Genomic DNA, 72089 nt, shown 5'->3' on the forward strand with positions numbered 1-72089 from the left:
AAGGAACAGCAGGGGCAGGACAGTGGCAGCCCAGCTCCGAGGAAGGCAGGGAGAGGTGAAGTTCAGGATTCCACGAGCAGATAGCGATCGGCTCATTCAGGGCTGAGGTACAGCACTGCTGGTGAATTCTCCTCGCAGTAAGCGAGAGCTTGGCTGTCCATCTCTGATGCTGCAAAGAGAGAGGGCTGCCCCCAACCCCGTCTCCTTTTTTACCTGCTCCCATTCTCGCAGTGGTATCTCTGCCCTCGCCATCACTGTCCCCTGTACCCCCCACCCGCGAGAGAAACTCCCAAAACCCAAAGGAGTTCTCCCTCCCCGCCATTAGTGCTTATTAGCAACTCAATGGGAACAAAATTCCACATCTAACAAGGAAAGAACAGAAAAAAACCCAACCCCCAACAGGCTGTGGCAACAATAAAAAGAGCTTTTAAAAATATGTTAACAGCTCAGTGTAGTGTAGAAATAAATATTAGAAATAACATTGGCCAGTCACATCATGGAGAGGGTCACTTCACTGAACAGGGACATACACAATGAGATTTTTAAAACTTTCTTTGCTTTGGAACCAAAGGAATAACACAAAGCTCTGTGAAGGGAGGGTTAAGCTGTGCTGGGCCAGGAGTTGGATTCAATGATCCTTGTGGGTCAGTTGTAATTCAACATATTCTGTGATTCTGTAATTCTGTGGAAATCACAGTCAAGAATTAAGGATTAAGCAAAGATAATGATTAAGTGAATGATAGATGAGTAAATTTATGTCTTGACTCAGTGAGATATGGCATTAATGTTCATTAGACTTCCCACCCTCAAAGGCAGGGTGGGTATCATTCCACTAACATGTAATACTTGTCAGGAAAATTAATCCACAAACATCACAGGTTTATGTCCAAAAAGGAAACAGAGGAGTCCTTTTATTTTATTTGAATAAAGAGAGAGGCCATGGGGCGTTCCCCTGGAGTCTCTCCAATTTTTGGAGGATGCAGCCTCCTTTTTATTCTAATTTCCTGGCTGCATTTTTTCTTCTCTTTCCCCATTGCTGAGGTACTTGAGAGGTACAAACTTCCCAAAATGCCTGATACTGATGACTTCCCTCTAATATATAACCCTCCCTTTAAATTTTTAATTCTTATGGAATTTAGGGTTTTACCCCATTGTTTCTATAATATATGTTATAAAGTAATTCATGCTTAAGGAGAAAATGTATATTATAAAATTGTAAAATCCAACGAGTCTCTGAACACAAGCAGCCCAAGGACAGATAGCTACTTTGGAAGGAGGCTTGAGTATTGTAATATATGTTATAAAGTAACTCATGCTCAAGGAGAAAATGTATGTTATAAAATTATAAAATCCAATGGTCTCTGACCACAAGCAGCCCAAGGACAGAAAACCAGCCCGGAATTTATAAATTCCTGAAGGCAGCAGGAGAACAATGCTCCGTTTAACCATGAATAGATGTGGCCAGCGCGATGATGGGCTTCCTCTGGGGCCATCAGGAGACACCCAAGGGTGATCTGGGGCCATCAGGAGACACCCAAGGGTGATCATCACTTGATAGATACCATCAATCATGATAATCAAAGTCGCCAAGAAAGATCCATCTGAATATGAGACTTCCCCTGACATTATCAGTGCCTGCCACTACTCAGGAATCAGCAATTGTCCAGCCCTGCACTGTGAAAGAAACCTTCATACATATGCAGGGTTACAAAAGAAATCGGGGCACCTCTGCCTAAGGCATAAAAAACTGTATCAAACAGCCCTGCTGGAAGTGGCATTTGTGAACAGAGGGAGATCCAGTGCAATAGAGGTTGGATCTAGGTTCACCCAGCACTGATCCCAGACTTGACGCTGTCTCTTTGGCTGTGGTTTTTGATGACTGTATTTTGGTCACGAAAATACAATCTTTCCCATTTATTATTTCAGATTTCTGGCTGATTATTTATAACATTTCTTTCATCTTTCAATATCCAGTTTCATTTATCAGCAAACCTAAAGTTTATTTGTAAAAGCAAATATCTTTTTCCATTAATCAATCTGTGGAATCCTTCCCATCTTCTATCTCTCAGTGCTGGTTTTATCTACCAGCAGACCCACAGCTTGTTTGTAAAGACAAATCTGTCACTCCTCTCATATTGAACTCACACTAAATCCACGAAATACTATCAAAACGTCATCTCTTCATCCTCCTTCTTACTAACACCTAACCCTAAGCCTTGCCCACCACCTTTTTTAAAACTGCAATAACCACTTAATTTTGCCAGCATAATATTTTGGTGAGGAAATCAAGCTGTAAAGATGACCAGATTAAAGCTACAGATGAGGGCAGTTAAAGCTTTGAAGAAAGTGATGACTGCAGCCTGAAGTTACTGAAAAACTGCAGTTGTGTCCTCAATGTCCTGTGTGGGCTGTTCTGCTCTGATCTGGAAGCTTAAACAAAAAATAAATACCGAATGCCAAGACATCATTTTCACAGAAACACTTTTCCAACTTTGTTTTACATGTTTTTTTACAGCCATGTTTTAGATTGTTGTTTATTGTCTATTTCATTGTGAGTTACTGTATGTATTGTATTTTCTCCTAATAATAAATGTGGTATATAGTAGAGATAGTTCATGCTATATATGTGTATAAAATATTGCAAGATCCAACTTATGTCTTTGACCACCCTGGCTGGGAGCAGAGTCTTATTTCTATTCAGTTAGTTCCCAGACATCGTTAAGATAATATCAAGTCCATTAACGTAAGAATGAAGCCTTCCCGGGCCATGAGTGCTGACTTCCCAGGAATATCTGAGCCGTTCAGGACTTGTACCTGGAGAGTTTGCATCTACCAACTCAAGCACCGGCACCACTCTGTTACCTGTGAAAGAAGGCTATTCCAAAGAAGTTCAGACAGCCATCCGGACACCTGGGCTGGCTTTTGTATATTTCTGCATCTATATGGTCCCAGTTCTACATGTGAGGGGACACAAAAGGACATTCTGTCGTTTCTGCCCCTGGCAGAATACACAGGATATAAGCTGGCTGTGTGAGACAGTCGGGGTGAACCACCGGGGAGACGCTGGCACTCTGTCAGTCAGATCCAGGTTCACCCAGCACCAAATTCCAGAGTTGATGCTGCCTTGGCTGTGGTGGGGTTTTTTTCGAAATTCTATTTTCATTGTTGATCTAATAAATCTTTGTTGAATTTTTTTATAAATTTGGCTGCCGATTTGATCATTTATAGCAATAAAGTTGCTTTTCCATGTATGGAATACAAAGTGAAGACATGTAAGAAGGAAAGTTTGCAGCAGATAGTGTATATTCAGCCTTTTCTACCTTTTCAGCAGAAGGTATGGAACTATTCAGTATTTGCTGCTCACAGAAACTGCAGGTACCAGGACTGTGTCCAGGGCTTCCTGTGTACTGAGCTATGCAGTCACATTGACATGGTGCTGAGCTTGGATTACAGCATCTTTTCTTTCAGCAGTAATTATCAATTTTGCCTTATAATAACATTCATGTCAGATGTATTTTTGTTAAATCAGAACAAGAGCAAAACTGATTTCCAGCTGCTTGCTACACACCATGACAATGCATTAATTGAATCTTTTGTTAGGACCATTAGCTGGAAGGTAGGATGTGTATTCTGACTCCAGTCAGCACAGAAATATTAGTACTTCAAATACAACTAATGAGATTTACTTGGAGATGTATCTTTAAGCATCTGTAGAAGCTTACAAAGAGAAACTGAGGTAACACTGGACTTTGGACGTTTCCTGAAATAAACAGCAGTTACTTGGGGATATACATATTCCCAAACACAACTTTCTTCCTGCAGGTTCTACCTTTGTCCCAGTATTATCAGCCTTGTGATGGCATTGCAATCCTCTGAGACTGACTCCCCATGTGTTCTCAATGTCTTTATGAAACAGGAAAATATATTTCTGAATTACACCATTAAGGCATTAGAAATCATTGTGGCATTAGAAGAGCTGAGCTAGTCTTTTTATTATTTTTCTTATACTAAAGAGAAAGTGAGTATCTTCATCAATATGCCTTTTTGTAGATGTGATATCTATGACTGGCATGAAAGCGTGAAATTAAAACAGACTGAACTAAGACAAACACTGACCCATGGCTGCTTCCATGGTTTTGGAAGCCTAGATAGTATTTCCACAAGCAAAGCATGAGATGTTTGAGTCACCCTAAAGAATGAATAAAAGAATCCCCAATCAAAACACAAATCTCTCCTCCAACTTTGTCTTGTAATGTGGAAACACAGTGTTGTCTACTGTAAAATGTAGATACTATCCACTTGTCTGTGGTAAAAATATAAAATTATGCCTCAATGGATGACTTAAATCAGCCAGGAATTAAGGTGGTCATTAGTGAAGGTTGGGGAAAAAAAGGCAACCAAGATCATATCCTAACATTTCTTTAACCTCTGCAATGATGTTGTTTCACAGGAAAACGCAGGACCAAGCAAAAGCAACAATACTTCCAATAGTACCCAGAGGTTGTTCCAACCATTCAAAAAAAGTTGATAATCAAAATAAATTTGAATACATTTGCAGTATTTTGAAGATAAAACCATGATAACACAAAAATAATTAGTGGGAAGAACTAAGTGAGGGGGAAAAAGAACAACCTAAAGGATGAAATGGATCATCTCACTATTTTGAACATGGCAAGAACAGCTACAGATTTGTATTTTCTTTGTCAACTGAAGGCCTGTTATTGAGACTTCAACAATAATTTTAATGCAGAACACAAAACCTTTGAATCCCTTCCAAGTATGCAGCATCAGTGTGCGATGCTTTCCACAGCTTTTCAAGAGCCATTTGGACCCACTACAGACACAGCACCTGACAGAGACTCAGCTTCCTGCTGGGATTGGGAACGTGACTATTGCCTGGTACTATACACCTGTCAAAAGTTCTGGCACTGGTGAACTGTACACCACTACAATGTTTGGATTTGCCAAGGGAAAAAAGGTGACCTGCCATGTTTCAGATTTTGCTCCTCTTTAGCCTGTGAAAACACTAAATCTGATTTGTAAGAAGCTTTATAGACGGAAAATCTCAGGTTAATACTGTAGAAAGAAAAGTGAATTTTGTTCAAGCACATAATTTTTTATAACAGGCAACAGGGTTGAGCTGGAAGTATTAAAATAAATAATCTGCATCATTGCTTTCCCTCTGCAGAGAGAACAAGAAGATATAATGGTTACTGGTATATTGCTCCACATAAGGTGCTGACAGTTACAATTTTACTTCCATTTTAATTTTCAGCTATGAATATGCTGCTCTCAGCAAATGAATTTACTGCTTGAAAAAATAAATTGCCATTAGGATCATATTTCAAGAGAACAGCAACTGCATATTCTTGTATTGTTAAATCATGTAGCCACTACAGTCTAGTTTATTTAATAGGTCAGAAGTATATGCAGGGGGAGGGGAAGAAGGGGATCTCAGTGCCCCGGTTTGTCCATCTCACCTACTCTTATTCTCTGAAGAGAAGAATATCCTTTCTGAAGAGAATTTACTTAATTCAACTAGACCTGCCTCCCTCTTATAATAACAAATAAACACTTAGAATGCCAGATAATGGCATCACAGAAAACTTTGTTTTTAATAGAAGTTAAAGCTCAGGATTACCTGAGATCTGCATTGAAAACTTCACCTCAAGTTGCCTGAACAAGCACAAGTTGCTGGAAAAATGCAGTTGCTTCTATCTTGAGTATTTAAAATGGAGCTCAGCTACCGGCATGTTGCACTCCAGTTGGACACACACATAGGCAGTCCCTTCAGATATCTCATTAAGTGAACTTATTTTTCAGATTCCTGAGGACATAAGTCTTTCAGTAGAGCTTCACCAAAACACTCTGAAGAATCTTCACAGTAAAATGCATGGCTCATGTTAAGCAATATGCCATTCTTCTAATAATGTTATTTAACCATCTACAAGTGATGTTAAGCACTCTTCTAAAAGGACGTTACTGTTCAGAAAAATAATAATGGACCTAATGTGCACATTTTTCTAATGGTTTTTCTTCCTCACTCCAAAAGTGACTTCTTCCTATTTCTAATTCCATATAACACATTACAAATACCACAAATCATAAAATAGAAATGCAAGGAAGATATTTTCTCTGACATAATGTGAAAAAGTTATGACATAAAACTAATAGCTAGCACTCTGCTAGTTTCAATATGAAAGTGAAGGATAATAGATATTGGGTGGACCAGGCAATCCATGCAAACCACTGTGGAGTTCAGGATGAATGAAATGTCTTCAAAGTCTAAACTATTCAAACAGAGTCTTATAAACAAGCTACTACCTACCATTCACTGTGTATAAGATTTCACACCTTTTCACAGAGCACAGAATAACAGCATTCAGCCATATTGAGTCCAGGTCAGTTCTGCTGACCACAGTACTGGCAGACCCTGACTCCATATAAACAAAGTACACAAACCAACAAATGGAAGAATTAACTACATTGCTGTTGTCAGTCTGGTTTAGCATGATTATTTTTCAAAATGAAGCAAACCTAGTCACTGTGACCATACCAACTTTAATACTGCCCTCTATGTACACAAGGGATATAATCTTGAATTGATTCTTTAAGTATCAAATGCCATCACAAAACAATGTGCAAAACACAAGTTTCCTCAAACGCTGAAACTGAAGAGTAAGTTCCAAAAGACTCATTAACATGTAATTAAAGATGCAAGGTATTACATACCATTGGAATGTTCACCAAACCTATCACACAATTTTTTCCCATAACCATTCCTGCACCAATTTAATTTCTTCTTTCAGTGACTTCTCTTGAAATTTACTTCATACTTAATAATCTTCATTAGCACATAGCAAATAATAATTATAATATATTCTAGCAGAATGGGAAACAACACTAGTGCAAAGCTAATTGAATAAAAACACCTAACTGGAATGTGTAAAAAACTTTTCCCTTTTTTATTCAGTTTTATTATCATGGGAATATACTTCTTGTATTCATGGACACTAAGTACTTTGACTAAGTAAGAATGTCCTATAACTTATGTATGTGTTTCCCATTCTCCATTATTTATGCAGCTTTTGTATTTAGCTGACAAATCCAGCATTTGGGACAGATGTTCTACTAGATCAAATTTTATCCAGTCCACATTTCTCATCATGTTCACATGTTCAGACAGCCATGTACTCTCACTGAAATAATGAAACCCATAGAAAAGAATATGAGAGTTATTGAAACCAATTGCAAAAGCAGTTAGATATTATTAATTCATTTGCAGTAGTAGTAAGTCTACCCTAACTTATGGATCTTACTGCATTTTTCAGCAGAACAGTTTTTGGGACATATCTGTGTTCTTGAGTACTTGAGCTGATAAAGAAATTCTCAGAGCCCTTTGGAATTACAATTTATTTTTATTGGTATAGTTGAAAAACCACTCTTTTTTTCCTGTTGGACATTTTCTGAATACTGAAGTTACCATTCTGTGAATAATTAAACAGATATTTTGTTTAGTTTTTAAATTTTTTTTTCAAAATGTTGACAGTACTTATGTGAGCAGAGCAAGTGAGATTTATTAGGTTTCAGAATGACACAAATCTAATGATTTTTTTTTTCTGTTTAAAAGTTAGAGTTGGCCACTAAGGTATTGAAAAAAAACTAAACGTCTTAGCTCAGTCTGTCTAAGAAACTACTGAACAATTTTTAATATGTTGTTCTTTGGTCTCCTGTGCAAAATTTAAAAGTGCTTTATGGTTTCCAGAAGCAGTCCTCAAACTATCTGGAGGGATATTGACTAATGCAATGAAGGTGTTTCTGTCTTCTCATAAAATCATAGAATTATCAACATTGGAAAAGACTTTTAAGGTCATCCAGTTCAACCAACACTGCAACTGTCACCACTAAACCATATCACCCAGTGCCAGATCCAGGTGCCTTTTAAATGTATCTAGGGTTGGTGACTCTACCACCTCTCTCAACAGCCTGGTGTAGTTCCTGACCACACCAAAATTGTTTTCTAGTCTGAATCTCCCATGTCAGCTTGAGGCCTTTTCCTCTGGTCCTCTCTGCAGGCACAGTAGCAGAGATCAACTCCTTTCTCACTACAACCTCCTGAGCAAAGGGTTTTTTTGCTTGTCACTCCGCCAGTGAGCAGGCTGGAGGTGCAAAAGGAGTTGGGAGGGGACACAGACAGGACAGGTGACCCCAGATGACCAAAGGGATATTCCAGACCATATGGCATCATTCTTTACATATAAAGTATAGGGAAGAAGAAGGAAGTGGAGGATGTTTGGAGTGTTTGCCTTCTCTTCCCAAGTTATCATTACATGTGATGTAAACCTGTTTTCCTGGGGATGACTGAACACCTGCCTGCTCATGGGAAGGGGTGAAGGAATTCCCTGATTTTCTTTCTTTGCATATGTGACTTATGCTTTACTTATTAAACTGTAGTTATCTCAATCCTACAGGTTTTTCACTTTTACTGTTCCAATTCTTTCCATCCTCTCACTAGAAGGGAGTAAAATAGTGGCCCTTTATGGCTTAGTTGCCAGATGGGGTTAAGCCACAACACCTACTATTTACTGCAATGTTCCCACTGCCAGATTTGTTTCTAGCAAATTTTGTGCCTATGCAATCATAAGCTGTATGTCCTTGTGTTCAGGGTCTTTCTCCAACTGGATACATGGTACACACATCATATATCAAACAACTATTTTGCAATTTATCAAAGCACTCTGATTCCCTTTAAATAAACAGCAAAACTTTCACTGACTTCAGACCCATACTTTATGATTTTATTTCCATAAAAATGAAATACTTTCTTCCTTTTGTATCTTTAAAGACAATCTCAGAATAAAAAATGGGGGGGAAAACAAGTATCAATTGAGCCCAGAAATTTTTTGAGGTACCTGAATAATTTGGAGAGAATGATGATTTTTCTGGCTTATAGTTCACCATTGCTCAAGAGCTCCATTTAATAGTAAAAATTAATATATTAATTATGAAAGCTCAAAGATTAATAATGACCAGAAAGAAACTTTATGTACCACTTGCACTTCCATTTTGGGCATTTACTAAGGTATTCTGTAGACTGGAGAGGAGTGGGTGTTTTATAACCAGTTACGGACACTCCCATTATACAGATTTTGAAAGGCATACACATGAGTAGGCTGTCCAAATTCATAAAACTCCTCTGTATAGCAGACTCATTCTTCTGGCTGTATTTTCCATGGGAGCAGCACACAAATAATTTATTCCCATTTTTTTTCATCATATATTACTGAGATACAAGAGTAACAGTCTTTCTCACTAACAGTAATTTTCTAAAGCTTCTTTAATCTAACACTGATCTTTTTTGCCTGTGGATTTTTGTCTTTTGGGGAAAAAAATTCCACCCAAATAAAAACTGAGCTGTATAGTGCACTTCACAGACACGTCATGAAAAGAAAATAAGTCATAAACAAACATATTCATTTATTTACCACAAAAACAAAGTCACTGCCACTACAAAAGCAGAAATCAAGCTGACAAAAGGCAAAGTTACACTTTCATTAACTGATGAATTTTTGCAAAAGCTGCATATTATCTGCTCTGCATTCTAAAAATTGTAATATTGCACGCAAAACCCAACAAAATAGGTTTTTTTTAGCAGAAACAGAACCATCTGGTGGGGAGGGGGAAAAAGCACACACACACACAAGAAAAAATCCACAACAAATAAAAGAAGAACCCCCCCCCCCAACAAACAAAAATAAAGTTCTAATGTCTTATTGTATGTTCATCTGTCTTAAAGATTAAGACAATCTTTTATACTCATTAGTTCATAAAAAGAAATATTACTTAACCCATAGCCCTTTTGATGGCTTTCAGATGCAGACGTTTTTCAGTAATTTTCTTACAGTTACTTACACCTGAACCTACTTTTAACAAGGTAACTTCTTTAACAAGCAGTTCTTCGTACTGTCATCTCAGTAATGGTCAACAAACATGTAAAACCAGCTAATAAGCTGCAGCATTGCTAAGGTTCCCATGTTTCTTTCCATAATCAGTCAGTAGATGTACTTTGGTCTACTGTGTCCATAACCAACATATTTCAGGTCATTTTGTTCAGATAACTCTAATCATGTGCAAAGAGACCTCACAAACCAGGCGTGCATACAAAATATTTTAAAGTAATGATATTTATGGTAGCCACATGCAAAACAAAGTTCCTATTTTCCCCTTACTCAGTATTCATGACACCAGAAAGAATGTACTCTTGCCATTGCAAGTAAATTTTGGTGTTAAGCTATTAAATTTAGAGAAGTTTTCAAACAAAAAGAATTAGCTTTTTTAACAGTGGCTTTTTTTCACTGTCCAGACAAGAGGCTGAGGTTACCTTATCATCATCCTTCATTTTCAAATGAGAGAAAATGGAGTTTGCAGTCTTGGTTTTGAGATTAAAAAAAACAACTACTAACTACTAACTAAAAAATACAACTACTAACTTTAGATCAGTTTAGTTTCACCTCTTAACAGTTAATTACAGTCACTCCCTTGTAAGACTCATGGAATCCTATATATTTACTGGAGAGAGGCTCCAATAAACTTTTGGATAATTCATTTGAGTTAGTCATGTATGGCAATGTATTTAGTTTTAGATGCTTACTTCTGGTTCACCAATGAATTACAATGTTTCTTCTACTACAATGTTTAGAAAGTCTTGTTTACAATAGGATATGTCTCTAAAAGTAATCATGCTAGTTAGAAGACATAACTTTCAAATAGTCTTAAAACACCCTTATTTTGGACAGTACTTGTATTTCTAAAACCCCAAATCTGTGGTAATTCATATAACCTCAGAGTCCATGAATTTAGCAGTCCAACCATTCTAAAAAGCAATTCACAGAGCATGTAAAAATCACAATTTTTGTTTGACCACTCTTACTGAAAAAAACTATAATCACCCAGTGAGACATACACAGACTATTATTTGCTAAGGCTTATTTAATATTAAGATGAGATATGGGCTCATATTAAACAAACAAACACACCAGTAACAAAACCCAAGAAAATAAACCAAAAAACACCGTGAAAAAACAGATAGGTCTCTGTCATTGTAAGAACACATACAAAAGCTTCACATCATATGGTGAATGGGGCAAAAATCTCACTGACGACCATCTCGCAGAAACACAGAATCATTTAGGATGGAACGCTTGAGATCATCTAGTCCAAACCCTGTTCAAGGAAGGTCAGCCAGAATAGATCACTCAGGATCACGTCCAGTCAGATTTTAAAAATCACCAAGAAAAGCTTCACAAATTCCTGAAAAACTTACTGCAATGTTTGACCACCTTCACACTTAATAAAAAAAATGTGTTCAGAGGAAATTTCACGTGTTTACTTTGTGAGCACGGACTCTTAACTGTCCAAAAAGCTGGGAATTAACAACATTGTTGTTTCTATCTCTTCAAGGCTCAGAACTCCCTTGAGCCTGATCTGCTGGGCAGAAGGAACTTCCTTCCCTAGGTCACAGTATGAATGATACTCCTGTTCCTTAATCTCCTCTGTAGTCCTGTACCACACCTATTCCAGTGAGTCTGTAACACCCTTGTTTTGGGGAGCCCAGAACTGGTCCCAGCACTCCAGCTGTGATCACACTAGCACTAAGGATAGCATCACTTCCATAGACCTGCTGTCAGTGCTTTGTCTAATGCAGATTAAAGACACTCCTGGCCTTTTCTTGCAGAAAGGGTGTATTGCTGCCTTGTCCACCGTGAACTCTTGGGCTTCTCTAAAGGGCTGCTTTCCAGCTGGGTGATCCCCTACATATTACTGATGCATGGGACTATTCTTTCCCCAGGTGCAGGCTTTTCTACTTTGTTCAAATTCACAAGGTTCCTCTTTGCCCCTTTTTCAATTCTTGTAAGGGTCCCTCTCAATGGCAGCAATCAGCCAGTCTATCAGTCTATCAGTCCAGTGCACAATATATCCCATCATACAGGTCATCATAGAAGAGTTGAATTTTACTAGCCCCAGTATTGATCTGTGGGGTTCAGCACTAATGACTTGACTCAACCTGGATTTTGTACTTTGACACTCTGGGCACAGTTACTGGGCCAGTTTTTAGCTCACCCTCCCTGTCGGGATACACACAACACACTTGCCTGTGACGTTAACCTTTACTTTGTGAAACTTCTGATACAACATCTACTTGCCTCCACTATGTATTTCTGTGAAACAAGGTAAATGGATAAACTTCTATTTGGTCTATCTTCTAGTCACTGTGATACTCCTAAACTGGCAAGAGAAATCTTTAATGGGTCATACAGCCAGATTATAAATTACAACAGCAATTCTTCCTTCCTTCTCCCCCTAAATAACCACTCCAAAGCAAAACTGCTGATAACTTCTTCAGACAAGAAAGCTCTCAGTGCTCTGCCCCACAAATTTTGTAATCTATGCAACCGCATTAAGCAGCAAAAACTAAACTATTATCTCAGATTCTAGGACGGAACCAAAGAGGTAAATTTACCAGTTGAGCTACAGCACTATATGTCTTTTAATGATCTGCTACACCCCACACAAACCATGTCAGAGCTAGAAAATTAATTCAGAGTTTTAAGCCACAATGCCAAACATTAAGAATGATCAGTATTTAATTCTTTCAGGGATAGTTAATCTCTTGCTATGAACCCATTCATCAGGAAACAAGCACAAAATTTATCAGGAGACATTTGTCTATACTGAAGCAAGCAAATCCTGCCCCTTTTCTTCTATCCCTCAAAAGCAATCAAGTCTTGTGCTTTCACATAGGGTGTAGTCAATTTTGTTATTTCCTGAATCGTTATTTACAAATAGAGGATCTTCTTGATTTGCATAATTAACCTCTACCTAATTTAAGAGCTATACTTAAACAATTAGATGAAACTTGAGCCATGTCATAATCATTTGTTCTAGCACTTGTTTAAAAATCTTGAGTCACTGAACAGAGTCCTTGTAACCCAAGGAAGAGGGCACACAGTTTCATGAGAGTAACATGAACAGCCAATGCAACAGAAAAAAAAAATACTACCAAAGTAAAGCAAGTGTAGAGGGTATCTTACTCATTAAAATTTTCCTGTCAATATTGAATGATACTTCAGTAGTAGGCAACATTGTTTAATGTCTGGTAACAATAGCTAACCTGTGACCAATTGCATTGTGCTATACAAATACGGCTTCAATAACGTTAATTTTATTAAGTTAATAAAACTAGAACATAAGTCAGAAAGAAAATAAAGCCATATTTTAGTTTTGATTCTTCCATACACATTCTTGTTAGCCTTCATCGTGTTTCTTGGAGTCAAGAAGTCAGTCATATTTAGAAATGACAAAGCATACACACACAGATGCAGTAAGAAAATAGGTTTTACTTTATAATTTTATAGAAACATTTTTAGATTGCTTAAATAAAGCAGCCGGACAGCAAGTTTCTGTATATATTCCAGACAGAAATTCAAGTATCTAAATTAACAAATACTTTGATTTTGCAACCCAGCTGTTCTATCATAGCTATTTACATTTTCCTACAAATACTTAAGTATGAACTTATGCCATTAAGATAACATGTAAAAATATTTCTAAAACATAGCCAAACCCACACATTACCAAGTGTTCCTACAGAAAAATCCCCAAAGGCACTAGCCCAGCTTATGTGCACATCAAGTCCTTTTTAAACATATACAGTTCCCTTCAATATACCAAGTTACTTGTTTTCTCCCACTACAGTAACATTTAGGGATAAATACAGCTCAGTCCACTTTATTTTTCCTGTTTTATGATCAGAGTATTCCATCTTATTTCAATTAAGTTACATACCAGATTTTTAAAATTAGACTGCAAATTTCAGTGTAACTTCTTTGGATTGCCACAATGGAATACTAAACAATGTTTAGCAAATTAGAGAATAGTACAGACTCAAAATATTTCAAGCTGTTCAGATGTTGAATATGATCTTTTCTATTTAGGCAACTGTGTAGAAGAACTTCGGTACAAATGTTGTAATAATGCTTATTTTTGCAGTTTTCTTTCAAAAGTCCCTTATTTGCTCGTAATTTATGTGCGTATAGCAGTTGTCTTTTCTGAAGTCTTTTGACGCAGGGCTCTATTTTTTGGTGGAGGCTTGTAGAAATACACCGCCATGACCACAAAGACGATTGTGACGATTTTGCAAGCAGCACCTTAATGCAAAGAAGAGGAGAGTTTTTATCACAGTCACTTTCAGTAGCAGATGCAGTGTTCCACTCATCTATAAAGCTTCATATGGTGAGTTACATACACCCTGTAAGACTGAAATTCATAGCCTCCATTTAAATGTACTTTATATGAATGGCAAAGGGCAGATAAAGACAGTCATACAGCTGAATTTAGACCCCTCACCTGCCTGCCAATTTTTGCTTTGCTCCAGTTCTGTATTTCTTGACCCCATTCTAGCCTGAAGTGCAAATCTTTCTTATTTCTTGTTTCAGTACTGTCATTTGTTACATCAGTATTGTCTCTTCCAGAAACTAAAACTTCCCACATAGAATACCTGTTAAGTATTCTCTTGTCAGCTGTCTTAGAAAGTTATACAAAGATGTTTGCACAACTTGGAAGGCCAAGGAGAAGGGCAAAACCAGAGGGATTGTATCTGATCACAGATATGCCTTGAGATCCTTAACCTCAAGCTGTGACTGCTGCTTTTTCAGTTTTAGAATTAGACATCAGTACTTCAGTTTACACACTGTAAATATCACAGCTGCTAGAATACAGGACATCAGCACTTCATCTCAGATGCAAGCTTAGCCTACACCCTCTCTCCCACTGGCATATATACCACACATTTGAAGGGAACAAATTGTTAAACAAGTCAGGAATTTTTCTGACTAGTGCTCAGACATAATTTCAAGAACTTTATATAAGTTATGGAAAGAACTGAAACACAAAAAGAGGAAGAAAGCTCCCAAGACTTTAACTGCCAACAGGCAACCCAGATAATCACAGAATGACTTGAGTTGAAAGGGAACCTAGTCTGTCTACCTCCAACTCTTGTGCTGGGGGCAGGCACACCTTCCACTAGATCAGATTGCTCAGGGCTCCACACCTTAAACACTTCCAGGCATGGAGCATCTATAACATGTCTGCGCAATCTGTTCCAGTGCCTGGCCACTCTCTCAGTAAATAGTTTCTTCCTAATATGTAACTAAAACATACCTTCTGAGTTTCAGTTCATTACCCCTTGTTCACTATGCTCTCTTTTAGAGTCCTTCTCTATCTTTCTTGTAGGCTCCCCTTCAGGTAATGAAAGGCCTCAATAAGGTCAGCTTGGAGACTTCACTTTCCCAAGCTGAACCAACCCAATTCTCTCAGCCTTTTCTTTGTAGGAGAGGTGCTCCATCCCTCTCATCATCTTCATACCCCAATCATGCTCATTGCCCTGAAGACAAACTGAAGTGTGAGCCAGTGCCTTAAAAATCTAGTAAATAAAGTGAAAAAATGCAGCAAAATCAAAGAGCAAAATTATTCTGTGTAATTATTAAAAGAGTTTTTAACGTGACCATTAAGGTTTTCTTACTGTGGAGTTTCTCCTTCCATAATACTTTGCTGACCATTTATGAAAATAATTTTAAAAACACTACTGGCAAAAATGAAAAGTGTAAGGTTTGATATCAAAATAATTCCCATCTAGCAGACAAGGTCAGTATATATATTACCTAGTATATGTATTTAATATAAAAGACTTACTTATGCCCATCAGCGAATAAGCCATTCTTTCATTGTCATATACCCAGCAAACTCCTTTAGTTTCACATTCATTAATATCCCACAGAGTACAACTCTTGTCTATAGCAACACCAAACAAAATTGGTCCAGGAATAGTACCTAAAAAACACAGCAACGCGTTAGAATGTTTGAGTTACTTGGCATACTAGTTTTCATGCATACAGTGAAATACCAAGCTGGTGGGGAAGATAAAATGGGAGAACCAAACACTAAACATAACATTTTTAATCAAAGTCACAGGCTTCATATTACATAGTAAGTCTGCACCTAACATTGCTCTCAGTTAATAGGCAGGATGCAGAGAGTTAATTCATTATACAGCTCTCACTTTGTTAAGCAAGAAATGTATTCAAAGACTTGAGCTTCTTAACTTCCTCTGTCTTCACTGGAAAAAATAATTAAAATCAATGATGAAAAAAACTAATCCAGAAATCAGGTATTTAACTGAAAGGAAAAAAGTTCCTTTCTTCTAATACACACCAATCTGTTCCAAATTAAGAGAACTAATATATCATTATGTTAAATGTTCAGTTACACATTTCTCCCCATTCTTCAGATGTAGCAAAGCTTCCAGTAAAAATTTCACCAAAAAAAAAGCAGTGTTTAAAATTATTCTTGCACAGATTTTATTAACTCCATGTGATTTTTGTGTGTTATAATGCACAAGTGTCTTGCATCCAAGTATAGTCAATTTTAGAATAAACACACCAGGTACATCACTGCATGTCTACCCAACTACCCAAGGCCTAAACTCTCCTAGAGGTAACCAAGTAGCTATGTTCCTCACTAGGTCTTCAGCCTAAAACCCCCTGTGTGATTCTTAAAAGCCTACAGCAAAAAATACCTTGCTGGTAAGTAAGGCTGTTAGTTACTGCCTTCTTCAGCCATATTACAGGTAGTGCAAAAAGTTCTATCACTCCACAGTGAAGTCAGGAATTAGAGATGTAATGTAAATATCTGAACTCTGAGTAAAATGAAACAGAGGGACCCTCATACAACACTGATCACAGTCTTCCATCTTATTTCTACCTGTGAGGATGCTTGCTTTTATTTTTTTTACATTTTTTACATTTTATCAGTAGAATGACCTTTATTAATCACAGTTTGAATACAGCGAGGCAGAACTCACACTGCAAGTGTTAGATATGTAATCTCAAAGGAGGGGGGAATGACTACAGTACTAAATATTGGCATACAAGTCCAATCAGCAACTGCATCTTGTCCCAGTCTTGAATTAAATATACCATTTAAAAACTATCTACTACTAAAACAAGAATTTTCATTATGCCTGAGAAAATTCAAATGCTTGTGGACCAGAAAATACATATGCTTACCTTTGTTTCACTTAAAGAGATTCATCTGTCTTACTAAAATGCTGGAGATGCTTAGATATGGAATTAAAGTATTATATTTCCCACATTATACTCTATAATTATTTATGTACAATTACCTACAATCTCAGTAAGTGCTAAAGTCAAAGACACTTTAAAGGAAGGAAGAAGAGGAAAGGCTCCACATATTCACTTTTCTTTTAACTTCTGGATTTCAGATGTTACATGAACCTGTTTTCTATAACATCAATTCTTAAATCAGCTTTCAGAACAGGCCTTCTTCTGGGGAAACTAGCACCAGATGTCTTTTACTGAAAGAATGACAGGTACCGGTATTTGGTTTGTGCTCATAAGAGTGAGAAAGAGCATTCATGCTCTCTTTAGCCTATCAACAATGAATGTGAATCCAGATGTTACCTTACAAGCATATCCTATAAGCCAAAGACAGACTGCTTCAAATGTCTCTGAAAGCTTTTTAAGGCATTATTTTAAAGCCTAGAAAAAAATTTCAAACAAGTAGATTATTCAAAGGCAAACATTTCAACAGGAAAGTCATACCCAGTACTCGCAGAAACAGTAACTGTACTCCAAGAGCAAAGGAGCGCTGTTTATCTGGCACACACCTGTAAACAAGATTTGCAGTTTAAGACAGAGTAAACAAGTTCCACTTCTGTGCTGTGTCCCTCAATGAATATGCTTTTTCTCTATATACTCTTTTAACCTGTTAATTGCTGAGAGGTTTAGAAATCCAGTGTGCAGAACAAGTAACCCAACTATTTCAAGTGGTGTTTAGATAGAAGACAGAAAAAACACCAGTAGCCCATCAAGAAATTTTAGATTTAACTAGTTTAACAAAATAGTATAAATAAAAAGGAAGCTTGCTATCAGCATCCTGATACACTGTTGAACATTTTTTCCACAGAACAAGCAAGGAAATTAAAACAGTGCTAGGATGCAATCCTGAGCTACTGTACATAAAGAAGTGTTAGGATTCTAGTATCCATAAAGGCAATTAAGAGAAGGAGAATGAGTTCCACATCATGCAGCTGATTATTTCTAGTAGTAGAACACTATCATGAATATATGAATTTATGTTTGAAATAGCACAAACCCAAACCAGGCTCACAGAAAAGACATTTGAATATACTGTAACATTTACCGACATTTTAGATATTTAAATTAGTTTTTCAAAAATTACTAATAGTCCTTTTTTCCACAAAAACTGTTGCACTATTTCAGCTGAATTATATAAGGAATCAAATATCCAAATGCTACTGCTTAGAATTACTGAATAAAACTATGGCAGCTCAATTTTGATGATAATGCAGAACTTCATGTTATTCTGCCTCCACACTAATATGACAAGCTGTTAATTTCACATTTACACCAAACCTGGACAGGAGGCTATTACAAAGCACTGCTGGAGGATGTTACTGATTTCCTCAGCCTCTTGCCAAAGGGCATCTAGCCACAACCTCACAAAGCAATATGCTTATGCATTATGATTATCTTTTCACTGGAAGTATTAGGACTACAAGTCAAACTTCAACATAACACAAAACAGCTTTAAATTCAGAATGAGAAGCGCATTTAAAAAATAAAAACAAACAAACAAAATCTTTATTTCATGCATATAAGTTTCAGCAATTTGAAAGACGGCAAAACCACTGGTTAACTCACTATCCCATTTTATATTAGTGACCATCATACATACAACATCAGTAGCATGGGAAATAGTCTGCAGTTCTTGACAGACTACAATTTTTTCAAGCTAGAACTCTGAATTGAGACAGGAATCTAAGGCTGAAAATACAAGACTAATTGTTATTTTGTCCTTTTCCTGATACAATTTGAAATGCTGACAACACTATCAATAGGCTAGCCAAATATTTTCTTCATCAAAGCACAAAGCACATTTATTCCTTTTTGCTTTAGCTAAAAGAGTCAAGAGTGCTCAAAATCCATAAAATGGATTTTGCTACATGGTAGAAAGATTTTTTAAAAATAAATTCAAAACTTATCTACTAACAAGAGTGAACAGTGTTATGACTATGCTCTGTTTGAAGTACTGCTTGCATACTACTCAACCTTGTTAAAATAGTGCATTGCAAAGCAGAAGAATTAAGTATTTCACTGATAGTAGTTTTCAAAGGAAATGTCACCTTTCTTACAGACCAAAAAACATACCTGAGAATGGCCACAGTTGTTGGAGTAGTAGCCATAAATGTAAAAACAACAGCAAAAAAGAAGAAGGTCAGGAATAAAGGTAACAAGTTGCATCGTGTGGGGCATTTCCCAGGAACAGCTTCATAGGGAAAGTTTTTTGAACCATTTCTTTTTGGTTTCCCAACACAGGAACAGTTGTGGTATGTCTACAAATAATTTATAAGACAAAATTTAGCTCCCAGAATGACACAAAATGGCACATTTTGGTAAATTTTCATCACGTTTGCATGACAGAAGACAAGAATAGACATTGACCTTACTTTATGGGAAATAGTCAATTTCCTGATAAGCACATGACACTAATGCTAATTTTTAAAACAGGCTTACCAGAACTTGACTGATCCACTCACCTGAGCAAAAAGTATTTTTGGATTTTTGACCTAAAAAGACAGCGATAGTATCTATTTCGTACGCTTTGTAAGCTTTTATCCACAAGCATAAAAAATTTGCCTAAGTTAGAGGCAAACCATTTGCAGAGAGGCAAACCCTACGCTTAAAAACTTAAGCAGGAAAGAATAGAAGCAATATAGGACCATTTCTATATGCAGGTGAACAAATGGAATACACTCTTCATTCAAATCCACAGAATTTGTTTTCATAGAAAAATATAATATGTCAGCGAAGTGTGTAATTTCAACTGCAAGAAGTAGTTACTCTCTTACATTTTCCAATGGATAATACTGTCTCTCATTTTCCAATACAGAAAGTATAAAGGCCTTTCCTAGGTCAGCTTGCCTTTTGAATCTCTCTAGACTGCTCCCATATCCCTGCTCAAGAGTCTATTGTACTAGAAGAGATAAGCATGGAAAGCCCTGAGTTCTAGGAAGGCTTGGTAATAACCTAGGCACCTTCACGGCTTACCATTCCTAAAACAGGGGCTACTGACAATCAAGTTTTCAAAACTCACGGAAGCAGGCTGTCATGTATAAAATAAACATTGCATTTTGCTTAAAGACCCGGATAAGAACTTCAGGTTCTTCAGAACTTCAAGACAATTGCAGACTTTTCTGATTGTCAATTCTATTTAAAGTAAATTTAGATTTAACTTCTTTTCAGCATTAGGAAGACTGGTAGATGTACACTTGGAGAATGGCATCACACAAGTGAGAAACACTGTGGCTAACCAGTAAACCCTTATAACAATAGACGGCCCAGAGGTGGGAAAGACCGTTGTGCCCAGAAAAAGCACAGAACAATGCACACTGTGAATGACCAGAATTGTTGCAAAGAAAGCTATATAGAAAATAAACAGCTATGCCACTTCAGTGAATCAACAGAGATATAATGCTTCTGAGTTCATTAAGAGAGTGGGAACATTTTCCTAAGTTAGCCAGACCAGCATGACAATGGGGGGGGAGTGAAGGGCAGGGAGTGTGCCGCACATAAAGTATAAAAACTAAATATAAAAAGCCAGACAACTACCAGAAACATTTCAGAGAGCAATGGGCTTGACCTGGCTTCAACTCACAAATGCCTTCCCAACAACTGGGGAGGACTAGCACTGTGGCAGTGAACATGTTAAGAGACCTGCAGTGGAAGTCACATAAGTACCATAAGTGAACTGCGTATGGTAATCGCTGGATTTTGTTAAATACAACCTACATTTGGTATTGTAGGGAAGGACATTTTGAAATACAGCACATTTTACAGGAAACCAGAACAAACCATATTTTCATTGCCTAAAGTACCTTTTCCATGTTGTTAACGAGATATGAGGCACATCCTGCAAAACAGGGAGAGAAGTACTGGACCTCATCAATGCCACAAACTGGGTAGTATCTGGAGCGCAAACACCTGCAGTTAGCATTGCATGGTGCTGTTAAGTTATATAGAGAGCCTGTTCTGGAAAGCAGAAGTTAATAGGCTTTTAATAAAGCAATTGGAAAACAGAAGATATGTAAATAAGTAAAGCAGTATTTATAGCATAATAAAATTTTAAATACTCTATTCATGTTATTTATACACTTAGTTGTTTAAAAATAAGCATAGTAGTTAGAGCTCTAGATTTTCCACTCATTATACACCTAGTTATTTTTATGCTGTTATTCTATCCAAAGCTTATTCCTCCAATTCCTGCTCACAAAAGAGATGACAAAATTCTGCATCTCAGCTCAACTCTTATCCTCTCCCTCCCATTAGGTGTTTGAATTTCTTCAATTTATAATTTCAAGAAAAAAATACAAGATTAAAACCAGTATTTGGAGTTGTTTATTCTACTGATCATACTCCAACATTTTTAACCCATTCTGATTTGAGTCCAGTTGCAAAGCTACCTCATTTTTACTATTTCTAACACTGCCATGCAGACATCTAAATTGTATGAGCACAAAGACAACTGCACATGTTAAATGCAGAGTGCAATGACACACCCTGAAGGACCTTAAAGATTCCCTCTGGCTGTTTGGGAATAACTAATAATAGAGTTTGCTTTAACTCTTGCACACTATATTTACTTTCAATTTACTTCCAATACAGGTAATCAGATGGTTTTATTTAAAGTAGTACCACTGTATTATTAGCATGAAAGATCACTTTGGTTTGTGTGAGGACTGTCCTAAGGCATAACCAGAGAGAATAAAAACATTCTTTGATTTTCAAATTGTAGTTAATTAATATGTAAAGAATTTTCACAGGTTAAAAGTTCAGTGAGCTAAAACCAGGTTACTGACACTGCCACTAGAGTTTAAATAATGTACTGTAAAATTAAAGATCCACATTACTTATCTAAAGGTATGTTTATTTGTGAGAATTTGAGATGACAAAAAAAAATACCAATAGGAGAAATAGTTTATCTAGGAATTAACTTACATACATTCAAACTTCAAATGGTATATTAGGGACATCATAACATATACATATAAAATCCATTTTGTTGTAGTTCAGCAGAACCCCCACTAAATTAAGTTGTGCTCTAAGCCTAAGCAAACTAACTTCAATTCTTTTAACTAGGAAGAATGAACTACAGTGCACAATAAGCAAATTCACTAATCAGATTACCTTCAGTGCCTTCCTAGCCTGTGAGGCATGAAAAACCTAGAAATATTTAATCAATTTGGTGGCATTTGTCCTGTTTACATGTGCACTGTCTCTTTCCCCAACCTCCAAAGAGGAAATGAACACTTAGTTGTACCCAGTCAGAGAAAAATACAACAAAGATACTCCTGGCTTTTCTAAAAATCTAGCAGATGCGATGATCAACCACTCATTAAAAACCTCTACAGGAGTTTTTAAAGAGTCCCAGAGACGTGAGGAAATAAAGTACAGAAGTAGTCACTGCATTTCTGTTTCTTCAAGTTTTCAGGGAAGCACTGGGCAATAGAATTTGGCAAAAGCAATTATTTGAAGTGCCTGTTGGACAAAATTATGTTAGTTCTGCTGATAGCCTAATTTAGTAATAAACAGTGTTAATAAAAGTAAGATGCTGCTTTCATTAACACAAGTTATCCTGTACTCATATAATTCTGAGACAAAAACTGTAAAAGCTTCTCTCACCTTTCTAAGCTATTTTTCAATAAGAAGATAACACTTGTCATGAAAGATTTCTTGAAATTCTCCACAAAAATCTACATCAAATTCCAAGTCAACTCTCAGATAAGTATCATAATTTATTCATTCAGAAGCATTTGTTCAGTAGCTTAAGCAGGAGGCAAACACTCAGCTGTTCTTGCACAAGTTTATAAATTTATTATTTTTTTAAAGTTACTGCTACATATTTTATTTCTTCATGGAAAACAGTTTAAGAACTGGCACTGCATTAATGCAGCTATTCTGATGCACACATCCAGCAAAGTATAATCCAACACGTAACACTGAATAAGGTAGAAATGAGCCATTTTTTATAATGGATACCAAGGGAAGAGATATATTTCAGGACTGGTTAGCTTCCAATTGCTGTAGACAAGTAGCCTTTAGCAAGAGTTAAGCTACACAACTGATAAAGTTACACAAAACTGTAAAATACAAGCTAGTGGTATTTAACTTAGGATGAAAATCAGTTCAGCTGTAACCTTTGTCAGCTGCCTGTTATCATAGGACCTGATATAAAAATACTGGTAATTTCATATACAATTTTCTACACTATATCTTCAGCATTTTATTGATGACAACAGATTCTTTTGCTAAATATGTAACTATAACCTTTCTGTAGCCAAAATCTGAATTATGATTCACAGTTCTGAGTTGTCAAAGTCATCTGTCTGCTAATTTTTCAGACACTGAAGCAAAGCCATGTTTTAGTCATTTCAACACTGGCCTTTAACTATACTGTCAATTTATATAGCAAGTTGTAAAGATGAAATCAGAATGAGTTGTCACTTGGGCTTTTTGGGCTCTAAGGTTTTTTATTTTCTTTCAGCCACCAGTGTATGGAACTCTGTTGATTCACTTTGCAAAATTTAGCATACCAGTAAATTTCTACTTTCCACCAACTGGCACGGGCATTAGAGGCTACAAAACCCCTTTCCTCCCCAAGCCATGTTCTGTGTTTTCATGGTACATATCATACTATTGTGTCAGCAAACTGCACCCCTCCTCTTCCCCATCTCATTTAGCTTCAAGTGTCTTTTTATGCATTGGAGAAGAACGACCAGATTATACTTTTATACAAGATAGTGGTATCTAGCCTTTGCATAAAATGGGGGATTTGGGAAAACAATAAAAAGGTATTGGTAAGTTATTTACCAACTTACACAGCATACACCTGACGCCTATGATTTTTTTTAGATGGCATCTAGCAGTACCAGCCTACTTGAGTTACTTTGCACAGCACCATCTGGCTCTTTGGCAGACCTTCAAACAGCTGCTGTTGCCTCTGGCTCTGTTAGTTTATGGTGGGATAACTGACACTTGAGAGCAGACTTCTGGAATAGCTAGTTGTCTTCCTTCTGCTTTTAAACATTACTGGTGTGTACTATTTGAAACTATGGCAATTGCATAAATATTAATATTAAAGCCAAGAGTGCATTAAAATATATTTACCCATTATATGTTTCAGAGACACCTGCAAAAGGTTCATTCCCACATTTAGCAAATAAAAACACTGTGTTTAGTATTAAGGCCACTGTACAGGTGCTTATCATGAACTTGATTATGCCTCTGCAATCCATTTTGCGCTTGGAAACCAAGAAACCACTTATGACTTGGCCTAGCGCTGCTCCTGGAATTAGCACAAGTCCTAGAGGAAAACAAGACAAGGAACAGTCACATAAAAGTGCAGGACTTAACTGTGAAGCAATTTTATGCTAAGAAAAGAAATCAAAACAGTTACCTGCAAAATGCAGTCCATGTGATATGGTTTTCAAACCACACTACCAGAATCTAACTACATGAATAATTTATTCTACTGTTACATCACCTTTAGCCTTTCCAGAGGTTTAGCTGGACAGTGTAATTTATAGTTGTCCAAATCCCAACTTCAGCACAGCCAAACTAGATGACTTAGGAGCACTATGGTGTGGGAATCTCTGAACACCAGTAGGTGTCTCCCCAAAAACAGAAAATTCTGGTGTTTTTTTGACATGTCCATGTTCTTTCTTATACATCTGTTATGAACTTGTTAATAAAAGAACATAAACACAAGAGACAGCACACAAGATGCAAGACATCTACTGAAAGATTTAAAGTCTAGATCAGTGGGTCAGATTTGATCTCACAGTCTATGTAGTCCACCATATTTTATCCTCTTTGCACTTCAGATAAATAACTGAGCATTTTTATATGGCAAATCTAAAATACAAGAAAAAATTCAGTATAACTTACACCAATCTGAGACAGTTAACTTTACAGAGAGTTCAGGAGAGTTCAGTGACAAAACTGCCTAGGGCGCAGACCTGGGCATTCCACAAACCACAGTCAATGATAGTTTCAATAGCTTCCATGATCATTGGTAATGCTTAGACTAAGAAGCTCAGTTCAGATACAACCAGCTCTCAACATTATTGTAGGCATTTCTTTCAAGCTGTACATTTAATAAGAATTGTCAGTATTTTCAACTCAAAGACATTTAGTTAAGGTCTGTGGACAAAAAAACGCAACACTCAGTTTTCCACTTCACTCCTAGTTTTTGGTTAAAAACTGTACATATATTCCAATGTTTTTATGTAAAACTTACAGATGCTTTGTTTTGATGCAGCAATACGATCTAATATTGCCCAGAGAAGTAATTCAGAAAGACTTTCCAAAAACACATTTCTCTTGGCAAAAGAGCAGCTCAACTACCATAGTTATATTGCAGCACTCTACAGCTTAGCAAGACACATTCTATGAATATTAAATTTTGCAAGCATCTGTTGCATTATGGACATTTCTGCCTTAATCTGGTTGGTATTCTTAAGAATTAATTATGTCAATGATGTGAGACTACTGAGCACAGCTCTTCCATCTGATGTTTTCTGTTTCTCCAATACTCAGTTTTTTATAGCTCTCTCCTGTTCTACCAATTACTTCTGCATATCGGATAATAAACAGGGGACAGGAAGCCAACTACAGAAGAGCCAGATATATAACAGACTTATTACATATTCAGTCATTTTATTGCAAACTCATTGTAATGTCAGCGTGGAATTAAAGAAGAGACCAGCAAAGTCAACTTCTTATTTGTGATAAGCACGGATTTTTCTCCCTAGCTGTCCTTCATCTTGACTGTTTTGGTAGGGACTAAGATACTAATGCTCCTTCAGCCAATTTTAAATAAAGGAAAATTAAGAGTTTTTCACCAAGAATAAGAAAGGAATAAACTACTGGTAAACTAAAAGTTTAATCAGCACACAAAATCCTCAGTCTACTTTGAGTAAGTAGATAGAGTACTTGAGTAGTACTACAGTACTTAAGTGCAGGCAAGAATTAACAAAAATACTGCTCTGATTACTATATTTCATCTAAATACATTCACAAATATCTCATATAAAAAAGATACCCATATAATCTTCCACCTCTAATGTTAATGAAGTGTTCAACACAATATATATCAGATTTAAAATTAAAAAGCCGTATTACCTCCAAGAGTTGCTGCAAAACTTGACGACTTTCCAAACTGATTTTCTATAAACTTCGGTAGAAATGTGGCAAATCCAGTGGCAACTAAAGCTTCTGAAGAGCTGGCTACTATTAGACTCATGAGCACTGGATTCCTCAAGAGTACCTATGGGGAGAAATTATCATCATGCTCTGGAAATTATTTGATTTTGGTACCAAGTAAAGTAAAAGTCATATTTTAAAAGTAGATACTATGAAATGGAACTTCAGTAATATGCTTTTCTAACAATCTCAAGCATCAACAAAAAGCATTTTCATTAAATTATCAGTAACACTGAAGTTCTCCCTATCACAACATTTCTAAAGACCTCTAACATACGGAAAATAATTTCATTTCTCAGAATATATTTAATTTTAGCAAATTTGAGATTTTTCTTACCAGGAGAGCTATAGGAAAGTCTTTAAAACTTTGTCCAAAATTGCTGGTCTGAACCAGTACCTGACCTCCATCATCATGAGTTTCAGGGATTTTTTCAGCCTGAATTTTTGCAGTTCCTACAAATGGTCATATTTATCGACAATGAAAACATTGAATACCTGCATTCTTAGACAATGTCAAAAAACTACAAAAATTTGTGCTTCCCTTAGTTGGAAAAAGTCTTTCAGATATTACAGGTTTTCTTGCCTGTTTTATTGGTACAGATTTTTAAAGAGATAAATATTGTATTGTTGAACGAAGATTTTTGTTGAAAGCATCATACTTCTATTGGAAGGTCTTGGCTGCAAGAAGATATTATCAGGGACATCCTAAAAACTTCAGAGTATGCTGAAGCCCTTTTTCTTTTTTTTTTTTTTAATCATCCTCACATTCTCCCATTTCCTACTTTATTTTTTCTTTTTCTCTGTTATTTCTCCTTCAATATTAGTATAGTAAGTCCCTTTGGATGCTCCCGGGATTTCTACATTGTTCTTGGTGGGTAATACAGAAGCTTTAAATATAGTCCTGGGTGCTTAGCTACAAGCATCTTTCAGACTTTGACCACCAGTCTCCACACTTAGGTAATGCTTCCAGTCCAGTCCATCATTATAGAGAATCATAGAATCACAGGCTGGTTTGAGTTGAAAGGGGACCTTGAAGACCATCTATTCCCAATCCCCTGGCCATGGGCAGGACCACCATACACAATATCCTCCCTCTAGCTTATTCATCTTGTTTTAAAGGCAGCATATTGGAGGGGGAAAACAACAAAAAAACCCTTGTACTCAGATTTTAGTCAGTTAACTGAGAAACAAAATCAAAGATGAAACATTCCATTTAGTATTCTATAACCCAAAAATATGAACAAATGTCTCTTCCAAAGTAGTCAAGTATTGCTAAACCTTTACCTGGTAGGTGCTTTGGAAAGCATGAAAAAGGTATTATAAGAAGCCAAATTCCAAAAAAGCATGCAAGAAATCCTATCCACCATGCTCCGAGCCAACGTGGGTCATCATGATCCACCTTTGTACTGGAAAAGTAATTCAGAAAAAGCAGGTTTACCTTTCTGAATTTCACATTTCAGTGAGCTGGAATATTTCCTTTTAATGTATTTTAACAGAAAGCCTTTTAATATTGCTATTTTCTTAGTTTTATATGTATTAAATTTATTTTTTGCTTGTTTAAACCAACTTCACTGGGCAATTATAAAAATATTGAATTCTACCAAATGTAGCCTTCAACTCATTAGTTAATGTCATTCCAATTTAAAGACTATTCTTTGGCCCTGATTTCAAGATTCTGAGGCATTATCAAGATACTGGAAATGCTGGATTTAGAAAGATTCCTCATAATCAATTAGTTATACCAAAACCAATTCAGACGTTCAGAATGTCATTGCATCAATCTGAAGGCTCTAAAACAGAGGAAATAAAAGTGTAAATGAAGCTGCTAGTTTAAACATTAGTACAATTTATAGCAGTTTTTTAAAAAATGGGACTATTATAAAACAGATTTTCTAGCAAGTTCTTCCCTAGGAGTTAAGAATCCTAATCCTAATATTCTTGCTCAAGGAAACAGTTCCACAAGACATCAACAGATGCAGCTTAACCCTGAATTTACTACTAAGCAGAAGAAAAAGCATTTTTTGCTACTGAGGTTTACGATACCTAATATTTAAGTGCTAGAACTAACTATTTGCACTACAGAGAAACTTTTACATGCAGTGGAGTCACTACTGGCTCTAGGAAGTAACTCACTAACTTGAAGCCTTTAAAAGTGCAACTTGTTTCCAAGTTGATGAAGCTCTTGAAAACACAGTATTTTCTGAAAAAATTTCTCCTCACAGGGAGAAATGCTGATTTTAGTAAAAATTACTAGGAAAAGAAAATAGGAAGCAATAAACTAAGTTGTATCTTGCCTTTTTGGGACCTGGATATCAATATAAACTTTAAGCAGCTGCCCTCCTAAGACATAGCCAATAGCAGGACCCAGCAGAGACATGGCATGGCCAACTCCTAGAAGAGAAAATACATCAAGTTCACCATAACTTCTTTATTTTTTTAAGCTTTCTTTTAATAATGTTCTCAAGTCAACTTCAGACCAAAAGATTTCTGTAGGCCAACCTGTACTTTAACTGTCACTACTTCAGTTATAACACACAGAAGACAAAATCTATAATTATGCCTCAACAAAGAAATCTGCAGCTCTCAGAAGCTTCAAATCAGGTTCAGCAAAAGACACTTCCCTGACTGCACCTTTAAGCATTATTAGATTGCCTTTTTCCAAATTTTGTACCTACATTTAAAAAATAACTGGTGAAAACTTAGTGAAATTATGAACATTGGTTTTTAACTGTATTATCCACAATCTTTAAGAGGTTTCTTATTTCTATTTTTCAATCGTAAGTTGTTTTGTAGATCTTCTACAACCAGAAGACAGTTACATTAAAGTGCGTGACTGGAATAATATCTTAAAATACAAAGCCAAGGCTCTTAACAGCTCCTGACAGTTTTAAAGAAAAAAACCCAAACAAGCAACAAGACAAACAAATGCACTGACTCCCACCCTCCAACAAAGAAATCCCAACCTGCAAAGTTGCATGTGTAACCATACCCTACAAAAGAGTACAAGACTTTTTTGATGCCACAACAGCATTCCCGGCCTACCGGACAGGTTTCTGTTGCAGTTTAGCACTCACTGACAGCAGGGACACTGTCTCTGCAGATTAAGGCTTGCAATTAATAGCAACTAGATTCATCTTTAATTAGTAAACATTAATTCCTACTGTTTCCCCGGTATTTCTGATTTCTGATTCGTTTCTGAAGTGCATGGATCACAAGTACCTAATTCCCTTTAGTTAGTAAGAGGAAATTATGGGGGAGTCAGGAAGTGAGAGGGGTGCGAGAGGATAAAGAAATGGAGAATGTGACAGTCAAGTAAAAATAAATATTGAGCAGATATCCCAGGTCTTCCTACATTTCAGAAATAGTGACATGGTCACAGGAACTTTCTGAGTTATGTTCATATTCATCCTACAGCACTTCAAACTGAGCTTAGAAAGTTCCTATTTCTCCCATACACTCAATTTCAATACCATTTGGAATTGTTTAACTTCAGTGGCCTTAGTTGTAGATATCCCAGTCCTCATGAAAATGCACCCAGTAGAGGAGAAAGAAAACACCAACTTATAAGTTGCAGGCTTAGAGTAAAAGGTGCTAGCTGCTATTTATGGACCATTTTAGGGGTGGGTTTGGGTTTATTTTGGTTTTGTTTTGTGGGTTGGTTGTTTTTTTTTGGTTTTGTTATTTTTCCTGCATTGCATAAGCCTTCTTGTTTAAGGTAAAGTAACACAACATAGTTAAACCCTTAATACATTGCATGAAGCAAGGAAAATAATCAAGGCTTAGCTACCTACCCACTCACATTCCAGTTTTGTTATATTAGGCAGAATACACTGCTCTTCTAAACTCAACTCAGTTGCCTGAAGACTGCGCATGAATTAGTTTATCGTATTGGACTTTTTCTAAAAGTATAAACACTGACACCATTCTCCTGAGTTTTCATATCACTTCTTGTTCCCCCAATTATGCAGACAATCCTAATTCTGCTCTAGATTCAGGGGAGAAGGCAGGTGAGGAAGAAAAAGTGTAATATTTTCTCTCTCAAAATAAAGAAACAGCAAAACCAAAATTTGTCTTTTTCATCTAAGAGTTATCATAGGCTCTTTGTTGGCATCAAATGAAGTAGCTTGCCTGGGAAAACTGAAAAATTTGCATGCAAACAGATAATGATTTAAATTTTGCCCCTTAAAATACTGTTCTAGTCTGAAAACAGTCCTGGAATCCAAGGTGTTTTCAATTCCTCCTGCAAGTTAAAAGTATAGGTAATATGCTTTTAATCAGCCTACATATGAGATGGGGGAAATAAATATCTTCATACCCATAGAAAACACACTTAGACTGCAATGAACTTGGCAATAAAATGGCATATAACCTAGGGAATGGTGACTGAAAAAGATTAAAAACTATTGCTAAGTATTAGTACTCCTTTGCTTTTAAACAGTCCCAGTGAAGCAATCTCTGTACTCCAGTACAGCGAAGTGCCAAATTTCTATGTGGCTAGAGAACTGGATTGATCAGATGAGGCACACCAGTGTTTATGCACTTAGTGGACAGCCTACTATTAGAAGGTAAGTAAATTAAATTATTAAAGGATATAATATGATCTAGCTATTGACCTGACTGATACTTTTTAGTCACAGGTGTTGAAAAATACTGTGTAAGTTTTTTGCTACAACTTATTCTGTTGTTAACAGAATATGAACTATTTACAATTTTTACAATTTACATGAACTATTTAACAATTTTCAGTTACTGACATGAAAAGGTAACAGGAGGGTGCTCAATGCAGTTTTACCATGCTCCACAAAACGAAAATGGAAAAGACTTGGTATTTAGAGCAGACTAATGTCTAAATTGCACAGTAACTGATGTAGAAATACTTCATGCACATAAGTAATAATTACAAGATTGTTTAATTAAAGGAATTCAGAAAAATACTTAGAATGCATTGCAGTCTATGATCTATGCAGACAATGTTCTATAAATAGTTTTAAGTTTACCTATGTAAAGGGAAGACTTGTGTTTTGGGACACTATCATCAATAAAAGCTGTCCCCAAAGTATATAGAGGAGTTCCTCCAACTCCCAGCAGCAGTTGTCCGAGGATAAAGACATACAGATAGTTGCGAAGTGAAGAGTTTGTGCTGGCATTACAAGTGGCATTAGCAACAGCGGTTCCTGCAGCTTGACATGTGTCTGAAAAACAGAGACAGCAAGACTTTACAATTCTGTTACCTAACTCACAGTCCAACTCGAAGAATAATCTGTACTGGAAGATAAACTACAAATGAATGCTCTTATGCCAGTCTCCAATTTAATTTTCACACCTATTAATATATCCAATATTGCAGTGTCAAGCCTTCTGTGATATCCTATCCCCCGAAAGATTTACTGGCAGGGCTTGGTTTTTGTTTCCTCTCTAGGAAGAAACAGGATTGAAATAGCCTTATAAATATGATTTGGCTTATTGAAAGTATTATTGACCAGAAGTATGAAAACACCAAACAACCAACCACCTGACAAATGGTCATTCCACAGGTTATGAGTACTCCCATGTAACTTCATTGTACCTTATAACAACTCTGAGGAGCACTAACAGCTTCCACTCTTAGGTGACAGAGCAGCCTGTACAACCTAAGGAAATCTACCTGACAGATTTCTGCCATTAGCAAAGATAGTCCTTCCTTTACATTCACTCTTTTGAGAAGTGTTTGCCTATGAAAAAGTGTTCACCTATGAAAACCTTAAAAACCTACACCACTGTCTCATAGAGCATACACTGCTATGCCTCTAAAAGGAGAAATTATTGTAAAACCTCTGCACTTGTGCACACACACAAAGAGGAAAGCAGTGGTACAGCAGGGTAAGGTTGTGTCTGCTGCTGTAATATTTGGCACTGCAAGGAGGGAAGATAAAAGAGGAACTGAAAACTGGGATTACCGTGTCATCATCTTTCTCTTGCTATCATTGCACTTTTGATAGCAGAATACCAACAGACAAGATGTAGGAGAAACATTTCCACGGTTCTCCTCATAAGAGCATAAAACCCTAAGGAGGAGGATAAACCCATCCATTTGGTAGTAATGATCCCCACTGAACAAATACATGAAAATGTCATCCAGATCAGATAAGTAGACTGATTATTCACAAAATTATTTCACTACAAAATTATTACAGCCTTTATTTTTCGGAGATCCTTTTACATCTGAGAACACTTGTTACTTATTCAAAGAAGAGGCAAGATCAATCCACACTATGGGCTCACAAAACAGAGCATAAGAAAGTGCTAGCCACACACCAGGTACTTAAAGAAAACTTATCTAAGTCATTACTTCCTGTAGCAGACAATACGTGATACAGTGCCATTGCACAGAAACAGGCAAACATAAGAAAATCTCACTTCAAAAGGAAGAGTCTTTGAAGTTTTCCTTCCTTTAAACTTAGGAAGTATCCTGGGTACCTTGTTTGACTGTCTTCACAATGAAGTTATTTTCCTTGTGTCAAGTGAGAAACTAGGATTCCCATTTACAGTCACAGACATATTGAAACATGTTTAGTTTTTAAAATAAAATCCGAGAGTGAAGTTTAAAGGTACATTGCCTATAATATTTTTAGTTTTCACAGTCCACTGTGCTGTCCAATGAAGTCGATTCTGTCAAGGATGCACCAGCAGGGGGAGACCCTGACTGCACATACGGGAGCCAGCTGAGGCACCGGCAGCCCATGCAACCTGGAAATGTTACCAGAACAAACAGCTGATTGTACCCGGGTTACAAATTTGAGTCTAAAACCTTTCTGGAAAATAGAAAACACATTTTACGGTGGCTTAAAAAAAACCAACTCCCCCCCCCCCCTCAAAAAAACCAAACTGAAATAATAATAGGCAGACAACTGACTAGCAAATCTTTCAATATGAAATGAATTAGACTCTTTCTAGGAAGTGGTATTATGATAAATAAATTATGAAATAGATTTGTAGAGTAGGATATGTGTATACTCAGAATAAAAGTAAATTATTATCCCAAGATAAAGCAGTAAATTCCAGAAAGTCTGTAAGATTTATGCTGGAGGCTAGATGTATTTTGTATTTCAGATACAAATTAACAGATTTATTAATTAATATGGCATCCACATTAAATATTGCATTTAACTGTACTTTAAAGTTATCCTGCATGTAAAACTCACTGTACTGACATATAACAGACAAACTAATAATCAAGTAGGCAACCACTAACAAGACCTGTTCATAAATAAATGAAGTGGTGGTTTTTAATACAAAGTATCGAATACAAGCTCAATAAAAAAAATTAGGATCTCTATAAGCAACTCACACAAATAACTAAAAGGAATGCTTTTGGGCTGTGGTGTTATTAAATTCTGCAACTAATTGTATAGCTAAAATGTTTCATCAACCTCAGAACTAGTTAAACCAGACAACCCACAATCCTGTGCTGTGGTTTACTTGACAGTTAGGAGACGCTGTTGCACTGCACTTGAAGATTTATACTGACTGCCCCAGCGCTGACATTCCCTGCACTCTCAGTCATTTATTTCTGATAGTGTTTTGTTTAAGTCAGCTTAAGATCTTGAATGTGTTCACCACCAGCACAGCATAGGCACCTGCATTACAACAGTCAAAACAGTAGGGAACTGTTGTTATCTGACAGTGCTATGGTGAAGAAACACATGCCAATTCAAAAATTCCCCACTGTGTTTAGATTTCAAAACTCCATGTGGAACATGTACCTAATAAAGCTATCAATATCAATATACAGGCATCTCCAATGATGGATGTTGGATAAAACAGTAATATGTTCCTTGGGATTTCAACTAAAATTGAATGGGGGAATGATCAGTTATAGCTGGTAATAAAAAAATTTATGGAATAGCTAGTAATAAAAAAATTTATGTATTAAATTCAGCTTCACTTTCATCAAAGTGAAGTAGAAAGGTCAATACTGAAACCAAAATTATAGGGAAATGGGACTGTAACAGAGCCAGGAGCAAGCATCCTGTTGTCCCTCTCCCAAGTGCTAACAAGTAATTATCTGCTCACAGCCCCCAAAACTCTGAAGAAGGTTTCTTCTGACCTTGTTGAGCAAAAGCTCAGTTAATTTACATTTCAGATCCTCATTTATTAGATAGGAAAAAATAGCTTGTCCAACTTTTTAGACTAACATGCAGGCAGCTTATAGAAGGGGACAAAATGATTACTACTGAAGATATTAATTTGAGAATCAACAAACTTTCATCATGTTGCTTCATAGCTACTGATTTTTTTCGTGAGCACTCTAATATGCTTAGTCATTGAAGGCATAATTTTGATTAAAGACTGCAATAAAAAGACAATCCTAAACGATTAAGTCATCCTGCTTTAAACATATCCGAATTATAGGAGTGCCACTAAATTGAAATACAAATAGTTGGCATTAATTACACTGTGATAAGTCTTGTTTTGTGAGAAAAGTTTAAAAACTGAGAGATAGCTACACTCATGACTTAAGTACTGCTTTGTTCCCTACACTTCACTACTGCTTGTTACCTCTCTATTTCAAATAAATACATAAATTAAAATCAACTTTTTTTAAAAGAACTTAGAAAATCTTGTTAATAAAATAATCAATATGCCTTTAATAGTTCAAAATGACAAAGAAATGCAAGCAGTAGCCACCTTTCAGGTAAGATGGTAAGACATAACAGCTTTAACATTTCTCCTACCTTGCTGACCCAGGTTGATTCCTAGTCACAAAGAGATGCCAGATAATTTTTTCTTTAATGAATTTTAATTGCATTTATCAATTAAAGAAGAAAAAAAGAAAGAAAAAACAAAAACAAAAAAAAAAGGCATTTTATTTAAATGTTGCTAAAGAGCAAGAACTGATATTGACACTTTGCTTCTGGAAAAATAAAGTTCACTGTGCAGAGAGGTAGCTCTTGAACTTCAGGATTTCAAAGAATCAATTTTCAGTTACAGACAGCACCCTGTTTTAGGACATTGACAGAGATTAATTATGTTCTAAGGAGTCACACCAAGTTAATACAGAGATATTAATTTTTTAGGGTAATTTTCAAAACAACCATAAGCTTACCTTCAATTTTAATTCCATATTGGTATTTTCCACTGCTGAAATGTGGTAGGGAAAATACAAGTGAGCCAAGTCCTAGCATAAATGCTGAGAAAGCAAGCCATCGTGGTTTGTGCCCTCTTTCTCCAAAGTAAGATACAAACAGTGACAATAAACAAAAAGCAATGTCATAGCTCGCAGAGATTAAGCCAGTGAGGGAACTGCTCAACTCGTAACGCTTCTCAATTGTTGAAATACTAATGTTAATCAGGCCGTTTACCACAATACCTACAAAATAAAAAAAGGAGATAATTAGTCAAAGGTACTTTAATTCAATAAAGTTGCAGAGCTAAACTTAGCCTTGTGTGATGGAAAGGTTAAAATTTATATATATTTATACCAGGCTGCTTTATAAGGTATTTACTAGCTGTACAATACAGGTACATAGTAGGTGCCAGTTTAGCCAGTCAGATTGCACAGGACCTATGTATTTGTCTGAAGCACAGTTTTCAAACGGAATATATTACGGTGTTCTAAAATACTTCAAGAATTAAAGGTATTTTAGTCAAGGTTATAACTTGCATTAGAATCCATGCTATGGCTGAAGCAAGCTCAGGACGTAGTTTTCTACTTACTGCAAGCAACCAACTCCCTGCCACCACAAAGGGAAGATAAAAGAAGGTGAAACATGCATCCTGTAGAATATAAATAAAAAACTGTAAAGCTATTCAATAATTCTTTGCAACTGTTTCAGAGCAACTGAGGTGATTTACTTCAACTGAGCAAAGGTTTGCCCCTTGAATCTGTAACTTCCCTGAAGTTACAGAACAACCTGGAAAAAAGTCATTGCACAAGCTGCCCTACCAAAGCACAGATGAACTGCAAAAAAAATTAACTGAAAGTAGAACTAAACTACAATTACCAGTGCATGCTTAAACACTCTGCCTGTCCATTTTTACAAAAGCACTGTTGGTAGACTAACTTAATTCTTCCACGCTGCTTCACACTGTGTTTCTGTGAAAAAGACTAGGTAGTTAAACTCTCATGAGTTTGGTTTTAGCAGTCCCAAAATAGGATTCAGTTACAAGATAAATAGTTGTAATTATAACACTGTCAGATAACTTTATCATCGTCTAATTAAATTTTGCCTATAATAAAATATATACCTGAAAAAATAGTTGTGAAGTCTTAGAGTCAGAGGTACAAATATGTTTGAGTTCTGTAACCTTACAGATGACTGATCAGGATCTTCCCTGACACAGGCCCTATAGTTACTCTAAAATTAAAACATGATTTTCTATTGCCTATCCAAGAAGAGAATACAAGACTAGTGACAGAAACGTGTTTATTTTTCAACTAGCATTGAACCACCCATAAGTACAACTACTTGAGCTAAGCTTCAACATCTCCTTAGAGCGCTCTAATGTATTTAAAAAATTACTCCAAATAAACCAGCCATTTTCCAATACCCAAACTTCAGCTTTCTATATGAGAACAAACTCTTTACACAATCTTAGCTCCAATACCCTACTACAGCCTCTTCATTGAAGCTGACAATTTCACCTGTCAGTTTAGTCATCACACTTAAATTCATACAGGATTGACACAAGCATTCAGGTATCTTTCCAGTGCCATTAGTTACACATTCAGCAACTTTATTTTCCTCTAAAGAAGCATTAACTAAAGAACAATACTAGCATGAAGGAATGAACAAACAAGTTTTTCCCATCTGCCAGAACTTCAAACATTTACTAAGGCTTTAAAACACTTGAATGAAGGTGTGCTAAACAGCAAGTGGATTACAGAGCTAGAAGGCATTACCTTTTACAGGTATTTTAAGTCACTACCTTTAATTTGCATTCTAAAACCATAAAGCCTTCCATTTAATTATACTGGATAATTAACTTCTTCTGTAAAAATGCAGATGTGATGAATGGCAGTATACCTTCTCCAATTACATCACCCAGTGATTAATCACTAAAGTCTCTTCAAGAAAGACAGAACCTGGCTGATACCAACTTGATCTGAAAAATAAATTCTGTAAGGACATCCCAATACTTAAAACTGTAGTATTACTAACCAAAACCTTGTTGTCCTGCCACATCTGTTAGAGATTTAGGTACAGTGTGTAATGACGCATAAAATCCACATTAATTATAAACCAACTTTATTTGCTATCACAAAACACAAGCGTATTCTTTTTCTTCATCCATTCAACAAAAATACATGTTTTGCAGCTGTCATAAGAATGGTGGCTTTAACAACACATAAAAGTAACAATTAAAAATGCCTTGGTAAAAGTACCAGGTCTAATTAGCCTATAAAATATTAGTGATATTCAAAGATTTTAGATAGGTTAGACTAGACAGTCTCAAACTGGTTCTGTTGTTTAATTTAGTAAAAATTATTAATGACATGAGAAATACAGTCTTTCTTGTACTCAAAATAGTGAGATAATCTCTACCTTGTTTTCTACTATAGCTATGAGTTGCAGCATATCCAGTTAATGTATTACTAGATGCAATCATACATTTAGGCAACTATAAGTGCCATACAGAAAGTAGGTATTAGTCATGTAAAAAAAATCTAGGCAAAGAAGTGTTTTGCATTCTGGAAATACAGGTTTCACATGTACTTGAAACAGAAAGGGCCAGAAATTAGAGTTAAGTTCCACCTGAAATCTTCTGAGAAGCTGCAATACAGCATATCAGGCGCTAATGATACCAAACTATTTTCAAGAGCAGCTAGAAAATATACTGACAAATACATGCTTTCAGTTAGATTCACAACATACCAGGTCATTACAGATAATCATCCACTACCTTCACTCACTTAAAAAGTCTAGGAAAACAACTTGCATTCAGCAAAAGCGTGTTATGGATTACTTTATTAATCTTCAACGCATTAAGAAATAATCTTTTCTAGAGGTGCATTAGGCAAGTTTAATAGGTATATCTTATCTTCCTCAGTGATGGTTTCTGTAATTTGGAGGGTAGACCCAAACTACAATACAGTGTTAGGTCACATAACTTCAAAATCCTAGGTGTGTTTAGTGTGCTTTTATCTAAACTCTGAAGCTGCAAGACCTGAATATTTTCACAAAGTTTCACACACAAGCCTGAATTTCTTGCTGATGAACCTAGTTTTTCACGCATCTCAAAAAGAATTGTCTTCGGCACCCAGTTTCCTTTATGTTTTAAGAAAAGGAAAGATTCTTGTCAGAAAATCCAGGTAACACATCAGGAATGTCACAAGATCTGAAACAGTCATGCCTACACCTGCTTCCAAAACAAACATCATAAGTTTCTGCCCTTTAAGGCCTAACCTGAACTAGATTCATTAGGCACCTGGCATACATATAGCATCAGATAACAGAAGCAATATTTGGATGAGTGGCACAAACAACACAGGTAACCTGCTAAGGAGACAGAGATTCTTATAACACAAGTTGCTTTTATGGTTGGGAACCTGTCCAGACTACAACCAAGATTTTAAAGTATGCTGAGTTTGTTATTCAGCTCAACAACCAGATGAGAACAGAAGGACTGATTTTAAGAAATTTAGACATGTTAGAAATATTCGAGACACTGTATTTCATTTAATGATCTTTTCAGTGTCATATTCAGGGCATTTTTAATTGCCTATACCTATTATTATACCACCCAAAAACATTTATATGTGTGTTCTAAAAGTCTTCTACTACTCAGCTACTATTGAAAGCTATGATGTAAAAAGTTCTTCCACAGACACACCCCCCTTCTTTTTATTTATAGAGAAAACAAATTTGGCAGGACAACGGCAACAGGAATCATCTTCTGACCCTACCAGCTGTAGCATGACCTTTCAAATTCAAGTAAGAAACAATACGTTTATCCCAAAACTTTGTAAAAACTTATTTTCTAAAACTAAACCTATATGCTAGGAATCTGAAGGGGATAAAATCAGAAAAATTTCACAGAAACACTTACTAAGGCACTACTTCATGCAAGGACTCTCCAAGCATCACAAGTAGCATTAAAATCCTTCTAGGTTTTAAGCAGAGTCTCCAATTCTCTTCTCCTCATACTATTCCAGTTGTCCCAGTGTGGTTCCCCATGGAATGGAGCCATCCAAACCAGGCATTTCTTTGGTATAGGCTGCTCTCTCCTCTAACATCAAATACCCAAATATTCCCCTCCATCACTCTGTAGAAATCCCTTTAAGAGTAACAACAAGGAGCTTCAAACCAAATTGTTCAGGAAACACCCTTTTCTTTCCCAGCTAGTCAAATAAAGTTGAAAGGTTATAAATACAGACCAAATCACTCAATTTAGCAAACAAGTATCCAAGTTTCACAAACCTCAATTTTTTCTATGCTTTTCTCCTCCCCTCAGTGAGCATTTCTACTTTCTAAGTCTAAGTCTTGCTAAGGCTCTAACCAATCACTACAGAAAACAAAAAACATGGACAAGAATCTCTGAAGATGAAAAACAGAATTTAGGGAAAGCTAAACTTCAGTTTAATCCCAAGGTCAACTTAAATAATTGGTTAAATTTTAGGAAGATGGCTGCACTGGGATTCAGAGAACAAAAACCACATGTTTTTTGCTGTTTTCAAATTTACCCAAACTCCTACCCAACCAGGCCAGTATAGTGTTTCAATTAACAAACAGGTAAGAAAGTAGGGGGGAGTGCTACAATTTTATATTTATATTGTTGTTTTAATCCCTGGTTTTTAAGTCTCTGCCTGTGTGAGCACATGAAGAGCTACTTCCCTGTGGCCAGTGGTGATGCAGCATCAACAAGTGCATGAAGCAAAGAACCCACAGGTGCGTGGACCCAATGGTCAATAAAGTACGTGGGAAAAGAAAAAAGGACAGACAGAGTGAAGTACAAGGAGTAATACTGGCAACTTCCCCATCCCGGGCACAGAAGAACTTTCTTCCCTAGTCAAACCATTACCGTCACTGTTCAGCCACAGCGCTAGAGGAACTGTCTCTCCTCACCCAAAATGCCACCACTCCTTCGCTGCCTTCCCCAGCCCAGCCTCCCGCCCGGCTCCCCCACAGCCCCGGGACGGGGAACAGCCTCTGCCCTGGGCAGCAGGGACAGTTTACCTTGGAAGATGGCCAGCAGACTGTAGGCAGCCAAGTACCCCTCGGAATTGTTGCAGAACTGCAGAACTCTGGGCGTGCAGGGACCCCAGCCGCAGGGCCCCTCCTCGGGGCAAGGCTCGCCGTGGTCCACAGCGCCGCCGACCTCCGCGGCGGGGTCCGCGTGGTGCCGCTGGTCGAGGTCGGAGCTGGGTGTCTCGAACGCCGGGTTCTCGATGCCACCGCCCTCCATGGCGCCCGCAGCCGTTGCCAGCCGCGGCTGCGAGCGGCACCCGAGCCCAACGCTCTGCTAAATACCCCGAGCACGGCCCGGCCCGGCCCGGCCCCGCCGCGCAGGTGGCGGTGCTTCCGCCGGCCCTCCCCGGCCCGCCCCGCTCCGGCCCCGCGGCCGGCCCCACAGGGACATCCCCCGCACCGCGGCCTCGGAGCGTCGACCACGGCCTTGAGATCGTCGCTGGACGTCGGGCGGATGGACAGGCGTGTAGATGTTCTCCAACAACATTCTTCTGAGGGAAAGGAGTAATAATAAGAAGAAAAAAGCGTGTACCTGAGAAGAGTTATCAGGAATGTTCCTTTTGAGAAACAGGAAAAAACCCAAAGACATTAAAATGTTCTGTGAAAGTGTTGCAAAAAGGGAAAAGTTGCAAAATGTACCAGATGCAGTACTTTCCCACTTGAGGCAACATGATTTGCCCGCAACAAAATCCCTGGACATTTGCAGATGCTGTCCTTTTGAAATACTATTCTCGTCCTACACCTCAGAAAGTTTCCACATGCCGGAGTTCCCAGTCATTAAACACATTGACTCAGTTGCAGAAATAAATAATGAGAATTTGTCAAGGGCATAAGAAAGTCTGAGTTTGTTTGCATTTAGTATAAATTGACTCATCTTCACAAGCATAACTGGGAGAGAGTGGGGATCCAGACTGAGAGCTTTCACCACTGAGGTTCATCTCTGGACAGTACAAGACAGTTCTTAAAAGGTCTTCCCCTTTAAAGACTCCAAGGCATTTTAGAATCAAGAGAAAGAGGATTGAATCCAGAGACATCAGCAGTGACTTTGGTTTCAGAGTGAAAGCCAGGGAATCATCTTGAATTCCCAGCTGTTCATAGATACAAGCACACATTTTCCAGTGCTTATATAACAACACAGAAACTTAATGGAGACATTCTTCTGTGGAAAGAAAACAAGTAAGTTAGATGGGAGAATATGTTTCTATTTTTTTAAATCGGTTGAAAATGGAAAATCAGCTGTTATTGATGTTTCTGCAGCATCTTGTAGAGACACTGTGTGGTGGCTAGAGCTGGAGGGCCATGGACTTCCCTGGGTCTTCTCCACCCTCCTCCTTGGCCACCTCAGGGTCCCTCCAAGGTGCTGTCCCACACTCACAGCCAGAAGTCACCTTCCCAAGCCCACAGGAGTGCAGAAAACTGATTCCCAGTGAAGCATTCCTCTGCTGGTCACTGATGATCCCAAGCCTGAAATTTATTATAATTTCAGGCTTTAATCCAGAATGTTGTTTCCTCAAGTAGCTGTCAAGATATATCCCAGTTAACAGCTTCATGAAAGGTCTAAAAATATGCCTAAATCAACTGGCAGACCAGTCTGTTTAAAGGAACTTCTTTTTGTGCTTCCATTTTTTTTTTGTTTTGTTTTCTTTTATATCCTTCTAATTATAGTAAAGTAGAACATGCCATTTGAAATAACACCCTGATCTTTGCTAGGGTGCCTACATGCTTGTATAGCAAGAATAACCCGTTAAATTTCTTAATTATGATACTGCTAATAAGACATGAAAACCTGCCTTCATCTGCCAGATCAGGTTTGTTGTTGCCCTCTTCTAGTTGTCACTCTACCAAGTGGTGGTATTGTTTTATCACCACAGGAAGGTGACAGAACGGAAGGCAAAAAGAGAAGCTAGTGGAGTTTGGTATGAAAAAAAAGTGTGTTCAGATGAAGCCATCAACATTTTTAAGAAAACTGGGGAGGAGGGTAGCATTGTGGTGTCCAGTGTAAGTCTAATCTGAAAATTAAATAGGGAATTGAATAATCAAGGAAATTAAATTGGGTTGAACTTAGAAAAGTACAGATTTTAGGAGAAACCTACAGGGACAGGAAGAGAGACAGAAAATAAAATATGTGTCTTTGTGCTGGTTATGTCCCCAAAAGCAATTTACAAAAAAATGTGGAAGATTTAACCAGCTTTTATAAATTGCTTCACTCTGAGACAGTATCTAAAGCCATAACAGAAGTTGAAGCTCCTGGCATTTAAGACTGGATACAAAACCTACCTGAAAATGGCAAAATATAAGTGTTTTCTATGATAGTATCTGGAGTTCTCAGAGAAAAAAAAAAAATAAAAGACTGTGAGGTGAATTTGGTGAGGTATTTGCCTAGACCAAAGATGCTCATCAAAAGGGCAAATTTGACTAACAGTTTATGTGTATATTGAAATCAGAAGTATCTTCTAAAATTCTTTTCTATGTTATTCTATATAGTCTACCACTTGTATCCTCAACTTCAGATGAAATCACTTTTGCAGGATAAAATGTGCAGAAGTATGACAGAGAAGTTTGTTTTCTACAAAAAGATGAACAAAACAAGCTTGTTCAATCTAAAAAGTTGAAGTGCTTCATGAAATATGCAACCATAAGGAAAAATATAAAATGCAACAGACACTTTCAGAGCCAATGAGCAAATTGACTACAATTAATTTTCTCTTCTCCAACTAATTAATTTTCTCTTTGACATTAGAAGCCTTTTAATCTTCAGTAGAGGTGAGGTTTTTGGAACAAACTAGTAATCGATTTACAGAATTTTAAAATTCCAAATGAAGCTGAATCAAGTTATAACTAGGATAAAGAAATGAGAACTGATTAACTAGGAAGTCCCTTTCTGGAAGTCCGTTTCCGATCCTAAGTGTAGAGGAAGAATAGGAAACCATATTCTAGGGGAAAAATAAGGACGTTTATCACAGAAGAATATAATAAAATTTCCACTGGAATACCTTGCAGAGACACTATTGTAAAGAAAACAACCATTTAAAAGAAAAAAATTGCTAAATTTGTGGAAGAATTATAGAATTGTGGCTCTTCTAACTTCACAGTATTGTGTTTGATCAGCTGCTGAGTCTGCAGCCTCACAAGTCATGATTGCATGTTATCATGCCATGTCACATTTCTTGCAGTCATGGGAATGCTAGATAATACCTGTGGTTATGTTTCAGAAATATTAGTTGCATTATGAAGTTGCATTATGAACTGCCACTCTCTGAATTTCGAGTGATTGAGTTTTTGCAATCAGATAAGGCAGATGGGGGGAAATGCATATTCACATTTTTTTTTCAAGGATCTCAAAGCCATCCCCTCTCATATAAAGGCAAAGTGGAGCACAGACTCACTCTCATATTGCAATATTATCTCCCAGAAACTCAGTAAAACATTTTGTCAGTACAATATTTCCTTTGACTCTGCCAGCTATAAAATAAGATGCAAAGCGGATTACCTGAGGCCCTTAGAACACAGTTTCCAGGCAGCTTTTGAGTGTTTGCTGAATGTTTCAGACTTCAAATGCTTGCATGAGTTTATTTCTGATACCTTGCCACTGACAAAAATCCTCCTCTTTTAGTTATTTTGTCTCTACTAGCTCTCTCTGCATAGTTTTCTACTAATTGGGCTAGGTCAGAATTCATGCAAAGAATACTATGAAAAAACAATATTACTTTTTTTTTTCTGAATGAAGAATCTTGTCTTGCATCTTCTTTTTAATTTTTTTTTTCAGTTATGAAAATTGTCTTGAATTTTTACATACTCTTTGCTATTTAAAGATGCAGCTAGCACTTTTACCAAGTGCATTTCCTGTTTTGAAGAGGAATTTTAGTAACCAGAGAGAGTCAGAATTAAATAGAAATTAGCCTGCCTGATTGACTTGTAGAACTAGGAATTTCATATATTAGTTATTTTTTCTCTAGACTATCTTCATTCTTTTATATTACTAGTAAGATCTTAATCTTTTTCCAGCCCTGATGGTGTGTTTGGTCTCAAAAGAATATAAAACCAGCATTTTTATTGCCTATGTGTAGTTTTCTACTGATTTATGTAAAAATTATCTTCTTTGGTCTCCTTTGAAAACCCTAATATCTTTTGAAGTGAAAAAAGCAAACCTACAGCTATGTACACTTCTGGGTCTGTTAAAAAGATTCCTTGAAGAAATGTATAAAAAAGAAACTTGCTAATGTCTTAGAGAACCTTTAAAAATAGATTATAGAATCAGTTTTTTATAAGATTTGTGTTCTAAATTAAATTGGCAGAGACTTGATGTCTCTGATTTTAAAATCTCAGACCTATTTCCCTTTCCTGAATCTCACAGTTTTCTAAGAAATTTATGTTTTCAGTTTTGGAAAATCCATTATTTTTTAACAATGGATGGATGGATTAATTGATATCACATTCTTTGTAATTCAAGTAATCAAGATTATATGGGCTGGTTGTAGCAGTCCTGCAAATTATAACCACACGCTGCTTGAAAACTTCTTACTAGCAAATATTTCTGTCTAGATGCCAGGTGTATATCCAGATAAATATATAAATTCTAAATTTGTTGCTTTGATTTTCAGAATGTCAGATATTTCCAACTGTTCTAGCCTTTTACAGGAAAATTTCAACATTAAGTATAATAAAACTAAAATTACACAATTTTGCCCCATGATTTTATTGATACAGCATAAATTTGCCTGGGTTTTTCAGGGATTTTCCCATTTTTCTGAATTTATAAAGCTTCTCTTTGTCCAGGAGATTTTAGTATGATTTCATTCACTGACTTATCCTCCTGGCTGAAAATGTTTCCATGAGTTCTTCTTGGATGGGTTTATTTTCATATGTGCTTAGTCATGGTAATTGTATATGTGGAATATAAAAAGTGAACAGTATAAATATATATTACAAAATGAAAAATCTGTGCAAGAAAATTATTAATCTGAAGAACTCCATAAAATATCTCTATTACAAAAAATCTATTAACAAATTAAGCCTTCAAAAGTTTCCTTGATGTCCTAGATTACAAGGTAATATGTATTCTATTTGCCATCTGTTAGAGCTGTGGCAGTTATCTTCTGTTAATTGAGCAGTTTCCTTTATCTCTTCTACAAACCAGTCCTCCCTCCAGGGAGACATCTGCTATTAATGGGCTACTGGATATCACTTCATGACTGATAAAAGTTACAGTATCCCATTATGAGATGCTCCACCCAGAGGGAGGAACAAAGCGTTCCTAACTGGATACAACCTGAGTTTTTGGGACACCAGAACAGCCTTTCCACTGGATTCCCAGAGGAACAGCTGCCTTTTTCCACTGGATCTTCAGAGGAAGACTACACCCTTCTACAGGATCACTGCTCCAATGGAACCACTTCTGCCACTCCAGGAGGACTGCAGCCATCATTCCAATTGGACTGCCACCAACACCCTGACCAACAGGATGCCAAGTTGTGCTGACTCTGTCAGTGGTTTTTCTTTCGTATTATTATTTTGTATTATTGATACATTTTGGTTTTTTTCCCTTTTCCTAATAAATTGTATTTCTGACTTGGGGTCTCTCACTGGTGTTGCTTTCAAACCAGAACACTTGAACAGAAAATACTCTAAAATTTAGGCTTTGCAGGTAATAATTACCTTTCTTTTTTCTTTTAAACGAGAAAACAAGAAAATACTGAAAATAACATTAAGAAGCAAATATATAAATTAAAAGCTCTAAATGAAAAAAAAAGAGAGAACTTGACGATTCAGTCAATTGAACAATTGCACTGGAGTTCAAATAATTTTAGCTACAAATTAATCAATTAATCTACTCAGCAGTCCACTGAATACCACATTCAGCACATAGGTATAATTCATGGAGTGTATGGAACAGATGTAAGTGAAGAAAAACCTCAAACTCTTTGTATGTTAGCTCTTAACAAAGGCAGTAGCCAGATTATGAAGTCAAACAATCACAAGACTTTTTTTTTTTTTTGCAAAGATGCTCAAATGACTTATTTGACTGGAAAAGAGTGTTCTTCATTCAATGGTTTCTTTTCAAGTACCAGTTTAGAGGCCCATAGCACAATAATTAAAATTGCAATTAATTTATACATAAAATCATATAATAGGTGTTGGTCACAAGAAACTATAATATTATAATAAACATTTCTATTTCTTTATTTTTGATTGAGAGATGATATATACCAGCTTTAAAATTTGCTTCATATACAGTCTAATTTTGTACTAGAATTTTTTTTTTTTTTACATTTATAGTGACTAATGCAATGGAATAACAAGATTTCTGTTTCAGATCTTATAAGTAAAATATCCAGGTCAGAGCTATCTAATTTTCATGTACCTGAAGATTATGTGGCTGGGGAGCTAAAGCTCTGAGAAAACAGAAATAATCTAAACTGCTGGCCTTCTATCGAATAAATCATATTCAAATTTTTGCATCATGTACAGTTACTAAAGTAGGTGATGTTAAAGTACCTTGCAAAAAGAAAGGGCTGCATTCAACACAAGATTAAATAACCAAAACCTTACAGTCAATCTATTTAAAAGCCTGAAGAGTGACAAAAGAGCTATAGGGTGAAAAAGGATTAGAGAATTTGCCACTAAATGCCACAGGAGAGGGTGTAACATACCCGCCAGAAGTGTCAGGAGACATGGCACCAACAGAAAGGCATGGGAAGATTTTGACACATCTACAGGCCCCTCTTACTATCGCTACATTGTGGGATCCAAGTTGGAATAGCTTCCTTGAACTTTGAGTAGTTTGTTAAGCTCATATTTCTTCTAGGTGAAACACACTTAGACCTCTAATCAAGGAATTATTGATAGTCCAATGACCATGCTTTTAACATTTAGACTCTATGCTGTTTACAGCTAAAATGACATGCAGAAACCTCTTGTGTTCAGCTCTTCCTTTAGTTTTCTATTCATACTTCCACAAGCCCTCTGAGACCCAAAGCTGATGGCTTCAGTTTGGGTGATAGGGAAGAGGGTGCTATCATCTTTTCACTTATGTAACTTGGAAAAGGACATTGTAAAGGCAGGCAGCAAAACAGCCCATGAACCTATCTGCTACTAGTCATCACCTCTCAATAGCTAAGGGTCAGCTGAAGAGTGGCTTAGTCAAATTTCTCCATAAACTTCCCGAATTCTCCAGGTGGCAATTTCAGCGCTGGCACACTGAGACTGGGAAATTTCAGGAGGACTGGGGGAGCAAAAATCACCTTCAGCCTCACAGAGAGTTATAGAGTAATCAATGCCTGTGTAAGGAGTAGCAGTTGTTTGAGTCAGCAGGTAGCACAAACCCTAACGTGAGGTCAGGGAGCAAAAAGGGCCCGTGGCTGTGCCAGGGACTCGGAGCTAAGATGAAACTACGATAGCACAGCCAGGAAGGCAGGGCAGGGGCCTCTCCCCTGTCCTCTCCTGAAGCCACAGGCTGCAGGCAGAAAGGCAAAGGTGTGGGTGCAGACCCCATGAGAGGCTTTCAAGGCCTCAGACTCAAAGTGTCTTAGAGTGTGTCACCAGAGGAAAGTCAAAATCTCAGAAATAATCATGGGTAATATAAAAGTGAGAGAACAATCCATAGTTTTTTTCCACTTGGCAATCAGAAGCACAGGGTGGGCATTTGCAACCTGTCATAAGAAAAAGGATATTGAAGGTAATAGAAGCTGTTACAGAGGGCAAACAAGTGAGCAGTGGTTGAGTTTTGGAGGCAGTACAGCTCCAATACTGTTAGTCTTGTCAACATGATGGAAGTATGTTCATGACTGGTTTTGTCAAGCAGCAGCACTTGCTGCTGTGCAGTTTCTGGGGAGCCAGGCACTGAGAGCATCAATACCACAGGCAGGAGGACCTGGGCACGATGCAGCTCCCAGGAGAAGCAGAGACAGCCCCTCACCAAAATTCTCCCAGCTCCTGCTCATGCAGCTTACTCCCTGATCCCTAATCCAGGTGTCCTAGGTTGTAAGATATGGGTGTATTCTATTTGCCCTCTGTTAGAGGTGGGGCAGTTATCTTCTATTAATTGGGCAGTTTTCTTTATCTCTTCCATAACCAATCCTCCCTCCAGGGAGAGATCTTCTGTTAATGGGCCATTGAGTCTCACTGCATGACTGATAAAATTACATCATCCCCTTGTGAGATGCTGTGCCCAGGGGGAGGAGCCGAGCATTCCTACCCGGATATAACCTGAGATTTGGAACAACCGAGGTAGCCTTTTCCCACTGGATTCCCAGAGGAGCAGCTTTCTTCTCCACTGGATTCCCAGAGGAAGACCAGGCCCATCTACACCACCACTGGACCTTCAGAGGAAACCTACACCCTTCTACAGGATCACCGTTTCAACAAAACCACATCTGTCACTCCAGGAGGACTGCAGCCACCATTTAATCAGACCGGTACCAACACCCTGAGCAACAAGATGTCAGGTCGTATTCTGACTCTGACAGTGGTTTGTTTTTTGGGGCTTTTTTTTGTACTATTACATTTGTGCTTTTTAATTATCCTAGTAAAAAACCTGTTATTCCTATATCTTTTCCTATATCAGTTTTCATATCTTTGCCTGAGAGCCCCTTAATTTAAAAATCTTAATAATTCAGAAGGAGAGGGTTTACATTTTCCATTTGAAGGAAGGCAGGAGCCTAGACACTAGGGCCTCACAGCTACACCATCAGAGCTTGTGTGAGCACATCCATTGAAACCTCAAGAAGAGATGGATGGGAATAAAGAGTCTGGTGCACTGGACATCCTGCTTGACCTGGTTAAGGAAGAACTCACATAATGAATATTTTTCTTGAACTACTTCACATCAAATAGCACCAGCTGTGCATCTTTCCCATCTGTTGTTTCTTTAATTACTATCTTGTGTTTTTCTTCTTTTGTTCCACACCCTTTTTCAGATGGAAATGGCAGACAGCTGGGGACACACAAAATTTTTTTGTTGTGTCAATATCCTATTATTTTACGTCCAAAAAGAAGGTATTAATAATCTTATTTGAACCTTAGTCTTTTTCTTGTTCCAAGCATGCAGCTCACATCCATGAAGATGCAGAAGGCTTAAGTAGTTCTTCAAATTCATTCTGACCTTAGAAATTTTTCAGATTACTAGATTACAACCAAGAAGAAAGTGCACAATTTATTCTACTTAGAATATATTCTCCTTGGAAGAATGTTAATCATCTAAGGAAAAGTTCAAGAAGGAATTGAACAGATTGGATAGCATTCTAAATAAATGAAGACCAGCAAGTTATCACTTGTGTGAGTAGGAACACTACAATGTGTATTCATTGTCAAGATTGTATGAACTCTCAATAAATGCAATATTTTTCCATAAATGTAGATTTATCTGCGAAGGAAATATTTTTAGAAGATGTAAAGGGTTATTATATGCTGATACTGATAAAAGACACGTGCCTCTAGTAGTAGATGATGTGAGGAATGAATTCTTTAAATGGAAACATAAAAGTTGGTAGTTTTCAGGATTTAAGTTTAGCCCAAGTAAAATGCAATAATATAAAATGTAATAGAGTAGAAAAATATGTAAGATATGTAAGTATAAACTATGAAAAAATAGAAAGTAATATGAAGTTATTAAATTAATATAGAATGAAATACATGAAATAGACTCCTGTTTGAATGGGATTAAACAAAAAATGGATTCTGGATATTTTTTGAAACTTATTATGACATTTAATTTCCAGGGGCAGCATTGCATTAAAATGTGTAATATAGGAAATATTTTAAATTTCAATTCATAAATACAGTCTACCCATTTTATAAGCTATGTGGCAATATGTTATTTATAGTCTTACACCATAATCTTTAAGCTAAATCTCCAACACTAAATCCATCAATGCAGTGAATGTTTGAAATGTTTGTGAGACAATATGAATTAAATTGGCAGTTGAGAAAAAATAAACCTACCCACTCAGTCACTCCACAGGTGATATACTAACATCTAGTCTGAAAGATTTAAAGGCAGTGGTCACCCATGCATTGTCCTTGTGCCAAAATCATTCCACAGGGACACAGGCTCTCTTTCAAACCAGATAAAGCATTCCAAAATTCTGTCCTTGACCTTCAGAAATAATCTGATCTGTTGAGTCTGTGAGGCACACTCTGCTGTACATAGGAGGAGGGGTTGAAGAAGCAGGCAGGAGAAAAAAAACCCAGCTGTTTTAAAGGAAGAGATTATTCTTATCCTTCTCATATATTTGTACTCCTCTTAACTTTCTTAATTCATCCTTTATGTTGAAGGCTGGGTCAGCCACTTTTATCTGTTAAATACTTTAATGTCTTAAAATATATTTTATTGACATAATTCACATAATGTTTTTCTGTGTAATATTTAGAATTCTCTTTAATTCACTTTTACTTTATTTCTTACATAAAATGTAGAAAATTAGTTTTATTTCAAATCTACATATCCATCCATTTGGAGTCCACGTTGCAAATATTAACTTCAATTCAAATGTTGTAGCAATAAGATTTTATCTTCCACTAATAAATACATCAATACAATGTGACATCTATAAAACATTTGTAAGTGTGCGAAAGCAATCTGCTGTTTTTCCATAATCTCATTTTTGTTCAAAAAATTAAATAATTATTTTGTTAAAAAAATAAAATTAATATTAATCTGAATAGAATAAGTCTTTAAGAAATATCACTTTCTAGAATGTCTTAACCTGCCAAAGTAATACAACCATTGTATGTCTGACTTTTTGAGACAGAAGAGCTGATAAAAATAATGTGACTCACATCAAATGGAAAAGTCTAAAGAAACAGACTGATTCTGTGAGGTAGAAGTTGCTTGTACAAAGCTGAATGAAATTTCACTCGGCCTGATACTTGGAAATTCCAGAAGAGGCCTCCAAATTAGAGTACTGAAAAAAACCAGAGTTTGTTGTCATTTCCATATTCTGTGTGATAGTAGGAATTTTGAAGTAACTTGTTGATTTCAGTACTGTTTTGTTTAGCATTGTTGTTTACAAACATTGGTTCACTCTGGAAATACCTAACTTGCTGCTGCTTCTATAGTCTTCATCTGTTTGAAACCAGTACTTGATTAGCCATTTTAAGTAGAGTTACACCTCAACATGTTTCTTAATAATGTATTGAGGAAAATGTTTATTTGTTTCATTAAACAAATACCTTAGAACCTCCATTTCTCTTTTTCCAATTTTGTTTATTTGGGAGCATTTTTCCAAACAAAAACAAAACTGAAAACATGTGTTTGCCTTAAAAAAGAAAGAAAGGAGTTCTGTGTATAAGATGCCTTTCAGTTATCTATTAGAAAGTTATTTCTAGCTTTTAAAGGCCTAAGAACACCTAATGGCTAAATGGTGCATTCCATTTTAGCATGGTTATGAGCCCATGATTTCATCATGATTTGAAAGCACAGGTGTCAGGTCTCATCTGTGCTATGAGTCAATAGGGCTTAGGTCAACAGCCATGTTTCAGCCACCTGGAAAACAACTGCCCTGTTATATCTGCAGTGGTGTGTTAGGAACTTACCTGTGGCCCAGAAATCTGAGTGATATGATCAACAGGAGAAACTAGCTTTTTTTAGGGCATGTCTCTAAAGACAATTTCACTACAGCTTAAAATAATTTGCTACAGCCAGAAGAGATAGCCACCAAGGGCAAGTTGTCTAGTACATGCCAGTGACAGCAGTCTGGGAGGTTCTCTTTTAATGCACACACTGAGGAAAGGTTTGACAGCATTGCTCTCATGTCATTGTGGGAAGACAGAGTTTGGTTGTTTGCATGTTAGTATACATATTCAATCAAAAATCTGTTTAAAAAATTTTAAATTGCTGTTAAAGGTATTAGAACATACATTGCCATAGAATGTCAGGGTCTGCTGTACACAGTGATAATCTGTTTTATGGTATTTTTTCTAATAGCTATGTTTCAAAATTGGTGTCTATAATGAAATCATATATTTTTCTGTCCTGATGCCTTAATGCTAGAAGTTCAGAGTTATTCATTATTGATTTGGGGGTTGGGTTTGAGGGTTTTTTGTGATGGATGTGAATTATATATCCACTGGCTATAAGAATAACCCTTTAAAATTATTTTTCTGGAATTTGAAATCAGTAGTGTGAAACCTCTCACATAACAGAATACCTTCAAAATTGCTATATTCATCTTGTTCAAATGGAACTAGTAGGTCCTCACCCTCAGCTGCATTTTGGGAGAGCACAGAGGAACACAAAAGAATTCCTTGACAAGAAAGAATGTTTTTCTTCTAAACTATATCTTTCTAGCATTATCTCTTTCTGTTAGTGTTTCATTCAGAAGGGTAAATGTGCCTCTATGACAGGATTCATGCTGCAGGAAAAGCAGACATCCACTGCTGGTGATTCTTCTTGAAGTGGATGATCTGATTTGCTGCTGCAAACACAAAGAAGCTGTGAGACTGAGTCATCTCTGCTGCAGTTTATTTTACAATAATTTATACATATAAAACTAGCCCATTTGTTTTCCCAGGGTTGGGCTATTACCAAAAATGAACTATTGCACTGTCTCTTTGGACACTGCGCAAATACTTTAAAAGCCAGTTTTGTGCTCATTAACAGTTATGGAAAAGGAGAGACCAGTTCTTTAGCTGTCATTGCATGGTGCTCTAAGAGCTTAAACCAGTGATACATCAGCCAGGGTCTCATTGGGCAAGTCCATCAATACCTCTTTCCTTCTAGTCCCTGCTATCTCTCATTGCTTCTTCCAGAGCTTAGCAGAATCTTTATCTCTGAAAGTGCAGTAAACGAACTTTCCTTTAATAGCTGATAAAAGGATAGAGGTGTAAATGCAGGAAAAGAATTTTTAATCAGCTCACTGTCCATGACTACTTTATCAAAGCAAAGTCCTCAAAGTGCAGGCTGGCTGCAGTTTTTGCTGCCAAGAAGGAAACTGAGATGTAAAGTATGGTAACTATTTGATGAGCACCAAATCCTCTCACCAGCAGCAGACATGGCATCGTGACCCACACCTGTCTACCGGCCTGATTCTTCAAGGCTTCTCATCTCTGCTCTGCCACTTCCCTAACTCTGTACTATTTTAATTTTTGCATCAAAAAAGTTTTGAGCACAACCTTGTCAACGCTTGCTAACACTTACAGAAGTATTGATTTTATTCCTTTTGTTGGATTATCTTTTTATTGTGTACAAGCAATAAAGTCATTAAAATATGGTAGAAAACATCCATTATTTTTAACGTGAATATAAATATTTTTTTTCACCAGTACTAAAAAACAGTCATTACGTGTTTCTGCAAAGTCTTCAACAGTGTTTTTTAAATGCTATTCTTGCCTCTGTCTTTGGATTTCCCAAATTAAGAATAGTGCTGCATTTAGCTTATTTTCTTCCTTCATACCAGTATTGGGTCAGCTAAATATTTTAATACAATAATTTTCTCCTCTTTCAACATTCCATGTCTGCTGTCAGAAATCTCTTCAGTTTTCACTTGGCTTGAAACTGGAGGTGAGACTGAGTAGTTTTCTTCCAAATTAGTCAGTGCAATTTCACAAGAGTTCTTTGGGCAGCCAACAGAAGTAGAGAATGTAAATATATAAAGACCAATACCACTGCTTGAAACATGGTTTCCACAGTATGTTATTATGTTTGAGATCAGTTTAAAAAATCCTGAAGATTCAAGGCAATAAACCCTAGTAAAGTAAATTAATGCAGTATATCAGTATTACTACCTTAATTTGTATCATTTGACTGTCTGGCCAATGGCATCTTCAAAACAGAAAATCAGCTGACTGAAGTTCAAAATGGGAGAAACTATTTAATGTATTTTAGGATAAACTGGAACTTCTGGACTGTTGCTATGTCATTTGTTAGTGAGTTTAAGTTACTTATACTCTGAGTTCAAAAAACACATTGAAACTTTGTATTACTAAGAATTCATCAACTCTGAGTTCAAAAAACACAGTGAGACATTGTGTTACCAAGAATTAGCAAAGATAAGGTTCAAAATAAACACACACAGAAGTCAGAATTCGGCTAAGTTTCTCAAATAATTTCTCCTTTGGTCCTAAAGCAGATCAATTAGAGCTCTTTGTCAGATCCAGTGTGCTTTAAGCATTATGTTTACCTAAGAGAATTGAAAGATTACCTACAGAAATACTATCTTTGGAGAAGATTCCTATTCAACTTGATAGTTCCCAGGACAGGCATTATTATGAGACCAGCAATAATTTTCTCCTCAGTACCCAGGCAATGTATTTATTAAAAGACTTTTCTGCTGCTCCATCACAAATTAAACTTGTAGAAAGTTTTGTTCAGGTCTTTGATAAAAAATATTCAGCAAAACAAATATTTTGCATTTTCTATTGGCATTATTTAATTTCATATTTTGCATCCATTGTTGTCATTGTTTCAATTACTTTGTTACTAATATATATTTTCCAAACGTATAAAAATCTGATTTCAGGTGGCCTAGTGGCAAGGGAAACTTTACTTTTTTATGTTGGCATTTGCATCGATGGAAATTAATTTTGTCAATAGAATGATGTCTATTCACAAACAGAATTTCTAGACTCAATCATTTCAGTAAAAAAGGAGGAAAAAATATTAAAATGGAGAACACAAATACTAAATATTATAAAACTTTTCCAAATTTCACAATCTAGAGTCTTCCACCCAGCTGTTATGTTTTCTTACCAATCTTTCAGCAAAATAAGATGTTAATGTTTTAATTAAGCAATAATTCATTGAGGAGCCTTTATTACCAATGTAAACTGCTTCTGGTTGTTGGCAGCATTAGAATAAAAGTCACTTAAGTCACTGGAAGACAAGTTAGTTTTTGGATAAAAGAAAACTGTAAATGATGTATTGCTAAATTGCTTGCACTTTAAACAGTATTTCAGTCCAGAACTAGGCAATGATATCCTTGCACTTAATTTTGTTACTTCAGCATCAACCTCCTGTATGTCTGCATTGCATGGACAAAATCAAATTCCCTATATTTTCTATAAAATTCTCTCTCTGCTCCCATTCCAAGTTATGCTATCATTCTCACTTTCATCTGAAACTGCAAGGAAAGTGTCATTTATTCATCTTCTAGCCTTATGTTCATGTCTATTTACTGTGGTCAAAAGGAACTGTTGTTGATATGAGAATTTTGTGGTCTCTCAGATTGTCATCTTTATTTGAACAGCTACGCTTAATTCTTCTTCTTCTTCTCTTCCTGACCAAATGGAAAAAACATTCAGTTTTTAAATAATTAACATTTTTAAAGTAAATAAATAGTGTATATTCCTTCTGTCTTAAGGAAAGTAGGCCATTAGTAAATTTTTCAATCAGTATGTGAAAGTTCTAAAACAATGCCTATGCATTTTTCTCACTCCTCACATAAGTGGTAGAATTCGGTAACAGAGTAAAAAAAAGAGGCTTGAATAGCCTGTTTAAAGAAATACAGAGAATTCTGCTTGTGTTCCATACATCTAGATTTGAGATCTCAGAAGATTGCCAAGATACCTTGAATATTGGTGAGCTAATAAAAAAGTGTACCAAGTAAAACACAGTGTAAATACCAGGTTGATATTTACAATATTCTTTCTTGGAAACAGCAAATATTGAATTGCTAAAAATACTAGTTTTTGAAAAAAAGGAATGTCTGTTGTTAACTTGTATTTCATTATTTTGGAACTGAAGTGCAAAATACAGGATGCCATATATTTACTTATACATTCATGTTAATTCTGTTCTTCCTTTTATGTGAATTAACTCCTGCAGATAGAAACAGAAGAAGAGGTCCCACTAGAATGTACTAAAACCAGGGTCATTTTGGAAAAAATAATAAGGAGAATGTTTCAGAATATACACCTTGCAGTACTTTAACAGAATCTAACAATATTTATAACTCAAAAAAATTTTTTTTTACCTTTAAGTAACATATTTTCAAGATTTAAGATAAAATCAGAGAGAACAGTTAGTCATTAAGTACAAAATGATGGCACATTACTGAAGAATCTGCAGCTACAATGATCTGTTGTAGGAACCCAGTTCTTAGAGGGAGTAATTCAATAACTGAAGCACTAAGAATCACTCATTCCTTTGGAATATGACTACATTATAAAGAGACAGACATTGATGCTAGGAATAAATTCTCAGTAATACATTTAGACAATGCAAATATAATCTTGTCACTGTCTGTGTACATTGCAGTTTGACCTTCTGCAGAGTTCAGGAACTGATTGTCTGCCTTGTCAAGATGAGCCTACAGAAGGATGGTATCACAAGCAGCAGAATTACCCCTTTCTTTCCCTAGACATTTCTCCCACCTGTCTATTACTTGAAATGTCCCACTTTATTCATTTGATGGCAACGTGATGAAGTTGGGCTAGAGATCTTTAGCTTCACATTTACTCCAGTTTCCTTGCCTGGGTGCCTTGTTCTCTGTGTTCAGGTAAAGTCTCATATGACACTCATTTACAGCTATCTGTTGGCTATTTAGTGGTCATCATGAGATTTTAGTGCTCTACATAATCCTGGAAGAATATGCTCCTTTTCTGAGGGTACTGACAAAGAATATTTGTAGGCAGTTATACCTTCAGCATTCCACAAGGCTCCATCTTGTCATTCTTTATGATATTTATCTATGACATTTATCTAATGTCTATTTTAACATTAATTTGTTCAAGGCCATTGGGCAGACATTTTGATACTCTTGGGTGACAATGTTCAACTCTACATCATTATGTGTTAGCTCATTTCCCTCAGCGTTCTCTAACAAAGACTAGTGTTTGAAGATGTTATACATAGAGGTAGTGAGTAAGTATTGTAGCAGCAAGCCCCTGAACAGCATTGAATCATTGAATCATAACAAGCATTGAATCCATGATAGCAGAAGGCTGATCAATTGCTTTATACTATATCAAACGATACTCTCCTATTAAGGAAAACCCATCGCCCTACCCAGTCTGATACACGTGTCGATCTAATGGTCAATGAATCCAAAACACCATCACCAGAGTCCAATTAAGAAGCCATCCTTTGGTAAACAATCTCCATAACACAGTCCACATGAGCACAGCAACAGGCGCAGCAAGTGAAGATAAGACTTGTTTCTCATTTTCTCTGAGCTTTCTCACAGCTTCCCAGGAAAATCCTGGGAGAGAATTATGTCTCTCTCTGTTCAGAGGATATGTGATTACCACAAGAAATTGAGCTGAATCATAGCAGAAGTGGCACCCTCTTTACTGAGGGAGAATGCACAGAAGTTGTTTTTCATGTTTGTTTATGGCTCTTGTCACATAGAAAAATTATTTGCAGGTAGCTGCCACAGACAGGAAATATGGTGGAAGAAGATGCTTTTTGCCTTAAGGGGAAAAAAATTGCTGAAGTTGTCAATGTGATCAATATCTAAGTTAAAAATTAAATGATACATGCAATTATACATGCAATGATACAATGCAGATGATGCATGCAACATTCTGGAATATGTTATTAAAAAAAAAATCTTCTTTTAGCATATGATTGTTCAGATCTGTTATTCTGAACTCATCATTAAAACGGAGTTAGTTACAACCAAGGCTTTGGCCATTTTAAAACGATCTTTGAGAAAAACAAGAAAACAGAGTAGGAAAACAACACCTGTGGGTTGTTTAATAATAAGCTATGTTTTCTTGTCTTCTTCTCCCTAAAGTCTCCCAGGCCAATTCTGGGAAAACGTATCTAGTTTTCTTACTCTCTGACTAGGCTGTCACATCCAGAGTCAGGCTCAGCAAAGAACGCTGGAGTCAGAAGAAAGAAGGGGATGCTTTTGGATTCTGGGGTGTCCATCACTCAAGGAGTGGCAATGAGCATCAGTCTGCCTGTGGGAGGTGCTGAGGGATTGCTATTCTGTCACACCTGCTTTATCTTTATCTTCCCTTCACCTGTTAAATAATTTTTATCTTGATCCATCAAGTTTTCCTGCTTCTGTTCTTCCTATTCTCTTACCTGTTTCACTAGGCAAGAGAAGGAACGAGTGAGTAGCTGTGTGGGTGCCTATCTTCTGGCTGAGGTTAAGAAAAAATCTGGAAGTTTTTTTGTGAAGTAAAAAGAATAGATCACATTACATTTCTGGAGTTGCTTTTAAAAGTTAGTCTTTCCTCTTTGCTTTAGTTTCAATCCAGATTTCTTTCAGATTCTAGGGAAGAAAAAAAGATAAATCCCTAAAAGAAATTTGCTTTGCAGGACAAAATTTATTTAAAGACATTTTAGCAAAAATTAGTGTTTTTTTCAAAAAACATAACAAAACTAAAAAAAAAAATCACAGTTTCATGTTTCTGTTAGAAGAGTTTTGGTGGAAAAACATAGCTTGTTGTCTACTATGTCTAATTCACACCTGACTTTAGTGGGGATTTTTTTAATAACTGCTTTTTATTCTATCCATATGCATGTGCTTTAAAGTAGAAAATAAAAAGACTTTAAATGATAGCATAGGAAAAATAGGAAAATTTTTATTAAATTGAAAGTTCCTATTTTATGCTGAAACTATCAACTATGGTACATAATCCATGCCAATTTAATGTGTTTTATTGCTTATTTTATTCCATCAGTTATAAGATTTCATGATACTCACAAAAATACTCTTTAAGCATTTGATAATAACCACATTCTACATAATCTACCGAAAATGTTTGTGTCAGCCATCATTCTACCTACTAATCACCTGCTTTTGTCCAACAGGGTACTGTGAGGACCACGACACAAAGGGGATCATTAATGAACATTGTTTACTGTCTTTGTTGAGGGTAGACTATGTTTGCAAAGTTAGAATGACGAAAAGAACGTGGTTGTAAAATGGAAGGTAATGATATTTTCCTATTGAATGCTAACAAATTATGGAGATTGAAGTGATTTACTCTTCCATATGATGTCTCATTGTCTGCTGATGCAGAACAAATGTATCCACTTTTCTGCTGAGGGAGATCTTTTGTCTTACAGGAAACAATACCGTTGTTTTGGCATCATCCAAAATTCATTATTTCCTGACTTATTGTCAGCAAGTTACTGCATTATTCCAGAATTTTAATTTGTTTAATACAATACCTTTAGATGTGTGTTTTCTAATACTTGATTTATAAATATATCACAGTAGATACCTGCTATTATTGAAAAACCTCTACGTTTTCAAGGTGTCTTCAGATTGGTTGTGTACTTAGAGAATGTTTGCTATTTTAAAGCTAATTTTTCCTCTATGCAACCTCCTTTGAATACACATGTCACTAAAACGAGGCTGATACATTGATTTTGACATCTCAATTTTCTTTGGCAAAATTGAAAGGTGTACCCCACACTTAAATTTTTCAGAGGTTATGCAGTTTTGTAACGCTGAGCCCTGACATAGCAAACATGAGGAAATAATGCAACTGGTCTCTTGCAAATGTCCTTGTAACAGACTGCAAACTTCCTGCACGCTCTACCCCACTGACAGTGCAGTATCCCATTTTCAATTCATATGGAACAAATGAACAGTATCATTAAGTGAAACCTGGAAGTGCAAAGAAAACTCCATCTGTGGCAGCCCAAGAGAGCTTAGAGTGTCTTTACTTGCTCTAGCTAACAAGGAGGTTTTAGTAATGACTAGGAAAGGAAGGAAGGAAGGAAGAATTGTGAATTAGTATATGGAGGCTCCTCTAAATTTTGGTTCCTTTTTCAGTGCCAAAAATACTGGGAAAAAATTGTTCATTCTCAAAGACAATGTATGCCAAGTTTCTCCTAACTTTATGACAATACTCTGGGCACCCTTTGCTTTTAATTATATCTAATAGAGCTAGAATCTAGACTTTCTAGTACACAGCATAACTGTGGGAGAAATAATCTTATATACTTGAAGAAATTTGGAGGAAAAAACAGGATGGAATTTCAAAGCAGCTTCAAATCCTCTAGTGCCAGATTTACTAGCCCATGTATAGCTGAAATTGGCAGCTGCACAAATGTAGAATGTGAGCCAATCATGTGGGTAAGAGTTTCCTAGAGCACCATGTGAGTTCATAGCGGTTTGCAAAGCTGACCGCATGAGTCATGCAATATAATTAAAAAGAAAATAAAAGAAAAACAAAACCATGCAGTATAATTTTTAAAAACAAACAAACAGAAAAAGAACACAGGTTAAACAGAAAGAAGCAAGATTTGAGAACAATAAATGGTATTTTCCTTCTAGTAGTGAGGTATTTCCATCAGTAGTGAGGTATTTGGGCATTTAGAGGGTATTTTTTGCACATGCTTCAGGACACATATGGATTAATAAGGATGAGAAATCCAGAGATGTTAGAAGGTCAAGACAGTGTGATCTACAGGAGAAGCTAGAGCAACTGCAAGAAAAGAAAAATGAAGGGGGATGAAATTTCTAAAGGCTTTTCTTAACAGGAAATGGAAAAACTGTTCTACCTGTCCAAGCGGAATATCACATTTGCTGCGGTGAAGATTTGAGTTAAACAGTGGGTTAAATGGGTGAACGATTGAAGGTGTGATTAACATGGCTTTGAGCACAGAATTAGATCAGGTGACATGTTACTCAAGATGATTACAAGGCTTTGTGGTTCTCTGAAAAAAAAGACTAATTTGTAATGAAAAGTATTGTTTGGAATTAAAAATTGAAGGGTTTTACAAAGAAACATTCAGAACAAATAATCTTCACATCTTCATAATTATTCCTGTTTTTTCCTTCAACCACATGATACACTGAATATCCCTTCATGACTATTTTCCATCCTCTTAGGCATGAGATTTTTCTTTTCAGCATAGACAAAACTATTCAGTATGGCTGCATATTGGACTCTGAATTTGAAAAATCTACTGACAAATATATTCTTTCCTTCCCCATAGTGACTGTAGTACCACAAGGCAGATACTCCAGCTATTAAGTTTTCGTTATTCAGTTTAGATATTGAGACCAACATGTAGATTTTTAGTAGAATATGAATATTCTAGAAACAAAAGGAACACTAGGTGTTCAGACCCACTTCAGCAGTCTCATGGTCTATCAGAACCTGCTTTAAAATGCTTTAAAAAAGAGGGGATAGTACAGTATGTTTTGAAGTGTAGGGACCTGATTAGAAAATTCCTATTGACATTCTTCATAGTATAATGACATAGAAACACCTATGTCATTATACTAGGAATTATTTATGCAGTTCAGTGAAAACAAAGACTAGAAATAATCTTTGAATTAACTGTTGTGTGTTTTGTGTTCAGATCGTATGTTCACACTGCGCTGCTTGTTTCTGCGGAGAAGGAAAACCAAGAACACCATTGATTTTCACAAAGATGGAGTGGTTCATGAAATTACAGAAAGGAGTCCTCAAGCCTTATGGAGCCTTGTGAAAGAGATATAAAATGTATTTATCTTGCCAGGGAAGTATGATTTGACTGAAGGAAATATGAAAATGTTGTCCCCGCTTTCCCCCTACATGGGGCAGAATTAATGTTTCCACTGATTTTCTTTTGGAAGTTTCTGGTAATAGCAAAGTGTTGATAGGGCTCAGACTATTATTTACTATTTACTACCCCATCTCACAACACTCCCTCAAGAGTTTTAAAAATATTGAACATTATGCAGAGCTCTGGAATATCAGGGCATGATTTTAAAGGGGCTTGGGGGTGATTTGATATTGAAACTGGATTAAAGAAGGACAGAAAAGATTAAAAAGATGGAAATGCATCTTTTCAAAGAGTGTCACAAGTCTGCCCCCAGAAGGACCAGGTTTTCTGTACTCCTCTTGCAATTATTCTGTAGGTAATCCTCCATATAATATTCTTCCATAAATTTACTACTGAAAAAAATATTCTAGTCTAGGATAAGGTATATCTGAGTCTCATAGGTTCCCACACACTCCTTAAAGGAAATATACATTATTTGGCTGCCTACTGTTTTGCTAGGTACCTTATTATTACAGGAATATGACTGAAATAATTGACAATAAAAGCATAAGAAATATTGACAATGTGATGATGCAGTGGGACATACATTCCATTTTGAGATGTCTGTAAATCACAGATAGAAGGTCAATTTCATTACACACTCAAAATGTTTCAAATAATTTCATGGTGGCAATTAGGTAGTGCTGCAAATTGCAGTGGTCACACCATGCCATGGATGAGATGGCCAATCTGATATGAAACTTTCTGAGGAAAACAATTGTCAGGCTAATTCTGATATGGCACTGGAAGTCAAAGAGCAATAAAATTTCCATAGCTCTTTGACTCCAGTAAATTAGTAGCAAAGACAATTAGTTCCACGGAATATTGAATCTATGTCTCTGCAAGCTTTGTGTTATCACAGTGATGCCAACACCAAACAGAGCCTTTCCATAATATTTCTTTTAACTTTAAATTGTCAAAGACTTAACTTAGTTCCATAAGATTAACAATTTCTTATATTTCCTTGCTTAGTTTGATCATAATATGTATTATAAACTAATTTTTTAGACGGTTTCTAAAATTATGGTTTTAAAGTAACATTTTTCAACTGTAGAACTGGGTTAGAGTTTGAGCTGTAGCAAAATGGCATGCACATCGTGATAGAGAAAAGGCAAGAAAAGGAGGTGCACAAAAACAATGTGGTGCAAAATTCTGCAAGATGTGGCAAAGAATGTGGGTTGATTGTTTTTGCAATTTCTCTATAAGCCACAAGATGGCATCAATTAGTTTTTAATGGACAGAGACTCTCGGCTAAAGAATTACTTTTGTGGTCCACGGGTTTGGGAAAAGCATTAAAAGGAAGAAGTTGTAATTTTTTCCTAATAAAATGCAAAAGCTCTCAAAATACGTTCTATATTTTAAAAATATAACGGGAAGAAAATTTTTAGCTAGATATTTGGAGAGCTCTGTATGTAAACTGATTCTAAAAATGTGAGCAGAGGAACCTGATGTTGAAATTTATCAGACTTATACTGATTCAATAACATGTACTGCCCAAGCAGGTAAGTTACTAAACATGGCTAAACATTCAAAGGGAAATGTGGAGCAGAAAGGATCATCATAACATGCTATCTTGTTCCACAGAAAGTGCATCACAGTTTTCAAAAAGTGGCTTCAACTAAGGAGTTTGAATTTGGTTCCAGATTTTCTAAAGCTGTGTGTTTGGAACTCTGAACTTTGTATTTAAAAAAATTTCTCTGGTTTATCTTCACTGTATTTTTCCTTCACAATTTCTTTAAATGGTCTTTCTTAGGCTTTCAAAGACCTGGAGCAATAGATTTAAAGGAAAGCTTTTGAAAATAACATCTGTCCCAAAGGTAATTTCTCTGAAGGGTATATTAAGAAAGCAGGAATCATGCTGTAAGCATGTAAACAAGAAATAGCAAGAAAACAGTTAAAATCTGAAGAAGAAGGAAGTAAATGCAAACAAAAAGAGGAGATGTGAAAGGAATCTTGGAGGAACAGAAACTCTTTCCATTGATTTAAATAATTGTATTGATATTTCAGAGTTTATCCAAACCTTGGGACTTGGGATTTCACTCTCATAACACCCAAATTGTACTTTCCAAATGACATAATTTTGGGATGCTCTGCTTCTCTTCTCCTTATCTGTGTGGGACAGTGACTCTGGCTTTTTCATCCTCTCAACAGCACTAATGAAGACTGAGAATATCTCATATAATAGCCAGAATTTCTTTGGCGGTATAGAACTGAACGGGGCTCTTGGACTGTTACCAAGTAACTGAGAGCTCTTAATTTTGCCTTACACCTTTTTAGGCAAAACTAGGAATTACCAAGAATTGCACCATGCTCCTTATAGATGTTTTCAGTGTTTACAGGTATAATTTTTCATCATAATTATCATCATCACTGTTGTCATTTTTATTGCTGAGTTTATCATTGTTATTGCTAAAATTATTGTATGCCTTTGTTTAGTCTCAGGTTAAGCCTAAAACAGCATTAATGACTGTGAGCTGGCTCTGGTTTAAGAAACCTGTAGTTTTGAACTCCAGCACCACCCCTTGCATTGGATATTGCAGATTAAACACAGGAAAGATGTCAAATAACAGATCTATCTGCTGCACAGCTTCTCAATAGAAGCCCTCAAAATCAGTATCCTGGATAAGAGGATAAAATAGCTCATGCTGCAAAAGGGGAATATTTATGGCTGAGTCTTTGGGTATCTACTGAGGAAAAAATAGACTCAGCATGAGAAGCAGGAGAAAAGAACACAACCTAGGAGGCTGACAGAAGATTCAGAAGGCTTTTGATGCCAGTAAATAACATAACTGTGTCATTTTCAGATGAACTAATGGACATATCTTCCATATTTAGACAACCTTCTATGCTAAATGACTATACAGAATTACAGTTATTAACTGAGTATTCAGGCACTTACAAATATCTCTGCATGAGTAAGCAAATGTATCTCTTACAATTGTTTATATCTTTGCAAACATATAACTACAGCATTTCACCACTGGAATTTATGTTTCTTTCAGCTAGTGACATGGGATTCTAAGTGAGAATCAGAGATAGAGCAAGAGATGGAAATTGATGGCTGATGATGTCCTGGATTCATCTGGGAGAGAGTTAGTTTCTTCTTAGTAGCTGGTGTTTTGGATTCAGTATGACAATAATGTTAATTACACACTGATGTTTTGGCTGTTGTTAAGTAGTGCAAAGGACTTGTCAGTTTCTTGTTATCTGTCAGTGAGGAGCTGCACATGGAGCCAGGGAGAACAGCCAGAACAGGTGACTGAACTGGCCAAAGGGATATTCCACTCATAAAATGTCATGCCCAGTATACAAAATGGGGGAGTTACCCAGAAGGGAGGTCGTGTAAAGGCTTGAAGAAGGCAGTTCCATGTCTCAAAAGCCCATGGAAGGAACTTTGCATAAGATAAGCCAACAGAAGAAACGTAAGATAAGGAATTTGCAAGAGGAAGGTGCTAATTCCAGGCCTGGCAGAGGTGAGGTCTGGTTAGCACATCCTGGTTAATGCATCCAGACAAATATTCCCACTCTGGCAAGCTGTGGGAAAGGAAGAAACTGCTCATATATATATCACCTATATATCACCTCAAGTTGTGGGAACAGCATGTACCAGTACCCCATGGATTCCCAGAACATGTGCCCCCAGAAGAACAACTCTGAGACCCACAACATCAAAAAGCCTGGGGTGAAAAGGGACCAACAGCATGCAGCTGGATCCATGGGTGGTGATTATCTTTTGCTGATCTTTCTCTCCCTTCCCTGCACCTTTTTTTTAAAATTTTTTCAATCTCTGTAACTCATATTTACTGTTAATTAAGACTGTATAATTTACTTCAGCAGATGGTCTCATTTTCACCTTAATTCATGTAGAGGCATCTTTCACTGGTCTGTTCATAACACACTGATGGAGATTCAGAGATGGGCTGGACATCGGTGGGTGACATGCAATTGTATTGTGCATTGCTTGGTGTTTGGTTTTGGTGGGTTTTTGTTTGGTTGGTTGGTATTGGGGTTTTTTTCTAATTAGCAGTGCTCTTTTATTTTATTTTAATTTTTAAACCCTTCTTATCTCAGTTTTCCTCCCCATTCCACTGTGTGCTGCTTAGCTGCCAGCTGGGCTTAAACTACAACAGGCATTTATATCTAATTTTTGAATGGAAAACATCTCCTTCAGCTGTGCATCTATTCTGAAATAAATCAATGTTAAAGATTGTGTAACTGGTTTTTCTGTTTGGAAATATTTTTTTTAGTGATCTTTAGTGGTATAGCATTTTATGGCTAGCGTAAGATTTAGAATAAGTAAGATATACAAATAAAGACTATTTTTAACTAGCGGGTCAGAACAATTTATGTAGTTACTTGGATCATGTGATCTTCCATACCACCAAATCTGCAATAAATATTGTGTTAGCTGGTTTATTTAATATGACAAGGACACGTAACTGTCAGTTTCAGTCCCAGTGGAACAGAAAAGATAATAATACATCTTTTAATCAGACACTTGGCAGAATGCAATGCTTTTGTTCTGTATGGGTGAGTGAGATTGAGAAATTGCTATTCTGTTGGATAGAAATTCTTGTTGGATTTTGTTCTCGCCCTTGTCAAGTTGGCGAAAGTATTTCCAATGTATTACCTTATTTTGGTAAAACAAGGATTGGGTCCACCATAATAGTGAAATGGGACACAGGTAGTAGTTTTGAGGTACAGAGACTGCTGCTTTGAATTACAGGATCACCCATGCAGTTCAGCTTGAAAATAGGACAGACATTTACCTTAGGAGTCCATACAATATTTTAATTAAGGGATAATTAACTATCATACATTCCTGTCCCAGGTTAACAGTCTTCTGCTGCTGGATGAAAGCCAAGAAAGACAAACAGTGAATGAACATAAACACTGAGATGCAAATGTTTCCAAAGAGTGGACATTTGTCCTTGGGATAAAATTTCATTTCAATTGTTTCTGTCAAAGGAGGTAGTTAGAAAATAAAAAAAACCATTGAACATGGCTCCATCACAGGGACAATTTTTTTACTGCTAACCAGACTATGCCTACAGGAAGGAAACACCTCCATATACTATTTGCTGCAAAGAGAGGCTTCTCTGCTTAAAATAGCAGTAAAAGGCTCTGACACTTGACCTGAAGATAGCCTGAATGCTACCTTTTTTTGCCAAAGATGTCATTTCCTAATGTTATCAGCTCTGATCTACAGCTTTGCAGCATAGCTGCACACAGCTTCTTCCCATCTGCTTTAAATATTTAAAATTATTCACATGGATCTGCTTTATTATTTATGGAGGGCTAATGCTTAAGAGGCTTCAACATAAATATGGACCCAATTGTGTTACAGATACATCCTATTAAGATTCCAGAGCCTTTTCTCTATGGAATTTAACAGTTTGCTAAATATTTGTGTGTTTCCATATGATTTACAGCTGTTTGTATTATAACATCTCTACTGAAACAAATATCTTCATTTTATTCATAGATAAGCCTGGTGTTCAAGAATCTGGGTGTTAGTTATAGATAATATTAGTAATTGTCTTGTCTGAGTAATAAAGTTTTATAACTGCCATAAAAGATAGCTCTTTAAAGGCATACAAAGAACTGGGATGAAGCAGACAGAACTAGTTTGGTCTGCTGATCTGTTCCTACCAATCAAATTATTCTGCCAAAGTATATGAATTAAAAATTGGGTATCTACCTCTCTTAGGCTTTCTACAAAAATCACTGAATTTTCATATTTTCTGTAAATGCCAGTGACAATAGTCTGGCATTAAACAATCCTTCAAAAGGACTGAAACAGAAAGACTTTTATATGGCTGTAAGGGAAACACACACTGCCTCACCAGGAAAAATCTGAGAAGAGGGTTTGCAAGAATGTGGAACAATCTCCCTATGGAAATGATCTTGCATTATTTACCTCATATGCTGCCAATTAAACTGAACAGACCTCTGATAAAAATATCTGTGTGAAACTAGCTTTTTGCAAAATGTGCTTGCCATTTGGTTATTAATTCAGCGTGCATTCTGCAGTCTGTGGTGGGCCTAGGTTCACATTTTTAGTATATAAGACTTACCAATCACAATTTTAATGGTAAACAGTAAATCATATAAACTGAAAATGGGACTTTCCTGGTTTTTACCCATTTGCATTGTATTAACTGTTCCTACTGCCAGAAATTCATGTGTAATGTGAGCAAAGCTTCATTTTGAAATTTTTACTTCAAACAAACTGATGCTTATTAATGCATGTCATTCAATTTGAAAGTACTGAAACTGTTTCTAATAGCTTTCAAAATAATTTTGCAGCCTTCTTCCAGAAGTCTTATAAATTTAGAAAATTATTATTTGGAAGGAAAAAACAAAATAACTGGAGGTAATATTTTCCATTCTTATTGATGGTAACTTTAAAAGACACAAACAAGATTTCCAGAAATCTACTAGCCTTGATTTTTCAGTTGCACTCTGACCTCTTCCATCATACTGACAGTACAAAAGCCCTTTAAAATGGAAATAACCCACTGGATCAAGAGGTTCTTGATGTAAATGAAAATCAGATTCAGTGAGCAGAAAGAACACTGAGGAAAATTAACTCTGTAGTGAAGAAACTAAAATGCATTTTCCTGAAATAAATGCTAATTTCCTGAAATAAATGCTAATTAAGGAGAGAAAGTTCAAAAGGGACCCTGAATTTCAGTGCACAGGAAGTCAAACACGAACACAGGAAAGGTATTGCTGCACATGTTACTCTAAAACAGATGAGGAGTTCCCTGCTTCCTGCCCACATCTATTGATTTTACAGCTGCAGACTTTTTTGTTGTTGTTGCTGGTATTTTTTGTTTGTTTGTTTGTTGTGGGGTTTTTTTTTTTGGTGGCAGTTTTTTTGTTGTTGTTGTTCCATACTTTATAGGAAAGTATAAACAGGGTGATTTTTCATCTCACGGAAGATCAAAACCTTGTTCTAAATCATGTCTGAAAGAACTTGAACTACAATCCTAAGAGTATTCAACTCATTGAGGCACTGAATGCATTCCTGACTGCACTGCTCACATAACTGTAGCATACCAGACAAATTAACCAAGCAAGCTCATAGTAAATCCAAGATTACTTCTTTTTTCTTTCCATGGAAAGCTGGACCATAAAGCAAGCAGCAAGTGTTATTATTTGTCTCTGTATTCACTGACTTTTGGGTTAAAAATGCAGTTCAGGGTTAAGAAGAATGTATCATGAACTTTGTCAAGAGACTAAAGGTTAATCAGCAAGTGTCCAAGAAAGATCAGTGAGAAAACAAGCACAAATTTCAGGAATTTCTTGAGAAACTGTTGTAGTCAGTCAAATGACTTTATTTGTTGCAAATAAATCTGTTGTCTTACACCTGAATTTGAATTGTCCTTTTCACTGTAGCTGACATGCTTCATATATTAGAAGGAAGGAATTTTAGGCAGTAATTAAATATTATCAATAACTGTTGGAGAAACTAGAAATACTACGAAACTCAGTAATCTTGACATAAGGCAAAACAATCAGTATTATCATGCTTGGTTTGTTTTGGTTTTTTTTTTCCTTTTATAAGTGCATGAAAATATAACATCAGCCTCTATAAAGTCCATGGAAACAGACAAAAAAGCCTTCCTGAACTATGGTTTGACAAATCTTGGCTTTTCAGATGAGTGAAAATTGTTAATGGAAGTTTGATTTCTGCTATGTGATTTAGCTGCTTATATTCAAATACACATGTGGTTGTGGGGAGGCTTATCTGGGGTCATAGCAAAGACATTCAGAATGGTTTATTTAGTAAAATTTGCAAACCATTTAAAAAAGTAAACGTACAATATCTTCCTAGCAATTCTGTATTTCTGGAAAAGCCTTGGACTCTTTCTCTGCTTGCGAAAATAAATTATAGAAAGAATTCTTCTGGAGGCTTATGGTATGCTTCTCCAACAGGCAACAAATTTTATTTCAAATTTGTTTTTATCATCTCCTTGGTGAAGTTAAGCCTGTGATAAGCTACACACTATTTGCCAGGAGTTACATAAATCATCCTTGCAGTTGAAAAGGAAATTTGGCTGTATGAAAATAGTAATTTAGTAATATAAGACCAGTAATAAAAGGAGTGTTTCAGTATTACAATTTCTTATCTTATAGAAATACTACCTTTACATACGCTTGTAACAGAAAGAATACTTAAGCTTAATAAGCAGTTTAAAGAAAAATATCACCTTAATTACCTGAAAGTTCACTGTTCAGACATGTGCTTTAAAAAGTAATGCAACGTAACATAAAATATTGGTTTATATGGTGTTTTGAGGGAGCTTGTAAATCCCTACTGCCAGACCCGGCTGACACTAAAAAACTGGCATTCCACCCAGGAAAGCAGAGACCAGACAAACTGAGTTCATCAACTGAGCAACCAGGTGTCAGTGGTGAACTTGAAAATAAAGCTCTGTGCTGTGCAGTACATTTGTTGGTGTGATACTTAGATCCACATTTGTGTAAGAACACACCCTTGTGATTCTATATCTTTATTATGAACTCTGTGATACTTACTGGTCACTGAACTGGGAAGAAAACCTCCTCAGTAATTCAGGAATGAGAATATTGTGTTTCACTCCCAATTTGGATCAAGCAGACTACAAATGAAGTCAACTATAAAACTGTAACTGTCTGGTCAGTGACAGATGAAAGTAGCAATCTTAGTCTTTCTCCTTTCAAGCTCATTACAGGAGATTTAACTCAGTGAATGACAGCATCCTCATTAAGAAACAGTTTGGAAGATTTAATCCAGATGAGGAGAGTTTGCAGCCATTAAGATTTTTGTAGAAAATGCAGCAACCCAAATCCCCAGAGAAACCTTATATTGAGATTTGCTCTCTCTGCTGGGTTATTAACAAATGTGTGAGGCTGGTGCAAATGAGTCATGCATAGCTGCAGCAGATTTCTTTTTTCTTAAATGTCTCATTACAGTGTGTGTCAATGTGGTGATGTTGCAACTGCTGGGCACATAGAGACAAAACCAGACAGTAACAGCCGAATTTCAGCAGTAACTTTTAAAGCTCTGAAGGTTAATCAGTGTTTTCCACACAGAAATTAAATAGAATCTGAACAACATGTTTTATTGCAATGTTTCATTATGTAAAACTCAATATCCAGAAGATGGTTGTTCAAACAGAACCATGTCCATTTTTTAGTATCGCCAGGATGAATAGTAAAAAAAATTACGTTGTGATTGCCTACAAAACACTCAAACTGAATTTTCTTTGAGATGCCTGCGTTTTCAGAAATGATGGCATTTTGTCCACACAATTTATAAATCATTAAATAATCTTTTCAACATCAAATAAAACTGAAACACTACTCTTTCAAATAACCCTTTTAGCAGCCTCTGAGAAGTGGACATATGTAGAAAATATATGGAGTGAAACATGTAACACCTCCCTGTATCAGGAAGGTTAAACCACAGAATTTTTAAAAAATGTTAATGTCATGCAAAACAGTCATAGAGAGTCTCCTGCACTGAGGAATTCTACATTATATTATACATCAGGGGATTTTTTTTTTTTTAACTAGAGGATAGATTAGGCTATGACTAACTTTAAAAATATCAAGAGAAAAAATAATTTTGTTATGCTGGCTGGAATAATATTCTGTCTCTTACCACATGCATTTGTTATATTTTCTTAATCCTCTTAAGATCCATGAGAATCCCAAGGGATCAAGACATGACTCTCTCCAATTCTTATTTATGTATACATAGCTGCATTTTACAGATTTTTCTGATAGAGCATATTAGGATAAATTTAAACATAAAACATTAATTACCAGTTTTTGTGGAAGCATGACAGTAGTGCAGAAATAATCAGAATCTGTATATTGGAGAAAATCCTAAATTCTACAAATTTACTTGTCAGTTCAAAAAATATGAAATCACTAGAACTATTACTAAAAACATGAGAATTCAAATGTAAATAATGGTTAAAATGTGTCAGTATTAATATTTGAAAAGTATAGTTCCACTCATGAAGGAAAGAAAGAAGAAAGAAATGGAGGAAAAATTTTTCCATACAT

At 36.3% G+C, this 72089-nt stretch overlaps 1 protein-coding gene across 1 annotated transcript; it reads right to left on the minus strand.

The window, feature by feature from the left end:
- Positions 1–14082: 14082 nt before the first annotated feature.
- LOC311165030 (solute carrier organic anion transporter family member 4C1-like) lies at positions 14083–40805 on the minus strand (the record flags this gene model as incomplete). Its single annotated transcript, XM_084224736.1, has 13 exons — positions 14083–14207; positions 15751–15888; positions 17679–17743; positions 19308–19492; positions 21035–21188; positions 24324–24519; positions 26340–26484; positions 26758–26873; positions 27705–27826; positions 28715–28811; positions 31418–31612; positions 35506–35769; positions 40577–40805. 13 exons carry the CDS (start codon positions 40803–40805, stop codon positions 14083–14085), a joined length of 2031 nt encoding a protein of 676 aa, XP_084080862.1.
- Between the last annotated feature and the right edge of the window lie 31284 nt (positions 40806–72089).

Source organism: Fringilla coelebs (assembly GCF_963513975.1).
Source record: "Fringilla coelebs genome assembly, chromosome: Z".
Taxonomy (NCBI): domain Eukaryota; kingdom Metazoa; phylum Chordata; class Aves; order Passeriformes; family Fringillidae; genus Fringilla; species Fringilla coelebs.